General features: G+C 44.9%; 2 protein-coding genes, 1 long non-coding RNA gene and 1 pseudogene across 3 annotated transcripts; 3 read left to right on the forward strand and 1 right to left on the reverse strand.

Annotated features, from left to right (window-relative positions):
- The first annotated feature begins 28,396 nt into the window (after positions 1–28,396).
- LOC109780796 (PR5-like receptor kinase) lies at positions 28,397–30,885 on the forward strand. The gene has a single exon (XM_020339383.4). It carries the CDS (start codon positions 28,843–28,845, stop codon positions 30,763–30,765), a length of 1,923 nt encoding a protein of 640 aa, XP_020194972.3. The 5' UTR covers positions 28,397–28,842; the 3' UTR covers positions 30,766–30,885.
- Positions 30,886–49,916: 19,031 nt separating this feature from the next.
- On the reverse strand, positions 49,917–54,329 carry LOC120973679 (uncharacterized). Its single transcript, XR_005768965.2, has 3 exons — positions 53,958–54,329; positions 53,812–53,881; positions 49,917–50,331 (listed from the first exon to the last, which is right to left on the reverse strand). It is a non-coding gene; the product is annotated as an uncharacterized lncRNA (long non-coding RNA).
- LOC109766495 (PR5-like receptor kinase) lies at positions 50,328–52,872 on the forward strand. Its single transcript, XM_020325271.4, has one exon. The coding sequence runs from the start codon at positions 50,857–50,859 to the stop codon at positions 52,744–52,746; it is 1,890 nt and encodes a 629-aa protein (XP_020180860.1). The 5' UTR covers positions 50,328–50,856; the 3' UTR covers positions 52,747–52,872.
- A 39-nt stretch (positions 54,330–54,368) lies between the features above and the next one.
- LOC109766500 (uncharacterized) lies at positions 54,369–56,853 on the forward strand (annotated as a pseudogene).
- Positions 56,854–72,089: the final 15,236 nt, after the last annotated feature.

Raw genomic sequence — 72,089 nt, forward strand, 5'->3', positions numbered from 1 at the left:
AGTCCTATTATCTTTTTGAATTCTCCCGATTACACTATATCGAGAGGTTTTCCCTTATTAAGGATTATATTGGTGGGTTGCGTTTTACTATTACACATGATGATTTTGATGAATATAATATGCATGTGCTTGCTTCTCCTACTTGCAATTATTATGAGAGAGGAACTACATCTCCACCTCTCCATGTTTCCAATATGATAAAATTGCAAGAAACTGTTTATACTATGCATTGGCCTTTACTTTGTGTGCATGAATTGTTCTTTTATGACATGCTGATGCATAGGGAGAGAGTTAGACTTCGTTATTGCTTGATATATGTTACTTTGTGCTCACTACTAAATTACAAATCATTGTTGATTAAAATTGGCTTTGATATACCTTGGGATCCGGGTAGATCCATCACTTGAGCACTATATGCCTAGCTTAATGGCTTTAAAGAAAGCGCTGCCAGGAAGACAACCCGGAAGTTTTAGAGAGTCATTTATTTCTGTTGTGTGATTTTATAAAGTTTAAAAACAAAAAAAATAAAGAGGGGAACCCAAAACTTTTTCAAAAAGGGAAGTGAAAGTGAGAGAGACAAGCATTGTTGAAGTGGGGGAGCTCCTTGAACTTTGTTCATACTCACGGAAACTTTGTGAATCTTGATTACAGAAACTTTTCAACAAAAATAATTATCCCCTTGTACAATTCCATTGTATTATAAAAATAATGTGCCAAGGTTTGCCTTTAGGATGTTTATAATGCTTGTTGGTTTGTGCGGTGCAGGACAGAAACTTTGGCTGTAGTGCGTGATTTTACATTTTTTACTGGAACGTCAAATGGTTCTGAAACTTTTTGCAATGTATTTCTATACAAAGTTTTTATTTTTCCTAATTTTTGCAGAATTTGTGAAGTACCAGAGATATGGTGAATGTTCAGATTATTACAGACTGCTCTGTTGTAGACAGATTCTGTTTTTGATGCATAGTTTGCTTGTTTTGATGAAATTATCGATTTATATCAGTGGATTAAGCCATGGAAAAGTTATATTACAGTAGCTACAATGCAAAAACAAAATATGAATTGATTTGCTTTATCATACTAACGGATCTTACCGAGCTTTCTGTTGAAGTTTTGTGTGGATGAAGTGTTCGAAGATCGAGGAGGTCTCGATGTGAGAAGAAGGAAGAGAGGCAAGAGGTCAAGCTTGGGGATGCCCAAGGCACCCCAAGTAAATATTCAAGGAGACTCAAGCGTCTAAGCTTGGGGATGCCCCGGAAGGCATCCCATCTTTCTTCAAGAAGTATCGGTATGTTTTCGGATTCGTTTTGTTCATGCGATATGTGCAAATCTTGGAGCGTCTTTTGCATTTAGTTTTCATTTTTATTTTATGCACCATGCTGGTATGAGGTAGTCCTTGGTTGATTTATAGAATGCTCTTTGCACTTCACTTAAATCTTTTGAGTATGGCTTTATAGAATGCTTCATGTGCTTCACTTATATCATTTGAAGTTTGGATTGCCTGTTTCTCTTCACATAGAAAACCACCATTTGTAGAATGCTCTTTTTCTTCACTTATATTTGTTAGAGCGTGGGCATATCTTTTGTAGAAAGAATTAAACTCTCTTGCTTCACTTATATCTTTCACATGGTTAGTCATAAAATCCTACATAAAACTTGTAGATCACTGAATATGATATGTTTGATTCCTTGCAATAGTTTTGCGATATAAAGATGGTGATATTAGAGTCATGCTAGTGGGTAGTTGTGGATTAGTAGAAATACTTGTGTTGAGGTTTGTGATTCCCGTAGCATGCACGTATGGTGAACCGTTATGTAACAAAGTTGGAGCATGAGGTATTTATTGATTGTATTCCTTATGAGTGGCGGTTGGGGGACGAGCGATGGTCTTTTCCTACCAATCTATCCCCCTAGGGGCACGCGTAGTAGTACTTTGCTTCGAGGGCTAATAAACTTTTGCAATAAGTATATGAGTTCTTTATGACTAATGTGAGTCCATGGATTATACGCACTCTCACCCTTCCATCATTGCTAGCCTCTTTGGTACCGTGCATTGCCCTTTCTCACCTCGAGAGTTGGTGCAAACTTCGCCGGTGCATCCAATCCCCGTGATACGATATGCTCTATCACACATAAGCCTCATTATATCTTCCTCAAAACAGCCACCAGACCTACCTATCATGGCATTTCCATAGCCATTCCGAGATATATTGCCATGCAACTTCCATCATCATCATATACATGACTTGAGCATTTATCATCATATTGCTTTGCATGATCGTAAGATAGCTAGCATGATGTTTCCATGGCTTGTCTGTTTTTTGATGTCATTGCTACGCTAGATCATTGCACATCCCGGTACACCACCAGAGGCATTCATATAGAGTCATATCTTTGTTCTAGTATCGAGTTGTAATATTGAGTTGTAAGTAAATAAAAGTGTGATGATCATCGTTATTAGAGCATTGTCCCAGTGAGGAAAGGATGATGGAGACTATGATTCCCCCACAAGTCGGGATGAGACTCCAGACGAAAATAAAGAAAAAAAGAGAAAGGCAAAAAAAAAGAAGGCCCAAAAAAACAAAAACAAAAAAAGATGAGAGAAAAAGAGAGAAGGGACAATGCTACTATCCTTTTACCACACTTGTGCTTCAGAGTAGCACCATGCTCTTCATATAGAGAGTCTCTTGAGTTATCACTTTCATATACTAGTGGGAATTTTCATTATAGAACTTGGCTTGTATATTCCAACAATGGGCTTCCTCAAATGCCCTAGGTCTTCATGAGCAAGCAAGTTGGATGCACACTCACTTAGTTTTAGTTTGACCTTTCATACACTTATAGCTCTAGTGCATCCGTTGCATGGCAATCCCTACACCTCGCATTGACATCAATTGATGGGCATCTCCATAGCCCGTTGATTAGCCGTGTCGATGTGAGACTTTCTCCTTTTTGTCTTCTCACACAAACCTCCATCATCATATTCTATTCCACCCATAGTGCTATATCCATGGCTTGCGCTCATGTATTGCGTGAGGGTTGAAAAGGCTTAAGCGTGTTAAAAAGTATGAACCAATTGCTCGGCTTGTCATCGGGGTTGTGCATGATTTGAATGCTTTGTGTGGTGAAGATGGAGCATAGCCAGACTATATGATTTTGTAGGGATGAGCTTTCTTTGGCTATGTTATTTTGATAAGACATAATTGCTTGGTTAGTATGCTTGAAGTATTATTGTCTTATTGTCAAAAGATAGACTATTGCTTTGAATCACTCGTGTCTTAATATTCATGCCATGATTAGATTATGTGATCAAGATTATGCTACATCGAAAATTATCTTTTTTATCATTTACCTACTCGAGGACGAGCAGGAATTAAGCTTGGGGATGCTGATACGTCTCCGTCGTATCTATAATTTTTGATTGTTCCATGCCAATATTCTACAACTTTCATATACTTTTGGCAACTTTTTATACTATTTTTGGGACTGACATATTGATCCAGTGCACAGTGCCAGTTCCTGTTTGTTGCATGTTTTTTGTTTCACAGAAAATCCATATCAAACGGAGTCCAAACGGGATAAAAACTGGCGGACATTTTTTTTGGAATATTTGTGATTTTTGGGAAGAAGAGTCAACGCGATACAATGCCCGAGGGGGCCACGAGGCAGGGGGCGCGCCCCAGGGGGTCAGGCGCGCCCTGGACCCTCGTGGTCACCCCATAAGGTGGTTGGAGCCCTTCTTTCGCCGCAAGAAAGCTAATTTCCGGATAGAGATCGTGTCCAAAATTCAGCCCAATCGGAGTTACGGATCTCCGGTTATAAAAGAAATGATGAAAGGCGAGATCTGAGAGCGCAGAAACAGAGAGAGACAGAGAGACAGATCCAATCTCGGAGGGGCTCTCGCCCCTCCCACGCCATGGAGACCATGGACCAGAGGGGAAACCCTTCTCCCATCTAGGGAGAAGGTCAGGGAAGAAGAATAAGGAGGGGGGCTCTCTCCCCCTCGCTTCCGGTGGCGCCGGAGTGCCACCGGGGGCCATCATCATCACCGCAATCTTCACCAACAACTTCACCGCCATCATCACCAACTCTTCCCCCCTCTATGCAGCGGTGTATCCCCTCTTTTACCTGCTATAATCTCTACTTAAACATGGTGCTCAATGCTATATATGATTTTCCAATGATGTATGGCTATCCTATGATGTTTGAGTAGATCCGTTTTGTCCTATGGGTTAATTGATGATCGTGATTGGTTTGAGTTGCATGTTTTATTATTGGTGCTGTCCTATGGTGCTCTCCGTGTCGTGCAAGCGTGAGGGATCCCCGCTGTAGGGTTTGCAATATGTTCATGATTTGCTTATGGTGGGTGGCGTGAGTGACAGAAGCACATACCCGAGTAAGTAGGTTGTTTGCGTATGGGAGTAAAGAGGACTTGATGCCTTATAATGCTATGGTTGGGTTTTACCTTAATGATCTTTAGTAGTTGTGGACGCTTGCTAGAGTTACGATCATAAGTGCATATGATCCAAGTAGAGAAAGTATGTTAGCTTATGCCTCTCCCTCAAATAAAACTGCAATAACTATTACCGGTCTAGTTATCGATTGCCTAGGGACAAATAACTTTCTCATGAAAAAAAGCTCTCTACTAAAACTAACTTAGTTGTGTCTTTATCTAAACAGCCCCTACTTTTTATTTACGCTCTCTTTATTATCTTGCAAACCTATCCAACAACACCTACAAAGTACTTCTAGTTTCATACTTGTTCTAGGTAAAGCGAACGTTAAGTGTGCGTAGAGTTGTATCGGTGGTCGATAGAACTTGAGGGAATATTTGTTCTACCTTTAGCTCCTCATTGGGTTCGACACTATTACTTATCGAAAGAGGCTACAATTGATCCCCTATACTTGTGGGTTATCAGCCATCTTCTTAAGAACATGAGCCTTGACCAATGGCTCTATAGCTGGCTTCTCCGGATCCTCCTCTAGCGGTAGGGTGAAATTTGCCATCAGCGCGGTCCAAATATCATCTTTTTGCCTATCGTTGACATAAGACACCTGAGGGTCTTCGTTCTTAGGCTTATACCATTGGTGGATGCTGATCGGGATCATGTCCCTAACAAGAACCCCGCACTGAGCAGAAAATGCTTCCTTGGTCCCGATGGGTTCAATCGGTTGGCCATCGCGCGCAATTGCTGTGATCGTGAACTTTTCATCCTGGCGCAACTTTTTCTTCGGGCCTCGTCTCATTACCGAAGTTTTGCTCGATCCGGAGGGCTAGAAAAGAAGAAAGAAGAGAGTTGATATATATGCGTACATACCAAAACAACTAATGCATCAATTAGCTATAGTCAGCACAGGCTTAATTAATATATATATATACCTGGCCGGACTCCGTTCGGTCACCGGAGCCGTCATCACGGTGTCCTTTTTCCACCGGCATTCGGTCACCGGAGCCATCATAATCATGTCATTCCTCCTCCATTGTTTGATCACCGTAGCCTGCTTCACCCTCTCCTTCCAGACCATCGGTGTCGTTGAGATAGTATGAGACATCACCTCCGGTTGCGATTATGTCCCCCAACACCTGTTCTGCTTCCAAGTCTCAGTGCTCCATAGTTTCTGCAAATATTACAACATGGCAATTATTATACAAAACATGACAGATGGATATATTAGTGACAAACATAGACCTAGCTAGCTAATCACACCAAGGAATTATATTAGTGGCCTCGATGCTTCTCTAGGGTTTGGGGTGGCCTCGGCAACGCTTCTAGGGTTCGGGTGGCCTCGACGACAACGCTCTTTTAACTTGGTAAATTTGGGTGGCCTCGGCAGCGCTTCTAGGGTTTGGGCCGGACCGCCTCTCTCATGATTGTCCGACGTCCGGACCGACAAGGGATTTAACAAAATGGCGCCATTCTAGATGTGCAAAAAATGGTCATATTTTTCCTGATCTCATCTACCCTTCTATATGTCACGTTGTCTAGTGTCAAAGAATTCAAGAAAATCATGACTTCATCATTAGCCGGAAATGACAGGCGCATAATGGTACGAAGCTCTTGAAAGTTGTTTTGGAATGGAGTTCCCGATAGAATAATTCGCTTCTTGGTACAAATTTCAGCAAGAGCCTTCCGAATATCGCTATTTAGAAGGCCTTTGCTGAAATTCGTACCAAAAGGCGAATTATTCTATCAGGAACTCCGTTCCAAAACAACTTTGACGAGCTTCGTGGCATCATCGCCTGTTACTTCCAGTTAATGATAAAGCCATGGATTTCTTCAATACTTTGACACTAGGCAACCTCTAGACCCCTCGACGATCCTCGACCGTTGACACCTCGACGACCCTCGACCCTCAACCCTCGACCGCTCGGCGATCCACGACCCTCTACCCTAGTTCCCGACCCTCGACCCCCTCATGTCACGTTTGTATAGTCTCAAAGGATTCAACAAAACCATGTCTTCATCATTAGGCGAAAGTAACAGGCGCATGATGGTACGAAGCTCTCCAAAGTTATTTTGGAACAGAGTCCCGGATAGGATAATTTGCTTTTTGGTACAACGTTCAGCAAGAGCCTTCCGAATATCACTATTTGGAAGGCCTTTGCTGAAATTCGTACAAAAAGACGAATTATCCTTTTCGGGACTCCGTTCCAGAATAACTTTGGAGAACTTGGTACAATCATGCCCCAGTTACTTCCGGCTAATGATGAAGCCATGGATTTCTTCAATACTTTGACACTAGGCAACCTCTCGACCCCTCGACGATCCTCGACCCTCGACCCATCGACGATCCTTGGCCCTCGAACCCTCGGCCCCTCGACGACCCTCGACCCCTCGAGCGTCGAACCCTCGACCCCACGACCCTCGAACCCTCGACCCCTCGGCAACCCTCAACCCTCGAACCCTCGGCCCCTCGACGACCCTCGACCCCTCGACCCTTGAACCCTCGACCCCTCGACGCTCGAACCCTCGAACCTCGAACCCTCGACCCTCGACCCCTCGATCCCTCGGTGACCCTCTACCCTATTTTTTCTTCTTCTCCTCTATTCCTTCTCCTTCTCCTCTTTTTTTCTCGTTCTTCCTCTTCTTATTTTTCTTCTTCTTCCTTCTTCCTTCTTCCTCATTTCTTCTTTCCTTATTTTCCTTCCTCAACGACCCTAACCCTAAACAGTACAACTAACGATAACGACTTCGCTTGCATACATATGAACAAATATGATCGATCATCTATGAAGAATAAAAACATCATATGATATATGAACAAAAAAATCACATGTATGAACAAAAAAAATCATATGATCATATATATATATATATATATATATATATGTGTGTGTGTGTGTGTGTGTGTGTGCAGAAAAAAAAACATCATATATGACGCTGGGAAAAAAATCGTCATATATGCATACTTATATATCCATACATATCAACATTACATCAACATATATGCAAAAAAACATCATATATATGCAAAAAAAATCATCATATATATATGCAAAAAACATCATATATATATATCCACGGCGGCGGCGGGGGGCAGGGCAGGGGCGCGGTGGCTCACTGGGGGCGGTGTCGGCAACGGCGTCGGGGCAGGGGCCACTACAAGAAATATGTCAACTAGTGACCTTCTGGCAGTGACCCTGGAAGAATTGGTCATAGATCTATGACCATTTGAGACCAATTGGTCAAAAGCTGTTTGGGGGGCACCAAACCCTAAACCATTGCGACCATTTTGGTCAGAAAGGTCGTAATTTCCTTACACGAAATGGTCATAAAGCAAACAGCGCTAGTCCGCTGCCTTATTTCTAGTTGTTAACGACCAATATAGATGGTCATAGCCTTGTAATTTGTGGTGGGTTGCGATGACTAGGCGCCATCTCATCAGTTTTGCCTATGTGTCATGTCCATGTGTCAATTTTTGCCCTAGGTTGTGAAGCAACCTATATTTCTGTTATTCCAAAAATTCCCAAAAAAATCTCATAAATTGTTTGGATCATATCTTCATCAAATATGTCAAAAACCTTCCTTGCCTAGTTCAAAAATAATTCAACAATATTCATTTTCCTATTCTGTTCAGAGCAGCACTTTGTGAAGGAAGTACCACTTTGGCATGTCCAAATAGTATCCATTTTCTACAGTGCTTTCCTATGCCCAAATAACCATCCTCCACCAAATGCCAGCTCAATCCATTCATTATTTTGAGCCCAGCTTCAACATTCGTATTTATGTCCAGTGTGGTACTTTGCAAAGCAAGTACCACCTAGGCTCCTCCTTTTGAGCTGAAAATTTGTGAAGACGGTCTTCTTAGTAACTGATCATCCTCAGCCAAAACTCACGCCCATTAGTCATGTACATTTCCCGTACCGCTAATCAAACACTTGGCTGCTAATTCATGTTTGAGCATTGATCGGTCTCCTCGTGAGAATCTTATGTTGTAATTTTCTTCCTTGCACCTACCTGGGGAGTGCCCAACCCACTAGACATGCCTAGGCCGCCCAGAACACATGGCAACGCCACGGTCACGCGGTGACCATGCGGCGGGCATGCGAGTTTACGCGCTCTAGAGTTGGGGCCCTCGGCCACCGCCCAAACCTCGACGTATCGCCACCAAACCATGTATTTATGATTAAATAGGTACTTATGTACCTAGAAATGATTTTTGGAAAAAATAAATAGCAAACTATGAGGCAGCTGCAGCTCAAATTTGACCCGCTTCCAGCTGAATCGGCAGAAATTTGTCTTTTTTCACGAGAGGTGGATCAAAACTTTTTACACCCAACCATTTTGTCAATTGTGCATTAAATATGTCCTAGTATTTTAGAAAATTGATTTGGTCCAATTTTCCAACAATTATTTGGGAGGTCCTTCACAAAAGAACCTCCTTTTGGGCACTCGAAAAATGGAAAATGGTTTTTTCCTCCAAAGAAAATGAAAACTTCCTTAGGCAACATTGTTTTCCATTCCAATATGCATCCTTGTGCACAATATGAGATCATTTGAACAAACTATGCCATGAATGTGGCCATAAGATTGATCATTTGGCTTGAAAGCCATTGATCTCCACACGTGATAGCTCGTTTCTGAGAACACTTTTTTAAAATAATTGCTGTATTACAAGTTTGTTATTTTTCCTGGGAACTTGGCCACATATAATGACACAATGCGAAGGTTTCCCAATTGTTTGATTTTTTTGAATTTTTTATGCCCGTTCCAAAATGCGGTCAAAACGGCGGGAATGACCGTTCCTAGCTAGTTGTTGAATGTTGGAATTTTTTTGGTGTTTCTCTGATTAAATAGGTACTTATGTACCTAGAAATGATTTTTGGAAAAAATAAAGAGCAAACTATGAGGCAGCTGCAGTTCAAATTTGACCCGCTTCCAACTAAATCGGCGGAAATTTGTCCTTTTCACAAGAGGTGGATCAAAACATTTTACACCCAACCATTTGGTCAATTGTGCATTAAATATGTCCTAGTATTTTAGAAAATTTATTTGGTCCAATTTTGCAACAATTATTTGGGAGGTCCTTCACAAAAAAACCTCCTTTTGGGCACTCGAAAAATGGAAAATGGTTTTTTCGTCCAAAGAAAATGAAAACTTCCTTAGGCAACATTGTTTGCCATTCCAATATGCACTATTGTGCACAATATGAGATCATTTGAACAAACTATGTCATGAATGTGGCCATAAGATTGATTATTTGGCTTGAAAGCCATTGATCTCCACACGTGATAGCTCGTTTCTGAGAACACTTTTTTAAAATAATTGTCGTATTACAAGTTTGTTATTTTTCCTGGGAACTTGGCCACATATAATGACACAATGCGTAGGTTTCCCAATTTTTTTATTTTTTTATTTTTTATGCCCGTTTCAAAATGCGGTCAAAACGGCGGGAATGACCGTTCCTAGCTAGTGGTTGAATCTTAGAATTTTTTTGGTGTTTCTATGATTAAATAGGTACTTATGTACCTAGAAATGATTTTTGGAAAAAATAAAGAGCAAACTATGAGGCAGCTGCAGTTCAAATTTGGCTCGCTTCCAACTAAATCGGCAGAAATTTGTCTTTTTCACCAGAGGTGGATCAAAACTTTTTACACCCAACCATTTGGTCAATTGTGCATTAAATATGTCCTAGTATTGAAAAAAATTATTTGGTCCAATTTTGCAACAATTATTTGGGAGGTCCTTCACAAAAAAAACCTCCTTTTGGGCACTCGAAAAATGGAAAATGGTTTTTTCGTCCAAAGAAAATGAAAACTTCCTGAGGCAACATTGTTTGCCATTTCAATATGCACCCTTGTGCACAATATGAGATCATTTGAACAAACTATGCCATGAATGTGGCCATAAGATTGATCATTTGGCTTGAAAGCCATTGATCTCCACACGTGATAGCTCGTTTCTGAGAACACTTTTTTAAAATAATTGTCGTATTACAAGTTTGTTATTTTTCCTGGGAACTTGGCCACATATAATGACACAATGCGAAGGTTTCCCAATTTTTTGATTTTTTTAATTTTTATGCCCGTTTCAAAATGCGGTCAAAACGGCGGGAATGACCGTTCCTAGCTAGTGGTTGAATCTTGGAATTTTTTTTGGTGTTTCTATGATTAAATAGGTACTTGTGTACCTAGAAATGATTTTTGGAAAAAATAAAAAGCAAACTATGAGGCAGCTGCAGTTCAAATTTGGCTCGCTTCCAACTAAATCGGCGGAAATTTGTCTTTTTCACCAGAGGTGGATCAAAACTTTTTACACCCTACCATTTGGTCAATTGTGCATTAAATATGTCCTAGTATTGAAAAAAAATTATTTGGTCCAATTTTGCAACAATTATTTGGGAGGTCCTTCACAAAAAAAACCTCCTTTTGGGCACTCGAAAAATGGAAAATGGTTTTTTCGTCCAAAGAAAATGAAAACTTCCTTAGGCAACATTGTTTGCCATTCCAATATGCACCCTTGTGCACAATATGAGATCATTTGAACAAACTATGCCATGAATGTGGCCATAAGATTGATCATTTGGCTTGAAAGCCATTGATCTCCACACGTGATAGCTCGTTTCTGAGAACACTTTTTTAAAATAATTGTCGTATTACAAGTTTGTTATTTTTCCTGGGAACTTGGCCACATATAATGACACAATGCGAAGGTTTCCCAATTTTTTGATTTTTTTAATTTTTATGCCCGTTTCAAAATGCGGTCAAAACGGCGGGAATGACCGTTCCTAGCTAGTGGTTGAATCTTGGAATTTTTTTGGTGTTTCTATGATTAAATTGGTACTTGTGTACCTAGAAATGATTTTTGGAAAAAATAAAGAGCAAACTATGAGGCAGCTGCAGTTCAAATTTGGCTCGCTTCCAACTAAATCGGCGGAAATTTGTCTTTTTCACCAGAGGTGGATCAAAACTTTTTACACCCAACCATTTGGTCAATTGTGCATTAAATATGTCCTAGTATGTAAAAAAATTATTTGGTCCAATTTTGCAACAATTATTTGGGAGGTCCTTCACAAAAAAACCTCCTTTTGGGCACTCGAAAAATGGAAAATGGTTTTTTCGTCCAAAGAAAATGAAAACTTCCTTAGGCAACATTGTTTGCCATTTCAATATGCACCCTTGTGCACAATATGAGATCATTTGAACAAACTATGCCATGAATGTGGCCATAAGATTGATCATTTGGCTTGAAAGCCATTGATCTCCACACGTGATAGCTCGTTTCTGAGAACACTTTTTTAAAATAATTGTCGTATTACAAGTTTGTTATTTTTCCTGGGAACTTGGCCACATATAATGACACAATGCGAAGGTTTCCCAATTTTTTGATTGTTTTAATTTTTATGCCGTTTCAAAATGCGGTCAAAACGGCGGGAATGACCGTTCCTAGCTAGTGGTTGAATCTTGGAATTTTTTTGGTGTTTCTATGATTAAATAGGTACTTGTGTACCTAATGATTTTTGGAAAAAATAAAGAGCAAACTATGAGGCAGCTGCAGTTCAAATTTGGCTCGCTTCCAACTAAATCGCCGGAAATTTGTCTTTTTCACCAGAGGTGGATCAAAACTTTTTACACCCAACCATTTGGTCAATTGTGCATTAAATATGTCCTAGTATTTAAAAAAATTATTTGGTCCAATTTTGCAACAATTAAGGTCCTTCACAAAAAAACCTCCTTTTGGGCACTCGGAAAATGGAAAATGGTTTTTTCGTCCAAAGAAAATGAAAACTTCCTTAGGCAACATTGTTTGCCATTTCAATATGGACCCGTGTGCACAATATGAGATCATTGGAACAAACTATGCCATGAATGTGGCCATAAGATTGATCATTTAGCTTGAAAGCCATTGATCTCCACACGTGATAGCTCGTTTCTGAGAACATTTTTTTAAAATAATTGCCGTATTACAAGTTTGTTATTTTTCCTGGGAACTTGGCCACATATAATGACACAACGCGAAGGTTTCCCAATTTTTTGATTTATTTTGAATTTTTTATGCCCGTTTCAAAATGCGGTCAAAACGGCGGGAATGACTGTTCGTAGCTAGTGGTTGAATCTTGGAATTTTTTTGGTGTTTCTCTGATTAAATAGGTACTTATGTACCTAGAAAAAATAAAGAGCAAACTATAAGGCAGCTGCAGTTCAAATTTGACCCGTTTCCAGCTGAATCGGTGGAAATTTGTCTTTTTCACCAGAGGTGGATGAAAACTTTTTACACCCAACCATTTGGTCAATTGTGCATTAAATATGTCCTAGTATTTTAGAAAATTTATTTGGTACAATTTTGCAACAAATATATTATAGGTCCTTCACAAAAAAACTAATTTTGGGCACTCGAAAAATGATTAAAAATAGCTAGAAAGATAAAAATGCATGCAAATTGGCGATCATCCAAAAAATGTGGTCGAACTTCAGAGAAAAATTTAGTTCTGCCGTTTTGCAAAATATTTTTGATAACTACTTCACAAAACACCCATAGTTTTAGTACTTAGAAACAATTTTAAACCATAAATTTTCTGAGCCAATCAGGGCTCATCCCGCGGATCACCCCCCCCCCCTTAGCCGATCTGAACCGTCCGTTCTAGCCAATCTGAACCGTCCACCTCTCAGCAGCCTAATCCAAACCCTAGCAGCCCGCGCCCGCCTCTCTCTCTACCTCTCCGCCGCCTCTCTCTTTCTCCTTCTCCCCGATCCAGATCCAGCCCGCGCCCCGTCCTCCGCCGCCGCCCCGTCCCCTGCCGCAGCCACAACGTCAGATCCCTCCGCCCGCTCGCGCCACCCACCTTCGGATCCCTCCGCCCGCTCGCGCCTTTGCTCCCTCTCCGCCTGCGGGGCCACGCCCGTCGCGCTGCTCCCTGACGACGCGCCGAGGAGAGGGAGAGGAGATGAATGTGGTGAAGGCGGCGCAGCTGTCGGGGCGGACGCTGGAGAAGGTGGTGGTGCAACCGCTGGTGCTGCTCAGCATCGTCGACCAGTACAACCGCGTCGCCCGCGACACCAGGAAGCGCGTCGGTGGCGTGCTCCTCGGCACCTCCTCCCGCGGCATCATCGACGTCACCAACTCCTACGCCGGTAAGAAAACGACCGAACCCCGCCTCTTCCCTGCTAGGGTTTGCGCCGTCCGGGTCCCCGGCCTATTTCCGAGGGAACCGTGCCTCTGGCGGGGCCTAGGGTTCGCGGAACCCGCCCTGGCTGTAGCTGCTGCTAGATCCGCTGGCGCAAAACCCTTTGGTGATTAGATCTGTAGAGCTATTTATTACGGTGGTGGCCTACTGAATTTGTGAATTTCGTCGTGGTGTGATCTTGCAGTGCCGTTTCAGGAGGATGACAAGGACCCAAGGATCTGGTTCCTCGACCATAATTACCATGAGTCTATGTTCTCCATGTTCAAGAGGATCAACGATATGCTGTTTTAGAATTTTTATTAGATATGCTTGGACTTGCCATGTGTAGTTGTTTCTGTTGAATACTGATGAGCTATTTCGGATGCAGCCAAGGAACATGTCGTTGGCTGGTACAGCACTGGTCCAAAACTGAAGGAGAACGACTTGGATGTTCATGCATTGTTTACCAAGTACTCCCTCCGTTCCAAAATAGATGACCGAATTTTGTACTAAAGTTGGTATAAAGTTGAGTCATCTATTTCGGGACGGAGGGAGTATGATTCTGCTCTACAACCATTTATCCTGCAGTAATTTAGAAGCTCTTCTCAGTTTGTACACAATTATTCGATACAATTACTTGCAACTTATACATATGGACCAATGTTGGAATGCAAGCGTGAACTCTTCATGGAGGCTAGCTGTTCATGGAGGCAAGCGTGAACATCGCCGTCACGCCCTCCTTCCCTTGCTTCCGGCATTTCTCCTGGATTCAGGTACGCATCACGCCGGCTCTTCCTTGCCGCCTCCCTGTTCTGGGCTAGCCTCCTCAGCGTCTGCATTTCATCAATTACCAGAAATTTAGTTGCATGTCCAACACAACCACCGAAAGAAACACTAGCAGCACTACTGCCTATGCTTGATTTCTGCAGTAAACATGTTATCTGAAATTCTGTAATGATGTTAACTGATGTGAGTTTGTGCACTTGATGTTTTATATTTGGAAGACAAATGAACTTGTTTTGGTTATATCTCTCCCTGTTAATTATGGGTGATTTCCTTCTTGCAAATTATATATGTTCTATTTTGAGCTATCTCTCTTCCTGGTAATAAAAGTATGTGCATTGGTTGATATTTAGTATTCGTATGTCTAGTTCACGATGATGGTCACTTGCGGCAGAGGCACCGATATTTTGTTGTCTAGATATTCGTCGCCGATAACCAAGCACGCAATGCTTGTATATACCAAGTTTTTACTGCCTAGTAGTGAGGACACCTAGCCCCAGTCACCTACTTCAATCAAAGAAACTAAGAATGTTCATAGTAATTTGAAAAGTATCTCATGCTTGATGCTTATACACTTGCATACACATCCCTCCTCCTTCTCTTCCTCCTCTCGTCTCCCACAATCTGATTTGTGTGTGCATTTATTTTTGCAGGTTCGTGAAGAGGCCAATCTGGTGTTGTGAAAGAAGGGGGCTGTCCATGGAGAAGATCCCGCGGCGAGCTCCTCAGGGTAGGTTATCCCACAGATCTCCTGAATTGAGATGTGAAGATGCAGAACTTCTGTTTGTTCGGGAGCTGCTTTATTATATCAAATGCACCAGATACTTACGATTTCTCTTATGATCTTGTGGCTGGGCTAGAGAAAAAACAGAGTTGCATATGATTTCTGGGTACTAGTAGTCTAAAATGTTGGCCTATCTAGTGTACTATAGGAACCTATTGTAATCCCTTCATATATACTGCATGCTGTTGTTGTTGTTTACTGACACCAAATAAATTATCTACATGAAACAGAGCTTAAAATTTGTGACGAAGATCACCATACTAGTATGAGGTGCCTTTTGCATTTCTCTGTTTGTGCTGCTATTACTATGGCATGCATTGTCTGTGTTTAAATTTTGTTTGCTGCTTCAGATCACTAAGGATTTTTGGTACCTTTTTATGTCTTGTGTACTAGCGCTAAAATCTTACAGCAAAATACATCTTTCTTTTGAATAACAGTATATGAGATTAGCAAGAAATTATATGGTTTGAATTTTGGCGCTGACCTTGTTCTCAATTATTTTGTAGACTGCTTTCAAAGGGGGAAGAAGCTTAGAGAACTTCAATTAAATAGAAGAATTATCCATGATTTCATTGTTGTGAAGGTGATTGAGTTGGTGTTCTATACCAGTTCCTTATTTACGTTGATGGTTCTTGATACGTGAACTGTTTCATAGGGCATAGTTATCCATGTTGCATTCTAATTCCTTATTTGACTAGATGCTTCCTGATTATCCATGTTGCATGTGAATGGGTTGAGTAGATAAAATTGGAGTGAGCAGATCACTATAGGACTAAGGAAAAATCAAAAAGTATGTGTAGGAAAATATCATCGTTCTTGCTCACTTTGCAAAAATGACGAGTACTAGAAATTGTCCCCTTTCACTAATATTTGCTGTTTGCTGATGGTTATACGTCTTTTGCTTGATCTATTATGATTCATGCACACAGGTTGGCTAGAAATAGCCCTGGTTATAGATATTTTTATTATTTTATACATTAATGTATGTTGTTATTATTTGTATGGGTGATGCTTTCAGCCTGTTTTACTGTTTCCTCCTCGATTGATCTATTCATGTAATGTTCTGTTCTTGTAGGAAGGCAAGTTGTCGCACCTGGAGAACTTGCCCATCAGAGGGAGCAATGAAGACATTGTTAGGACAGTACCAGATGTGCTCCTACGTGTTGAACAATGTTATGTAGTAGTGAGATAAGGCAAATTATGTAGACATTGTTAGGACAGTACCAGATGTGCTCCTACATGTTGAACAATTTCTGTGTAATGAAATTTCGTATTCCCTGTGTACATGTTGCTTTAATGCCAGATTGTGAAAATTACTCAATTGCCATGATAGTACCGGGCCTGAATAGGCCATGACCCAGAAATAAACGTGGTACAAACGTGGTCTGGGGTGAAAAGGCCATGGCCCAAACAATATTTTTCTGGAAGGACAAAAACTAATAAAAAATGCATTATAAGTACCGGGCCTGAATAGGCCATGACCCAGAAATAAACGTGGTACAAACGTGGTCTGGGGTGAAAAGGCCATGGCCCAAACAATATTTTTCTGGAAGGACAAAAACTAATAAAAAATGCATTATAAGAGGCCATGGCCCAGAAATAAAAAGGCTAAAATGTGGGCTTGGCCCATGTAGTCGACCAAATTAATAGGGAAAAAATATTCTAAAAAGGCTGAATTGTTGGGCTAGGCCTATGTAGAACACCGAATTGCACCGGGCTGATTCTTATCATCGACCTTTTCATTTGGTCGCAATTTTGCCATGTCAGCTTGCCACGTCGGATCCGACGTGGCCTGGGCAGACAGCCAGTGACCAAAACAGAAGGTCGTTGAACTAGTGACCTTTTGTTTTGGTCGTGGAATTCCACGACCCCTTCTCACAAAGAAGGTCGTTAATTTCAGTTTACGACTGCCAGCTTTTGACCTTCTGTTTTTGGTCACAAAAAGGTCGCAAATGAAAAACCATGACTTTTCAGTGACCAATAGTGAGGGTCGCAAGTTGACATATTTCTTGTAGTGGGCGCGCACGGCGACGGCGTCGGGGCAGGGGGTGGCGCGCGCGGGGCAGGGCAGGGGCCGGCGCGGGGAGGCGACGACGAGGTCAGGGAGGCTGTCAGCAACGGCGAGGTCGTGGAGGCGTCGGCGATGGCGACGGCAACGAGGAGCGGGCGGCAACGGGGCAGGGTGCGGCAACGGGGGCGGCGACAGCGACGAGGGGCGGGCGGCGTCGAGGAGGGGAACTCCGATGAAAACTGAAAATTTTCACAAGTGTTGATTATATAGACAGAGCATTGGTCCCGGTTCGTGGCACCAATCGGGACCAATGCCCCCCTTTAGTCCCGGTTGGTGTTGGTCCCGGTTGCTACCACCAACCGGGACCAATGTACCCCTTTAGTCCCGGTTGGAACCAATGTACCCCTTTAGTCCCGGTTGGTGCCACCAACCGGGACCAAAGGCCTTGTGATGCCCGTGTCGCGGCCAAAAGTTTAGTCCCACCTCGCTAGTTGAGAGAGCTCGAGACTAGTTTATAAGCGTTGTTGCGCCCACCCTCTCGAGCTCCTCTCAACTGCAGGCTTTCGGGCCTAATCTGTCACTATGTGTCGTGGGCCTACTGGGCCTGCTGCGGGCCTGAATCCTGGCCCATGGTTGGGTTTCTAGCCATATTCAGGCAGTGGTGCCCCACTAGGTGGCACTTTTTTTAATTTTTTTCTTTGTTGCTTTATTTATTTTATTTTGTTTCTACTTACAACAAAATACTTATTGTTGCTATTTTTATTTATTTTATTAAAGTTTATTTATTTTACTTTATTAAAGTTTATTTTGCTTCTACTTATTTATTTTATTAAAGTTTATTTTTTTCCACTTATTTATTTTATTAAATTTTATTATATTTTATTTTGTTTCTACTTATTTATTTTATTTTGTTTCTACTTATTTATTTTATTTTATTTTTTGTTTTTTTCTTTATTTTATGAAAATTCTTTTTGCTTTTAATGTTTTGAACAGACAATACTTTGATAATTTTAGTTGCATAAATTTTATATAATTTTAGTTTCAATAATACTAGAGGTTTATAAAAGCTTTTTGGTTGATTCCTTTAGCTATTAGAGTTTCATTAAAGTTTTCTAGTTCATTCTTTTCCTATTAGAGTTTCATTAAAGTTTTCTAGTTCATTCTTTTAGTTTATTATTTTTGCTATTAGAGTTTCATAAAAGTTTTCCAGTTCATTCTTTTTTATATTAGTTCATTCTTTGAGCTAAATGACCCTGAAATTGAAAAGCACTTCAGATGAACTCTGAAAAGGTTGAAAATTGGCACGGTATCATCATTTCACCCACATAGCATGTGCTAAAAAGTTGAGAGGGTTACGGCAAAAACTGGATGCACCTCGTGTACAAAATGGAAAATCTCTTTCGAAGTATCAGGGTTTCATACGGAAACTCGTCTGTTACAAAGGGATTTCATTTTTTTGAACTTATTTGAACTCCAGACTTTTTGTGTGTTCAAAATGCACCATTCAAAGCCACATCAAATTTTTTTAACCCTTTCTGACTTCATTTGTTATTTTTCATGCATTTACTATTTTTTTAGCTATATGACCCTGAAAATGAAAAGCACTACAAATGAACTTTGAAAAGGTTGAAAGTTGGCATGGTATCATCATTTCACCCACATAGCATGTGCTAAAAAGTTCAGAGGGTTACGGCAAAAACTGGATGCACTTCATGTACAAAATGGACAATCTCTTTCGACGTATCAGGGTTTCATACGGAAACTCGTCTGTTACAAAGGGATTTCATTTTCTTGAACTTATTTCAACACCAGACTTTTTGTGCGTTCAAAATGCACCATTCAAAGCCACATCATCAATTTTCAACCCTTTCTGACTTCATTTGTTCTTTTTCACGCGTTTAATGGTTTTTTGAGCTATATGACCCTGAAAATAAAAAGCACTACAAATGAACTTTGAAAAGGTTGAAAGTTGGCATGGTATCATCATTTCACCCACATAGCATGTGCTAAAAAGTTGAGAGGGTTACGGCAAAAACTGGATGCACTTCGTGTACAAAACAGACAATCTCTTTCGAAGTATCAGGGTTTCATATGGAAACTCGCCTGTTACAAAGGGATTTCATTTTTTTAACTTATTTGAACACCAGACTTTTTGTGTCTTCAGAATGCACCATTCAAAGCCACATCATCAATTTTCAACCCTTTCTCACTTCATTTGTTATTTTTCATGCATTTACTGATTTTTTTTGAGCTATATGACCCTGAAAATGAAAAACACTACAAATGAACTCTGAAAAGGTTGAAAGTTGGCATGGTATCATCATTTCACCCACATAGCATGTGCTGAAAAGTTGAGAGGGTTACGGCAAAAACTAAATGCACTTCATGTACAAAACGGACAATCTCTTTCGAAGTATCAGGGTTTCATACGGAAACTCGTCTGTTACAAAGGGGTTTCATTTTTTTGAACTTATTTGAACACCAGACTTTTTGTGTGTTCAAAATGCACCATTCAAAGCCACATCATCAATTTTTAACCCTTTCTGACTTCATTTGTTATTTTTCATGCATTTACTGATTTTTTCGAGCTATATGACCCTAAAAATGAAAAGCACTACAAATGAACTCTGAAAAGGTTGAAAGTTGGCATGGTATCATCATTTCACCCACATAGCATGTGCTAAAAAGTTGAGAGGGTTACGGTAAAAACTGGATGCACTTCGTATACAAAACGGACAATCTCTTTCGAAGTATTAGGGTTTCATACGGAAACTCGTCTATTACAAAGGGATTTCATTTTTTTGAACTTATTTGAACACCAGACTTTTTGTGTGTTCAAAATGCACCATTCGAAGCCACATCATCAATTTTCAACCCTTTCTGACTTCATTTGTTATTTTTCATGCATTTATGGGTTTTTTTCATGCATTTACGGTTTTTTTAGCTATATGACCCTGAAAATGAAAAGCACTAGAAATGAACTCTGAAAAGGTTGAAAGTTGGCATGGTATCATCATTTCACCCACATAGCATATGCTAAAAAGCTGAGAGGGTTACAGCAAAAACTGGATGCACTTCGTGTACAAAATGGGCAATCTCTTTCGAAGTATGAGGGTTTCATACGGAAACTTGTCTGTTACAAAAGGCATTTCATTTCTTCACATGTAACTGCAGTAATATTCTAGATCAAAGGCATCATCATAATAGTAGTGGAGGTCGCTTTTTTTCGCTTGTGTCCTTTGCTTATTGCGCCGTAACCATGGATAATCTTCGTCGTTTAACAGGGTGCTTGGGTCAGCCTTCACATGTAACTTTTCATAATCTTCGGACATGTCTGTCTTGCCCTCCACTCCCACGATGTCACTTTTTCCTGAAAGAACTATCTGGCGCTTTGGCTCATCGTATGATGTGTTCGCTTCCTTATCTTTTCTTTTTCTCGGTTTGGTAGACATGTCCTTCACATAGAAAACCTGCGCCACATCATTGGCTAGGACGAATGGTTCATCTATGTACCCAAGATTGTTCAGATCCACTGTTGTCATTCCGTACTGTGGGTCTACCTGTACCCCACCTCCTGACAGATTGACCCATTTGCACTTAAATAAAGGGACCTTAAAATCATGTCTGTAGTCAAGTTCCCATATGTCCACTATGTAACCATAATATGTGTCCTTTCCCCTCTTGGTTGCTGCATCAAAGCGGACACCTCTGTTTTGGTTGGTGCTCTTTTGATCTTGGGCGATTGTGTAAAATGTATTCCCATTTATCTCGTATCGTTTGTAAGTCAATACAGTCGAAGATGGTCCCCCGGACAACGAGTACAGCTCATCACAAACAGTGTTGTCACCTCTGAGACGTGTTTCCAACCAACTGCCGAAAGTCCTGATGTGTTCACATGTAATCCAGTCATCACACTGCTCCGGCTGTTTGGAGCGCAGACTGTTCTTGTGTTCATCGACATACGGGGTCACCAAGATAGAGTTCTGTAGAACTGTGTAGTGTGCTTGAGACCAAGAATGCCCGTCCCTGCATATTATTGAGTCCCCTCCTAGCGTGCCTTTTCCAGTCAGTCTCCCCTCATACCACGATTTAGGGAGACCAATCTTCTTAAGGCCAGGAATGAAGTCAACACAAAACCCAATGACATCCTCTGTTTGATGGCCCATGGAGATGCTTCCTTCTGGCCTAGCGCGGTTACGGACATATTTCCTTAGGACTCCCATGAACCTCTCAAAGGGGAACATATTGTGTAGAAATACGGGGCCCAGAATGACAATCTCATCGACTAGATGAACTAGGATGTGCGTCATGATATTGAAGAAGGATGGTGGGAACACCAGCTCGAAACTGACAAGACATTGCACCACATCACTCCTTAGCCTTGGTATGATTTCTGGATGGATCACCTTGTGAGAGATTGCATTGAGGAATGCACATAGCTTCACAATGGCTAATCGGACGTTTTCCGGTAGAAGCCCCCTCAATGCAACCGGAAGCAGTTGCGTCATAATCACGTGGCAGTCATGAGACTTTAGGTTCTGGAACTTTTTCTCTGGCATATTTATTATTCCCTTTATATTCGACGAGAAGCCAGACGGGACCTTCATACTGAGCAGGCATTCAAAGAAGATTTCCTTCTCTTCTTTGGTAAGAGCGTAGCTGGCAGGACCTTTATACTGCTTTGGAGGCATGCCATCTTTTTCGTGCAAACGATGCAGGTCCTCCCATGCCTCCGGTGTATCTTTTGTCTTCCCATACACGCCCAAGAAGCCTAGCAGGTTCACGCAAAGGTTCTTCGTCACGTGCATCATGTCGATTGAAGAGCGGACCTCTAGGTCTTTCCAGTAGGGTAGGTCCCAAAATATAGATTTCTTCTTCCACATGGGTGCGCATCCCTCAGCGTCATTCGAAACAGATAGTTCGCCGAGACCCTTTCCAATGATTACGTGTAAATCATTGACCATAGCAAGTACGTGATCACCGGTACGCATGGCAGGCTTCTTCCGGTGATCTGCCTCGCCTTTGAAATGCTTGCCTTTCTTTCGACATTGATAGTTGGTCGGAAGAAATCGACGATGGCCCAAGTACACATTCTTCCTGCATTTGTCCAGGTATATACTTTCGGTGTCAGCTAAACAGTACGTGCATGCATGGTATCCCTTGTTTGTCTGTCCTGAAAGGTTACTGAGAGCGGGCCAATCGTTGATGGTTACAAACAGCAACGCATGCAGGTTAAATTCCTCCTGTTTGTGCTCATCCCACACACGTACACCATTTCCATTCCACAGCTGTAAAAGTTCTTCAACTAATGTCCTTAGGTACGCATCAATGTCGTTGCCGGGTTGCTTAGGGCCTTGGATGAGAACTGGTATCATAATGAACTTCCGCTTCATGCACATCCAAGGAGGAAGGTTATACATACATAGAGTCACGGGCCAGGTGTTGTGATTGCTGCTCTGCTCCCCGAAAAGATTAATGCCATCCGCGCTTAAACCAACCCATACGTTCCTCGGGTCACCTACAAACTCAGCCTGGTACTTTCTCTTGATTTTTCTCCACTGCGACCCATCAGCGGGTGCTCTCAACTTCCCTCTTTCTTACGGTCCTCTCTGTGCCATCGCATCAACTTGGCATGCTCTTCGTTTCTGAACAGACGTTTCAACCGTGGTATTATAGGAGCATACCACATCACCTTCGCAGGAACCCTCTTCCTAGGGGGCTCGCCATCAACATCACCAGGGCCATCTCGTCTGATCTTATACCGCAATGCATCGCATACCGGGCATGCGTTCAAATCCTCGTAAGCACCGCGGTAGAGGATGCAGTCATTAGGGCATGCATATATCTTCTGCACCTCCAATCCTAGAGGGCAAACGACCTTCTTTGTTGCGTACGTACTATCGGGCAATTCATTATCCTTTGGAAGCTTCTTCAATATTTTCAGTAGCTTCTCAAATCCTTTGTCAGGCACAGCATTCTCTGCCTTCCACTACAGCAATTCCAGTAAGGTACCGAGCTTTGTGTTGCCATCTTCGCAATTGGGGTATAACCCTTTTTTGTGATACTCTAACATGCGATCGAACTTCAGCTTCTCCTTTTCATTTTTGCACTGTCTCCTTGCATCAACAATGACCCGGCGGAGATCATCATCGGGCACATCGTCTGGTTCCTCTTGATCTTCAGCAGCTTCCCCCGTTGCAGCATCACCGTATTCAGGGGGCACATAGTTGTCACCGTCCTCTTCTTCTTCGCTGTCTTCCATCATAACCCCTATTTCTCCGTGCCTGGTCCAAACATTATAGTGTGGCATGAAACCCTTATAAAGCAGGTGGTTGTGAAGGATTTTCCGGTCAAAGTAAGACTTCGTATTCCCACATATAGGGCATGGGCAGCACATCAAACCATTATGCTTGTTTGCCTCAGCCACTTCGAGAAAATTATGCACGCCCTTAACGTACTCGGAGGCATGTCTGTCACCGTACATGCATTGCCGGTTCATCTGCGTGCATTATATATAATTAAGTGTGTCAAAAACCTTACAGAGCATCATGGATAGCTAAGTGACCAAATTAATAGAAGTTCATCATCACATTAAAACCAAAGTACATACATAGTTCTCATTGAACAACATATAGCTCTCCAGAGCATCTAATTAAACCATACATTGAAACTATGTAAAACATTTCAATGCAACAACAAATGCGATCATAATCGCAACTAAGGTAACAATTGATCCAACGGCATAATGATACCAAGCCTCGGTATGAATGGCATATTTTCTAATCTTTCTAATCTTCAACCGCATTGCATCCATCTTGATCTTGTGATCATCGACAACATCCGCAACATGCAACTCCAATATCATCTTCTCCTCCTCAATTTTTTTTATTTTTTCCTTCAAGTAATTGTTTTCTTCTTCAACTAAATTTAACCTCTCGACAATAGGGTCGGTTGGAATTTCCGGTTCACATACCTCCTAGATAAACAAAATCTATGTCACGTTGGTCGGCATAATTGTCATAAACAATAAATGAACCAAATAGTTATAAAAGATAATATATACCACATCCGAATCATAGACAGGACGAGGGCCGACGGGGGCGGATACCAAAACCATCGCACTGTATAATAACAAGCAATAATAAAAGTAAGAAAATTAGACAAGTATCTATCTAATCATACAAGTAAGAATTTTTTTTCTTTCAGAAAGAAGATAAGAACAAGAGGCTCACCACGGTGGTGCCGGCGACGAGATCGGCGCGGGCGGTCGACGGCGGTGAAGACGGGGACGGGACGTGACAGACCGCTAAACCTAGACAAATCTTGAGGAAAATGGAGCTTGGAGGTCGAGCTTCGAGAGGAGAAAGCTTAACTAGTGTGGCTCGGGCATTTCATCAAATACCTCATGTGCATAGGAGGTGAGCTACAGCACCACAAAGCTCTCCCCTCGCCGGCCAGAAAAAACAGAGCAGCGTGGAGTGCTCTGCTCGCCGGCGACGGGGTATATATAGGCACCTCATTGGTCCCGGTTCGTGGCTGGAACCGAGACTAAAGGCCCTCCTTCTGTCCCGGTTCCAGCCACGAACCGGGACCAATGGCTGTGGGCCAGAAGCGAGGACCATTGGTCCCGGTTCGTGCCTGGAACCGGGACAAATGGGTCCAGACGAACCGGGACCAATGCCCCACGAGGCCCGGCCAGCCCCCTGGGCGCACGAACCGGGACGTATGCCCCCCATGGGTCCTGGTTCATGACTGAACCGGGACTAATGGTCTGGTCAGGCCCGAACCAAAGCCCTGTTTTCTACTAGTGGTGGTGCAACGCTGCGGTTGGGTTGTGAGCGACAATGAGGCGGCTTTGAGCCCCAACATCCCGATTTGTAGGTGGTCACGACGTTCATCATGCACGTGGGGCTAATGATCGTCAGGCTGGGAAGAGGATGGTAGTGACGGTCTAGCCGATACTTGATTGGGTGGGAAGCGATGACACTGTGCTGGGTTGGGGTTGGGTAGACGAGGTCGTTGACATATGCTTCCTTTTTGAAGGCATTGTTGTGGTGGCGTGCTCATTTCTTCACCAGGGGTAGCTCCAGGGGAAACCCCAGATCCTCTAGGGGTTCGGGCGATGACGATGCTAGTGCATCGCTCCTCTTAGGGCACTGTTTCATAGTGGCTACTGGTTAAAGGACCAGTGGTTGGTGTTGTTGGTGCTTGCCATATGTGATCCGAGTTCTTGATCATGTGGTGGGCAAGCCTGACCTTTTCATTTGGAGTCGAGTTAGCGACTACTACCTCCGTCTAGGTTTATTAATCCTCATTGTATTTTGGGTCAAAATTTGACCGCATATCTGGCTTGCAAAATATTAATGCATGTTACCAAATATTATATTGTTGAATTCATATTTGAATGTAGTTTTCAATGTTATTATTTTTGTTACGTATAACTTATATTTTATTTGTGTTGTTGTGCGTTTGTGAGATCAGACTGACCTTTATAATGTGTTCTTCTTCATCGATGAAAGGCAGCACCCGTAGCCTTTCTTAGAAAAAAAAGTAGGATAAATCGTTCCGTTGAAGTTTGTTATGCTAGACTCCTTTTTTTTATTTATTTTTTTGAGTCTTCCTTTTTTTTAGATTAGCTTAGATGGTTCTTTTTTTTTTTTTGAGCAACGCTTAGATGGTTCTCTTAGGGGTCTTTTGAGACTGTTTATTACGCTATAGACAGAAGTGGAGGGGCCAACGTGGCCCTTGAAGGGATAGTGTAGAACGCAGGCCTGATAAGGCCCAGTATTTCGCTGCTACCAATTGCGGCCCAATATAACATTTTCCATTCCCCATCGCCGCCTACGCCGCCGAGAAGCGCCGTCCCCATGAACAACTGCAGCCTACGCCGCCGCCTCCAGGCAAGGTATTTCTCCTCACACGCACGGAGACACCGCGGCCTACTTCCCCATCAATTTGTCCTTCTCCCCAAGATTGATTTCTCCCGACCAATCAATTTGTTCGGTAGAAATTGAACCATCCTCGTAGCTCTTCTCCTCCACCTGATGACGAGGATGTGGTGCTGGTAGCAGTGGACATGGAGGGGCAGGTGTGGAAGACTATCCCTGTGCCATCAGGTGGTTTGAGTTTTAGAATTGGATTGTCACAGGGGTGCTTGCACTATGCTACCACACCCCTAGCTACTGTCGACAAGAACCAGAAGAAGGAAAGTAAGGAGAGTACCACACTGATAGCATCACTCTGGTGCATGGAGGATTATGATAGTAAACAATGGATCCTGAAGCATAGCGTCAGCAATGTTGAGTTGCAGAGCGTAACTAGGGTGGAGTACAAGGTGGCTGCTATTCATCCAGACTGTGACATGATTTTCTTGGATTCATGTGTTGATGATACATTGGCATCATACGATATGCAACATCGGAAATTCCGTAGAATCCTTAATCTTGGGAAAAACAAGGCAACACTATTTGTACCCTATGTTCCACTTTTGTCAGACTCGCTAGCAGGTGCAGATGGGCAGTAGTGTTATCTACAAATCCAAGCTTGTCTTTCCAACAAGAATTCGCTCTTCTGCAGGCTGAACAGTTTGTCTGTTGATTTCTGAATCCACCCAAATTATGTCATCCAATTTGCTGATGCTCATGCTTCTGCTAGCTTGATTGTCTGTTCGGAACAATCCCTGGTAATCTTAAGGATTAAGCATATTGCAATTTTCAGAGAACATTGTTACTGTTCTTGTCTCTGTAGCTATTATCCTGGATACGATGTAGTTTCATGTGGTTGAATTATGCCGGAATCTGGTTTTCTTGGCCATAATATTTAAGGATTATCTTTCTTAACTCCTAATATTGGTGAGTGTAGTCTGTAAACTTTGTAGTCCTCAGGGTTTCGGTGATGCATTGCCATTGAGCATCAAGAATTTTTTATGTACTTTAGCTGTAGCTAAGGAATTCAGTCTGCTGCATTTTAACTTCTGCTACCCAACTGAATAATTCCATCAACGACGAAACAAAACACCAGCTTTCCTGAGAAGTTTTCTTGCTGTGTGAGAAAAACAAGAAAAGCCTTTTTCTACCCTTCGTTCTTCTGTTCCTGGAGTCATCAGTAGTGCAGATGGGCAGTAGTGTTATCCACAGACCACATTTGTGCTTCCTTCAAAAATAGGCTCTTTCCTAGGCTGCATTATTTGCCTGTTGATTTGTGAATCAACTTAAATAACGCTGTTCAATCTGCTAGTGCTTACATTCCAGCTAGCTTGATTCTTTGTTCGGAGCCATGCCTGCTGCTTAGAGAGTAAGCATATTATAATTGCAAAAACAATATGGTTGCTATTGTTGTTTCTAGCTATTGCCCTAGACATGACTTTGTTCCATGTGGCTTGGTAAAACCGTGATCTGGCTTTCTTGGCCATAATATGTAAGGAATATAATTGTCCAAAACTCTAATACTAGTTAGTGTACTGAAAGTCCTAATTAGAAATTTGCAGTATGTATTTGATTTTGGTCCTCAGCGGTAATGAACTGCATTGAACAATTTCCTTTCATCTATTTTTGCTGTAGCAAATGAATTATGGTGAATCCAGTTGAACTTCGTCGGTTACACTGGATCATGTAATCTTGGTATATTTTGTGCTCTTGGTCAGACTGTTGAAATGCCTATTTAATCTTTAGTCCTGACCGTAGATAATGAATTCTGATGAATCCAGTCGAACTTATTTCGACCACCTGACCCTGCGCGAAACAACTTATTCAGTGGTATTGGCATACTTTGGAAATCTTTTGTGTTCTCCGCGAGAGATCGTGAATTTCATCCGGCATCATGGTTGATCACATGGTTAGAAGATCCATTTCACTCCATGGTTCAGCATTTGGTCTGCTTTAAAGTTTCTCTCAAACCAGTCTCGTGGAAAATGAGACAAGCTGCCAGCACCAGCAGGTTTTGGGCGTGACCCCTGAAGGTAGAGCTTTGTTGAGGGACATCATATGATCGATATTCCAGTCAATTCCACGCACCTGCGCAACTTGTTCTTTCTTTTTAGCATGCAACTTGTTGATGTCGGCTCTTGATCATGACCTGTATGCATGTACCTGTCTCCAGACTCCGGAGAAATGAGGATAAATATTGGTTTCTTTCAGTTACAACTTTTTTCTAGTGGAGAAGATAGGACTAGAGCACGTGCTCTGAGGTGGGAAACACTGTTTTCTGGTGGAAACAAATTCTTAAATAATTGCATACTCAAGCCGTTAATACAGTTGTTGTCATAGAAAAGCAGTATGCCTCCGGTTGCGCAAAACAGAACATGTTCATACTGCCAAAAAACAGTAAACATTATTTCACCCACACGGTGCGAAAATGTTATTTCCCAATGGAAACTTGCTGAGGGATAGGGCATTTTGCTAGCGTGGTAAATATATTGTTTTCTTTGCATTTTTTTCTGACATTTCGGAAGTACTCCGTCCGTAAGAGCTTTTAGATCACTAAACGCTCTTATATTTCTTTAGTACAATAAGTATGGTTTACATCCCAGGAGCAAAGCCGAACTGCTTTTACAGGCGTCCTTGACCGAATGATTCGGCCAGTCAACCATGCGTCCACGCCTGAGCACCTTCCACGAAGCTGCCTGTCCCCAGGTTCTTCTACATAACAAAAGCTCCAGTTTATGTCAGCCACAGGAGCAACGGTTCCACAGATGGCAGCGGTGCGCGACTCTTCGGCCCTCCGCTCACTGCCTTTCTTCTTCCTGCTCCTCGTCGCCAACAGCAAGGCCACCATGCTAAACATCACCAACCGATGCTCCTACACCGTGTGGCCGGCCGCCGTGCCCATCGGCGGTGGCGTGCAGCTCGACCCGGGGAAGTCATGGACCCTCAACGTATCCGGCCTCACCTCCAGAGGACGCCTGTGGGCGCGCACGGGCTGCTCATTCGACGGCAGAGGCGACGGTTCATGCCAGACGGGTGACTGCGGCGGCACGCTCGCCTGCACGGACTATGGCCAACCGCCGGTCACGCTAGCCGAGTTCACGACTGGCCGAGGCCAGACGGACGATTTCTTCGATATCTCCCTCGTCAACGGCTTCAACGTGCCCATGGATTTTCTGCCGGTGCCAACAAAGGGAGGGCCAGGGTGTAGCAAGGGGCCGCGCTGCGAAGCCAACATAACGTCGCGGTGCCCAACTGAGCTGCAGGCTCCGGGAGGCTGCAACAACGCGTGCATCGGGAATGGGACGAGCAACTGCGAACCCACCACCTACACCGTCTTCTTCAAGCAGATGTGCCCGGATGCCTATACCGACTACAACGACTTCACTTGCCCGACGGGAACCAACTACCAGGTCATCTTCTGTCCCCCGTTCAATCTAACAATTGAACCGGCACCCGCGAGCTCTCTGCCTGCACCTAGTAGGCCATCAAGCAAGAGACTGAAATCCTCCATCCTAAGAAGCCATGTTGTGATTATTATAGCTCCTGTGGGTGGTTTCGTTTTGCTCGCGGTATTGGTTACAATCATTTTCTTCACATGTAAATGTAACCAAAGGGCACAACGGCACCAGGAGATGGAGGAAGAGGAAGAGTTTGGCGAGCTACAAGGAGCACTAGTGAGATTCACATTTCAACAACTAGAGGTAGCAACTTGGCAATTCGCAGACAAGCTTGGGGAAGGAGGATTTGGGTCTGTTTTCAAGGGGCAATTTGGTGAAGAAAGAATCGCAGTGAAACGTTTGGATCGAGCTGGCCAGGGGAAGATGCAATTTTTAGCAGAGATTCAAACAATCAGCAGCATCCACCACATCAACCTGGTGAGATTGATCGGTTTCTGTGCAGAGAAATCTCATAGGCTCTTGGTATACGAGTATATGCCCAAGAGATCCTTGGATAGGTGGATTTATAGTTGCCATGACAATAATGCTCCTCCTCTGGATTGGAGCACGCGATGCAAGATTATTACTCACATAGCTAAGGGTCTCTCTTATCTTCATGAAGAGTGCACAAAAAGAATTGCTCATTTGGATGTCAAACCACAAAACATCCTCTTAGATGATAACTACAATGCAAAACTTTCTGATTTTGGACTATGCAAGCTCATTGATAGAGATATTAGCCAAGTGATTACTCGAATGAGAGGCACACTCGGATATTTAGCTCCTGAATGGTTGACATCACAAATCACAGAAAAGGCTGATGTCTATAGCTTTGGTGTTGTGGTCATGGAAATCATTTGTGCAAGAAAGAACCTTGACATCTCTCAATCTGAAGAGGACATCCATCTTGTTACACTAGTGGAAGAAAAAGTGAAGAGTGGTCGGTTGGTAGATTTGATTGACAAGAGCAGTACCGACATGCAAGCACACAGGCAAGATGTAATTGAGATGATGAAGCTCGCGATGTGGTGTTTACAGATTGAGTGCAGAAAAAGGCCTAATATGTCTCATGTTGTAAAATTATTGGAAGGCGGTGACATGAAAGCAAACACCAACATAAGTAATAACATTGTTGCAATAAGTCCAACAAAGTTTGGTATGGCTGGAAATCTGAGCTACTCAGATTCGCCTCAAGCCTCAGATCTATCAGGCCCAAGGTAAACTGAGAGAATCCTAAGAAGATATGCAATTAGACTGCAAGCAAGAGACTTTTTGTCTCAATGTATAATGTTTAACTTCTTTGATTTAGAAAAAACCAAGCCTCTGTACTGATAGCGTTCATTTGGCTTCTCGCCACTTCTTTGATTTAGAAACAACAACCTAGCTAAGACCAAACATGGTGGTAGTGACAGGCCGATGGTTAGTGGTAGCTTCTCACCACTAACCGGCCAAGTGGCCCGTCAATGATAAACAAGTCATGACTAGCCCAAAACAGATGAGCCAATCATGCGTCAATGATGATATGATTTGGCCGGTCAGTGCTATCTACGCCTGTAGTAGTGGGAGTCCCCAAGTGTAAGGGCATTTGTATCCTTTAGATGTTTTGGTGATTGATGACAATGCTTTTGCGGACTAATCGTGTGCATTGAGTTTTTCAGAGATTCATCCTTTGGCACGAGACGATTCCCTCCCCTCGGAGTTTGAAGCGAAGACGGTGTAGTACTTTCGAATTAGTTTGGTGGACTAGTCTCGTAGGGATCACCGTACTATCAAGAGGAGGTCCGCTTTGGAAAGGCTAGGGTGGAATCATCACGTACACTTCCTTTGCACACCCTCCGAGCCTTTCCGCTTCGTTGATGAGCTCGTTCCCCTCTCTCAGTGTGCCCTCTCTGGTCCCAGCGGTAGTACCGCTGGCCGGAGCAGTAGTACCGCTTGGGTGCTACAAGCGGCAGTACCGCTCCACAGCGGTGGTACCGCTGTAGCCCCCAGCCGTAGTACCGCTGCGGCTTCGTGCTAGTACCGCCTCGATTCGAGGGGTCTTTTCCGTGTCGGGTTTTACGGTACTAGCCGCGGCAGTGGGGGCGATAGTACCGCTCGTGTGCGGTAGTACTGCCCTGACCACCGCGGTAGTACCACTCTGTGCCCAGTGGCAGTACCGCGAGGGGGAGCGGTAGTACCGCTGGCCAAACGGTAGTACCGCTCTCTGCGGGGCTGAAGTGGGGGGTAACGGTTGGATTGCTTCCCCCACTATAAAAGGGGGTCTTCTTCCTCAAAGTTGACCTACCTCTTCCCCCAAAAGCTCCATTGTTGCTCCAAGCTCCATTTTCGCCCGATCTCTCTCCCTAGCCAATCAAACTTGTTGATTTGCTCGGGATTGGTTGAGAAGGCCCCGATCTACACTTCCACCAAGAGATATTTGATTTCCCTCACTTATCCCTAGCGGATCTTGTTACTCTTGGGTGTTTGAGCACCCTAGACGGTTGAGGTCACCGCGGAGCCATAGTCCATTGTGGTGAAGCTTTGTGGTGTTGTTGGGAGCCTCCAATTAAGTTGTGGAGATTGCCCCAACCTTGTTTGTAAAGGTTCGGTCGCCGCCTTCAAGGGCACCAATAGTGGAATCACGGCATCTCGCATTGTGTGAGGGCGTGAGGAGAATACGGTGGCCCTAGTGGCTTCTTGGGGAGCATTGTGCCTCCACACCGCTCTAACGGAGACGTGCTTCCCCTCAAAGGAAGGAACTTCGGTAACACATCCTTGTCTCCACCGGCTCCACTCTTGGTTATCTCTTACCTTTACTTGTGCACGCTTATATTGTGTTGTATCCCTTTCTTGCTTGTGCGCTTGTTGTTGTTGCATCATATAGGTTGCTCACCTAGTTGCATATCTAGACAACCTACTTTGATGCAAAGTTTAAATTGGTAAAGAAAAGCTAAAAATTGTTAGTTGCCTATTCACCCCCCTCTAGTCAACTATATCGATCCTTTCAATTGGTATCAGAGCCTCGTCTCTTTATTAAGGACTTTACCGTCCAAAGAGTATGGTTGACGTCGTAGACGGTGTGGAGGAGCACTCCGGTGTGAATCCGGTCGCGTCTACGGGAGATGGGGGAACCGCGGTCTCTCGTGAGGAATTCAATGTGGCGTTGGACACATTGAAAACCTCCATGACGACCGAGGTCGAAAGCATGTTTAATAAATTCTTAGAAGGGCTTAAACTTTCCACCGCACCGTTGAAAGTGGGTGATCCCGCTAACAAGGTGACGGATGCTACCTCCGACAAGGGGGAAGCTACTAGCGAGAAAGCTCCTTCTTCTAGTGGTAAAAATGGGACCGGCATCTTTGCCCATGTGGAACCTCCACCTGTCTATGGTGGACCGCTCCCTTCCACTCATTTGAATCATGCCGGCCCGGCCCCTAAGATTTAGAAGAATGTAGATTTTGATTCTTGGGTCTATCGTTTTAAGCGTCATTTAAATCATGTGAACACTAACCTTTGGAGAATCATTGAAGAAGGTTTTTATCCGCATGACCGAAGTAACTTCACTCCTAGAGAAGTTGTGGATCATCGATTCAATGAGAATGCTCTCTTCAGCATCCAAGAAGCAATCCCACCCGAAGATCTTCCTCATCTCCGGCCTTACACCGTGGCCAAAGATGCTTGGCTCCAAGTTGTTTCCCTCTATCGGGGAAGCGCAAGCATTCAACGCTCCAACTATGAAGTGGTGCAAGATGAAGCCGACGAGTTTGCAATGAAAGAAGATGAAGAACCTCGTGAGCTTTTTCGGAGAGTAACCAAACTCGCGGTCTCTCTCCGAGATCATGGAAGTAAGGACACGGATGACAATTGGATCAAGCGCAAATTCCTCAAGGCAATGATGCCCTACCACAAAGCCATGTCCTCCGTAATTCGTCAAAGGCCGGACTTCCACACCTTGTCATCAAGTGGAGTGTTGGATGAGTTTGTTGCTATGAGCATCTTGGACAAGACCGCCGACAATGCGGTTCTTCGCTCTCAAAGAGTAAAGAAGCCCAACCTTGCTCTAAAGGCCAAGGTTAGTATGGAGGAAGAGGATGAAGAGGAAGAAGAGGAGGGCAACCTCGAAGATACGAAGTATGCCTATCATGAACACATGGCTCTTGCTTCAAGGCAATTTTGGAGCAAGAAGAACACAAGGCCAAACTTCAACAAGAACAATTCAAGTGGCGCAAAGGGCAAGCAACGAGTGAGGACTTGCTTCAATTGTGGCAATGTGAGCCACTTTGTTGCGGAGTGCCCTTACGAGAAGAGGGAGGACAATGGTGGCAAGCTCATTAGAAAGGACAAGGCCAAGTCGTTCCCCAACAAGAGCAACTTCACCAAGAAGACTCCTCCCAAGGCATTGGTGGTACAAGAAGAGTACAATGAGGATGATGACGATGATGAAGATGGTGAGTCGGTTGCCATGGCCTCCGTTGCCATTGCGAAGACTCCACGGATGTCTCTCTTCGACTCACCCAATGAGAACATCACCGCCAAGTGCCTCATGGATAAAGCCACCAACAAGGTAACCCCCAACATCAAAACTACCATCATTACTCATCCTTCTTCGACGGATAGCATTGATGAACATGAGGGGACAAATGTGGAGGAAAATGAGTTTGAGACCTTTATGGGTAAACTCAAGGGTAAATCGAAGAAGCACTTCGTTGCTCTCTTGAAACAACTTGGTGAAGCCAATGACATGATCTAGGGTCACGAAGATACCATCTCTAAGATGGAGGGGCATAGTCGTGACTATGCCGATGAGATTTCGGATCTTTCCAATGCTCTTGACGAAGAGCGTGGTCTTCGTTTGGCTCTTGAGGAGTCATACAACGATGATCATGCTAAGTTAAAGAAAGATCTTGATCATGCTCTTATTGTGTCTCGTGTGCTAAACTCCGAGAAGGCAAAACTTGGGGTTATCTTGCTAGACTTAAAGAGGAGTTTGACATTCTCGACAAGGCTCACAAAGTCTTGAAGGGTGTTCATGCTAGCCTCAAGGAGTCTCATGATCAACTCCAAGTAAAGCTAACTAAGGAGAAATCCACCTTTCCTCATATGGTGTTAATTGATAATGCAAATGCTACTAACCCTTGTTGTGAGCATGTGCATCTTGTTGAGGAGAATGCTAAGTTGAAGGAGCAACTTGAGAAAGGCCTTGTGTCATGCATACAAGGTGAGAAGAACCTCCGCGACCTTTTGAGAAACCAAAAGGAAGTTGTGGGCAAGGAGGGGATTAGGTTCGCACCCAAGCCCAAGAACAAGAAGAAGAATGACAAGACCAAACGACCTCCTCCTCTCAAGCAAACTTTTGTGAAGGAGGGAGAGGGTGCTTCCAAGGAGAAGAAGAACAATGCGAAGGGTGACGGTGTCAAGAAGGGCAATACCACCCCATCCAATAAAGCCGACGACTTTAATCCTTCTTATGTGTTATGCCGTGCTAGTGATGGGCATGTTTATGCCAAATTTGTTGGTTCTCCTCATGAGTACATTGAATGGTCTATTGGGGTTCCTAAGACCCTTGTTACTAACATCAAAGGACCCATTACAAAATGGGTACCTAAAAACAAGCATTGATCTCTTGTAGGTGTTTGCTTCCGGTGGGGGATCATGGTTGCTCGATAGTGGAGCTACAAATCATATGACCGGAAGCAAGGACTTGGTGCTGGACGTGCACAAGATTCCATCTATGCCCACCAATGTCGAGTGGGGTGATGCCTCGTCCTCTAAGGTATTGGGACTCGGCAAAGTAGTCATTTCTCATGATCTCACGATCGAGAAAGTCATGCTTGTTGAGTCCCTTGCATACAATCTACTTTCCGTTCGTCAACTTGCTATCATGGGCTTTACCACCTTCTTTGATATTGATACCGTGGCCCTCTTGTGGAGCAAGACTCTTAAAGTAGCCTTTGTTGGGCATGTCGAGAACGGTCTCTATGTGATTAACTTTTCGGAGCGACCCACTAAGACCGCGACATGCCTAATGGCTAAAGTTGACGTGGGATGGCTTTGGCATCGCCGTTTAGCCCATGTCAATATGAGATCTTTGCAAAGTCTTCTCAAGGGGGACCATGTCCGTGGACTAACGAACGTTAGTTTTGCTAAAGATCGTGCTTGCAGTGCTTGTATCGAAGGAAAGCTTCATGAGAAGGCTCACCCTCCCACGACTCTCATTTACTCGAAGAGGCCTTTGGAGCTCCTTCATTTGGATCTCTTTGGGCCTCCATCCTTTGATAGTCTTGGGGTAGAAAGTATTGCTTGGTAATTGTGGATGGCTATTCAAGATACACTTGGGTGTATTTCTTCAAGAGGAAGAGTGAGACCCAACAAACTGTCATTGACTTTGCAAATGAAGCCCAACGTCAACACAATGCAAAGATCTTGACAATAAGAAGTGACAACGGCACCGAGTTCAAGAACTACACCTTGGATGAGTTTCTTAGTGATGAGGGGATCAAGCATCAATATTCCGCACCTTACACCCCTCAACAAAACGGTGTTGCGGAGAGGAAGAACCGGACGTTGATGGATGCCGCAAGGACCATGATGGCGGAGTTCAAGTCTCCATACAACTTTTGGGCCGAAGCCATCAACACCGTGTGTCATGCATCCAATCGGCTCTACCTCCGCAAGGGCTTGAACAAGACTCCATATGAGATACTCACTGGTAATAAGCCCAACCTCAAGTACTTTCGGGTGTTCGGGTGTAAGTGTTTCATTCTCAAGAAAGGTGTTCGATTGTCTAAATTTGAGGCTAGAGCATATGAGGGCATATTTGTTGGTTATGCTACAAACTCTCATGCTTACCGTGTCCTCAATAAATCCACGGGACTTATTGAGGAGACGTGTAACGTGGAGTTTGATGAGAATAACGGCTCCCAAGTGGAGCAAAGTGGCACTTGTGATGTAGGTGATGAAATTCCTCCTCAAGCCATAAGAAGAATGGGTGTTGGTTTTATCCTACCCATTGAGGAACCCCTTGTGGCCGAAGGAGAAGGACAATGCTCCACTCAAGTGGAGCCATCACCAACCCAAGGCCCACACGCTTCCGAAGAACAAAGTGAAGGCCCTCAACCTCGTGAACAAGACCAAGGGCAAAATCATGATCAAGACGGTGGAGACACACCAAGTGATGACCAAGGTCAAGTTCTCTCCTTCGAGCAAGTTCAAGATCAAGAACAAGCTCAAGACGGCGCTCAAGATGATCAAGTATATGAAGCTCTCGAAGATCCGGATTGGCTCAATGCCATGCATGAAGAACTCAACAACTTCGAGTACAACAAGGTGTGGAGATTAGTGCCAAGGCCAACGAGGAACCACAATGTCATTGGAACGAAGTGGATATTCAAGAACAAGCAAGATGCTCATGGACCATCATCCGCAACAAGGCATGATTGGTGGCACAAGGCTACTCCCAAGTCGAGGGTATCGACTACGGTGAAACCTTTGCTCCCGTTGCTCGCCTTGAATCTATTCGTTTGTTGATTGCTTATGCTTCTCATCACAACTTTAAGTTGCAACAAATGGATGTGAAAAGTGCTTTTCTTAATGGACCTATTAATGAGTTGGTGTATGTCAAGCAACCCCCGGGTTCGAGGATCCCTACTTTCCCGATCATGTGTATCAACTCGATAAGGCACTCTATGGCCTTAAACAAGCCCCACGTGCGTGGTATGACCACCTTACCGAGTTGTTACAAGATCGTGGGTTTGAAGTTGGGCTAATCGACCCCACTCTTTTTACTAAGAAGGTCAAAGGGGAGTTGTTTGTGTGCCAACTAAATGTTGATGACATTATCTTTGGTTCCCCTAACAAAGCTTTCAATGAGGAATTTGCCGCACTCATGACCTCAAAGTTCAAGATGCCTTCCATGGGAAAGTTGAAGTTCTTTCTCGGTTTCGAAGTAAAGCAAAGAAGAGAAGGAACCTTCATCAACCAAGCCAAATACACTCAAGACATGCTCAAGAGATTCAAGCTAAGTGATGTCAAGCCGGCGTCCACTCCAATGCCCACCAAGTGCCAACTTGACATCGATCCCAATGGTAAAGCGGTGGATCAAAAGGTATATCGCTCCATGATTGGTTCATTACTTTACCTTTGTGCATCTAGACCGGATATCATGTTGAGTGTGGGAATTTGTGCACGTTTTTAAGCCGCACCTAAGGAAAGCCACTTTGTGGCGGTCAAGCGAATCTTTCGATATTTGGCTCATACCCCAAACTTTGGCTTATGGTACCCAAGAGGAGCAAACTTCAAGCTTGTAGGGTATTCGGACTCCGATTGGGCGGGAGACAAAGTGGATAGGAAGTCCATTTCCGGAGGGTGCCAATTTCTTGGTTGCTCTTTGGTAAGTTGGTCTTCTAAAAACCAAAGTTGTGTGTCTCTCTCATCCACCGAAGCGGAGTATGTGGCGGTCGGGAGTTGTTGTGCACAACTCTTATGGATGAGGCAAACATTAAAGGATTACGGTGTCATTTGTGACAAAGTGCCTCTTTGGTGTGACAATGAAAGTGCCATCAAGATTTCTCTCAACCCGGTGCAACACTTCAAGACGAAGCATATTGAGATTCGGTATCACTTCATCCGGGATCATATTAGGCGAGGGGAGATCGAGCTCAACTATGTCAACACTCGTGATAACCTTGCAGATATTTTCACGAAGCCATTGGATGAAGCAAGATTTCGCGAGTTAAGGCATGAGCTAAATATCATTGATTCGAGCAATGTGGTTTGAACCTTTGCACACCCCTCACATTCATCATGCATTCTTTGTCTAGGTGTAGGCATGGACATAGGGGGAGTGTTGTTCTCTAAATGAACTCTTCCTCCCCCCATAATGCATAAACTAATCTCACTCTTTCACATTAGCCATTTTTGATGGTACTTGTGCTTCAAAGACGAGTTTTGGTCATGGGCCCAAGGATAATTCTTCGCGGTGCCATACCAATTGACTCAAACATAGGTGGCCTCGGCCACCGCCCCTTTCTTGAAGGGGTGTGTCTTCTGACCTCTTGCTAGTGTTCTTTAGGTGTCTCTTGGTTTTCTCTTCTTGCCGTCGTTTTCTTTTCTTTTCTTTTGTGCCGTGCTTGTTGAGTCTAGTTTTGAGTTGCGCTGGGCGGTACTACCACTGTTGCTGCGCGGTACTACCGCTTAGGTGCATAAGCGGTACTACCGCCCTCAGCCGCAGTACTACCGCCCATCATCGCGGTACTACCGCTGAGGGGCGGGACCAGGGGGTTAAGTCGTGGGCAGGGGTGGTTTCCTCCCCCCATACCCATTTGCTTCGTCCCTCGTTCCTCTTCGTCTCTCGAGTGCCATCTCGCCGCGGGAGGGCTCCGGCGGCCCTCCGTCTCTGGACCGTTTCTCTCCTTTTCCCTTGGTGGAGTCGATCCCCACCTCGTCCTCTTGCCATGGATGCCGGTATTGCCCCCGCTCCCCTTCTCTTCTTGTCTAGTTTTCAGATCTCGTGTTTTAGGGGCAATAGTGGTTGCATCTCTAGATTTTTGGCCAAATCTAGGCTTGAGTAGGTTAGAGAAGGCAACTAGACCCTTTGGATTGGTGTTTGGTAGGTTTATTTTTGAATTTGGCATCCCTGGTAGTGCCGGATCTGTCCACGGCAGTAGGGATCCTCCGTGCCCCGTCTCGGGCGGTACTACCGCCCCTCCTGCGCGGTACTACCGCGCGAGCGGCACTACCGCCCATATGGCGCAGTACTACCGCTGGAGCGGTACTACCGCCGGATGCCCAGTTCCTTCATTCCCTACCGCATGTTGATCCATGTTTGTTGTGTTTATTTGGTTTTGATCGTTCCTTCTGGTTGTTTCGTGTGTCCGTGTGTTTGGTTCCAGGTGATGAACATCCTGAGCAGCAAGTCCGCCGTGTCAACCCCGGGCGTTCAACGTCAAAGCGGTACCGCTCATCTGAGTCTGCAGGTGGTTCTTCCAGTGCTCCACCGCCGCTAGTGGGTGCTTCCTCAAGTGCTAATCCTCATCTCAAGAAGAAGACTGCCAACAGGACGAAGTCAACTGGCAAGAAGGTGACTGAGATGACTGCCAAGGAATTCTGGGACAGGCGTCGCCGCAACCCATATGAGGAAGCCCAAGAATCCAACCTTGTCAATCGCCCGTTCTGGAACCGGTTTCAGTATGCCACCTACTTTGACGTGATAAAGGCTAAGAAGAACCTCTTTGTCAATGTTCATTCCATCAACATGGATGCTATGGAGAAGGACCCGGAGTACTTTGGTGATGCCCTTCAGATGTGCTCTCAGTTGAACATTCTCAGGATCATGCAGTTCAATAAGGACTTTGATGCAGATTTGGTGGCTCAGTTCTATGCCACTGTCCACCTAGGAACTGATGTAGACAGGACTCTGACTTGGATGACTAATGGGAAGTTGCTAGCTGTCAAGTGGAAGGCCTTCATGGAGTTGCTTGAGGTGGAAGATCAAGGGCTCGAGACTCCAGTCGGGTTCCGTCCTCACCACAATGTTACCTCCACTCACAAGCAAGCCCTCTGGCCCTACTGTACTCTGAAGATCAACCTTGAGACCAAGAAGGAAACCTATGAGCTGTCTGCCTTTCTGGACATACTTCACCGTATCTTCCGCGAGACTCTCTTCCCTCGTATCGGGAATCTGGACATGGTTCACTCCTATCTCGTGGACATGCTTCTATTCTGCCAGTGTGAGAAGGAAGCAAACACTGGCGAGTCCCTGGACATCTCTCATGTTATATGGTCTGAACTTCCGTCTGCTGTTTCTGAGCGCAAGTGCCCGATTTATGCTCCGTTTATCATGTTGCTCATTGAGAAGGCCTGGAGAAGTACCTATCCCGAGGAATTGCTGGAAACTGGAGAGTTGGTTTCTCATGAGATCAAGCGTCTGAGGAAGGACAATTGGGGCACCTCCGTTCCTAAATCTGGGGTTCCTTCTTCTGCTGCTGCCATGGAGACCGAGGGCGAGGCTGATACTGGTGTTGACCATGACTATGTGCCTTCTGAGGCAGAGCCCTCTTGGGCAAAGAAGCTCAAGCTCAAGATGAAGAAGATGTTCTGCATGGAGTCTCACGGTCAGTACATGACACATGTGGCTGGGAAGAATGCCAGGGGACGCCACAAGGAGCTTATGCGTCAGTTAGGTGCGACAGTCACCAGCGGCTCTGAGGGTCACATCACTGAGGAGGAGGAGTGGATCCAGTAGCACTGTCCGTGGACCGATTCAGATGCCGAGCAGTTTCCGACCGAGGACGGCGGTGCAGACGATCACGCGGAGTACTGATGTTCGAGATCCTCAACATGCTCTCACCTGGAGCCGTAGGAGCACTCTTTGCCCCTTTTAGTGTCTCGATGCCAAAGGGGGAGAGAGTTTAGGGATTTGCGTCATTGTGTTGCGAGTGTGTCTGTGTGCTTTCGTTGTGTTTGCTTCCATTTGCTTTGTTTGGTTTTGTGTTCCGTGAGACCTAAGTTCCAGACATATGGTGTGAGACATATGCTACCTTATCCTTATCATATCTTTATCTATGTCTCTTGTCATTTAGTATCTCATGAGTAGCATGCTTACTATGTCATATTTCCTGCTCTCATGTATCACGCTTAGGTTGTTGGTCTCTAAAATACAGGGGGAGTGTTGATCCTAGTATGTGTGCCGTGCAGTCCAAAGCACTTATCTTGATGGCACACATCTAGGGGGAGCCCGTCTATATTTTAGAGATTTGGGGTCTGCTTATGTCTTTTGTCTGTTCCCGTTTGTGCAAATCCCGTATTGTCATCAATCCACCAAAAAGGGGGAGATTGTAAGGGCATTTGTATCCCTTAGATGTTTTGGTGATTGATGACAATGCTTTTGCGGACTAATCGTGTGCATTGAGTTTTTCAGAGATTCATCCTTTGGCACGAGACGATTCCCTCCCCTCGGAGTTTGAAGCGAAGACGGTGTAGTACTTTCAAATTAGTTTGGTGGACTAGTCTCGTAGGGATCACCGTACTATCAAGAGGAGGTCCGCTTTGGAAAGGCTAGGGTGGAATCATCACGTACACTTCCTTTGCACACCCTCCGAGCCTTTCCGCTTCGTTGATGAGCTCGTTCCCCTCTCTCAGTGTGCCCTCTCTGGTCCCAGCGGTAGTATCGCGGGCCGGAGCAGTAGTACCGCTTGGGTGCTACAAGCGGCAGTACCGCTCCACAGCGGTAGTACCGCTGTAGCCCCCAGCCGTAGTACCGCTACGGCTTCGTGCTAGTACCGCCTCGATTCGAGGGGTCTTTTTCCGTGTCGGGTTTTACGGTACTAGCCGTGGCAGTGGGGGCGGTAGTACCGCTCGTGTGCGGTAGTACCGCCCTGACCACCGCGGTAGTACCACTCTGTGCCCAGCGGCAGTACCGCTCTCTGCGGGGCTGAAGTGGGGGGTAACGGTTGGATTGCTTCCCCCACTATAAAAGGGGGTCTTCTTCCTCAAAGTTAACCTACCTCTTCCCCCAAAAGCTCCATTGTTGCTCCAAGCTCCATTTTCGCCCGATCTCTCTCCCTAGCCAATCAAACTTGTTGATTTGCTCGGGATTGGTTGAGAAGGCCCCGATCTACACTTCCACCAAGAGATATTTGATTTCCCTCACTTATCCCTAGCGGATCTTGTTACTCTTGGGTGTTTGAGCACCCTAGACGGTTGAGGTCACCGCGGAGCCATAGTCCATTGTGGTGAAGCTTTGTGGTGTTGTTGGGAGCCTCCAATTAAGTTGTGGAGATTGCCCCAACCTTGTTTGTAAAGGTTCGGTCGCCGCCTTCAAGGGCACCAATAGTGGAATCACGGCATCTCGCATTGTGTGAGGGCGTGAGGAGAATACGGTGGCCCTAGTGGCTTCTTGGGGAGCATTGTGCCTCCACACCGCTCTAACGGAGACGTGCTTCCCCTCAAAGGAAGGAACTTCGGTAACACATCCTTGTCTCCACCGGCTCCACTCTTGGTTATCTCTTACCTTTACTTGTGCACGCTTATATTGTGTTGTATCCCTTTCTTGCTTGTGCGCTTGTTGTTGTTGCATCATATAGGTTGCTCACCTAGTTGCATATCTAGACAACCTACTTTGATGCAAAGTTTAAATTGGTAAAGAAAAGCTAAAAATTGTTAGTTGCCTATTCACCCCCCTCTAGTCAACTATATCGATCCTTTCACCAAGTGTCTTTACCCAAACCATAGACGAGAGGTCACACAGTTGTTAAGAGTATTAGTTAGTCGTATAGCTTGTATTTGTAAAGGCAAGCCCATCTGGCCCATGTACTTGTGTTTATCTTATTATTCCAAAGAAATAGAGAAGGTTGACTTGGCCATTCCCCACTTTATCTAACATGGCATCAGAGCTTGGGCTGCCCAATCCCTAAACTAGCCTCCTCTCTCTTTCTCTCTCTCACCACCGACAAGTCATTGGTGGCCTTTTCATTCTCGTCAAGTACAATTGATATGAGTTGGATCCCATCATATATTGCCCCGCCCACGATAATATGTGCTTGATTAGCAGTGAGAGTAGACAACATCTCTTGAAGAAAAACCTCTGACTGAATCTCACTGACACTCAAAATCTCTTGAAGGGTAAAACACTCAAATTTTGGTCTCCCTGCCAGCTCTCACTGACACTCGCACTACTACTACTCCGATGGAGCTCCACTTGCAGTTGCGTCCTAGTGATGGAATTCTCCTTAAAGATCCTTCGCGCTATTGCCATCTTGCGAGAAGCCATGTCTATCTCACCGTGAGCAGGCCTAACATTTCACATATTGTTCACATTTTGAGTTAATTTGTCAGTGCTCCTACATCTGTTCATTGTAGCCACTTTTTTACGTGCTTCGGTACTCAAGGGGGACATCTTCTCAGCAGTTGTTTTATGCTCACTCCAACCAGCTCCAGCTTCATGCTTACTTTGACTCCACATGGACGAGTGATCCTGTTGATCATCGGTCATCGCTCTGTCACCGGCTATTGTCTCTTTCTTGTCACTTCTCTGTTTGCATGGACGTCTAAGAAACATATTGCAGTATCCCGTTCCAGTGTTGAGGCTAAACTTCAACCCCTCGCCACTACCACGGCTTTGGCTCCGGTGGTTCCTGGCTGGTCTTGGCGTGTCATGTGATGCACCCACCTTGCTCCCTTTGTGATAGTACCGGTGTTATTCAGATTGCCAATGATCACATTAAGCATGGGCTAACCAAGCATATTGGCGTGGATGCGTTGTTCATGCGTTCTCACTGCTAAGAGTCAATTATTCCTCTCCAATATGTTCCATCGAAGCTTCAAGTGGCAGATTGCTTCGCCGAGGCTTAGACGAAGGAACACCATAGGCTCCTCAAACTCAATGTTCCTCCCACCCCTTTGAGTTTGAAGGGGGTGTTAAGAGGATTAGTTGGCTATATAGAGGCAAGCCCATTAGGTCCATGAGGCCCATGTAACTGTGTGTATCTTCTTCCAAAGAAATAGAGAAGGTTGACTTGACCATTCCTCATTTTATCCAAAACAACTTCATGCTAGGTCTTCTCTTTTACTTCCTCTGTCCCATAATGTAGTGTCAAATAAATGTGTTACATTATGGGACGGAGGGAGTACTTGTCTTGAAAATAAATATGCGAGCATTGTGCGGGAGCCTCATTTTCCTATTTTCAGGTCGTGGCGACGGCGCCTTTTTTCATCTCCCTACCCGTGATACTGAAGACGCGTTCCACAATGCAAGAACCTGGGAGGCGGGCCTCGGAGCCGCTCCATGAGCAAGTGGAGGGTCATGGACTTAATGCTGCTAGCTTCTGATGGGTGCTTCAGACCTTCGGTGTTGTACTCTCTCCATTCCAAAAAATAAGGTGCGCACACATTTTAAAATTGAATTTTGCCTATAGATCAGGCCAACCAAATGTGGCCTATATGTAACCGAAATCATACTCTTAAATTCGTATTAACTATTCAATGGTATAATTTTTAAGTCATAACAAAAATACTATTGATATAAGTTATAGTCAAAGTTGAATTTTGAAATGTGCGCACGTCTTATTCGTTGGATTGAAAAGGGTGCCTCGCACCTTGGATGAAGCACCGGTGCTTGGTCGAAGTGTTTGCCATGCCTCATACGGCAGTGCCCTGCCAGTACTATGGGTTATTGCCATGCCTCATACGGCAGTGCCCCTGTCAGTACTATGTTGTATGGTGTGCCCGGAGTCACAGATGACTTCGTCGATAGCATCTTTGCCTCAAAATATAAGACGTTTTTGGCTAAATTTTTTAAATAATACATTTTTTTATCAAATTACAGAAATAATACGCCGAAATTATTATTTTCAAAAATAATACACCGTCGGCCCGCTGCAGGCCGACTGGGCCTAATCGGCCCACAGCAGGCCGATCGGCTAGCAGCAGGCCGACTGCAGGCCCGGCTGGCACGCGGCGGCCTGTGGTTGGTCGGGCCACGTCGCGAGGGGGAGGGATTGGGCTGTCGGCGTGGTGCGCCCCTGCCGGCCTACCGCCCGCCGATCGGCCAGCTGCTGGCAGACAGGGTGCTGCCACCTGACGCGCTGGCCGGCCCGTGCCTTATCCTCCCCTTCCTCCCTTCTTCTTCTCCCCTTGCTCGTTTCTTCTTCTGTTCTCTGTGTTCCTCCCTTCTCTCTCTACAGAAAAATGGCACCCATTTATACACCTAAATGAGCAAGATTTTCGCGATTTTGGCACCGTGAATGGGTTCAACTCATTTAGGGCAGCCAAAAGAGGTGTCGATCTACTGATGGGGTAGCTCGTGGTGGTCGTGGTGAGCATTTTGGTGGAGGTGGTGGTGGTGAAGTTGGGGCAGTGTGGTGGTGGTGAAGTTGGGGCAGTGTGGTGGAGGTGAAGCTGTTGTTCGTCGTTCTTCGTTGGAGCCGGAGCACCGACAGTTTTTCGTTCGTCGTTCGTCGTTCTTCGTTCGCACGCACGCTTCAAGGGTATATTTCAGCCCACATTTTATTTTTCGTAGGTGCTCCGGTAGTATTTGTTAATATGTTTCGATGTGAAATAAATTTTGTGTGCGATTATTGTTATTTGCCCCGGTATTATACGTATATATTTGTAGTTGCTACGGCAAATATTCGTAATATAGTTGTAGGTGTGTGAATTGTATTAGTTGTTAGTGGGGATAATAAGTTGTTGCTTAATACTTGACACGTACAGAGGTGCGTGATAAGAAGTTGGAAACATGAATAAAAAGTTCGAAAGAAGAGACAAGTTTTTTTTAAAGAGTTCGGGTTGGCATGTGCATAGCATGTCAGTGTGATGGAAATTTAACAAGCAAACAAAAAATGAAAAAAGTACAACTACATGTTAAAAAACGTTTCAGTCTGTTTCAAGCTTTAGGTAATTGTTGAACACACATCACAATTTTAGGACGACAAGGAAGGGCATGAACAGGACAACTGCTGACTGGCTAGTTAGACTAGAGCCGTATGTTATAGAATGGGAGACAGCAAACACAAATCTATGGCACGAGAATCGCAATTTCGATTTCAATGAATTCAATCTCTATTTGCGGCGCTACATAACCGGAACACGGTTAAGCATTGTTGAGTACTCCCACCCAGAGGAGATACCGGATCCTACTCCGTCGGATATGTACCCGAGCTATGATACTTCGGGCTCTAGGCAGTACGCGGTAAGATATATTTTCTTTACGTAATGTTGTCACATACTTTGACGTGCAAGAGACAGACATTATTAATCGTCATGAAAATTTGCAGGCTACCTTGACACGCGAACTCTACGACGACGTGACCACCTTTGGACGATCACTATCGTCTGGACCTCTTCTTCAGCATCGTCCAGTGGTATAGCCCTTCTTGGAAAGAATTCAGAATAAGATACGGACTGTGTACGAGGCTATCACGTGCACCCGGAGAACTGATGTTGTTCAGCACCAGCAGGAGCAGCCGCGTCACTCCATGCACCGACATCAACCACGTCCACGTCTAGCACATCAGCCGACAACCAGGCCACCCCGTCCTGACCAACCTGGCAGTTCTACGTGGCACCCGCAGCACTATGGTCCCACGTCGAGCTTCGTGTTTTCTCCACAGCCACAACAACACGGTCCCTCGTCGAGCTTCGTGTTATCTCCACAGCCACAGCAGCACGGTCCCTCGTCCAGTTTCGTGTTTGAGCCAGAGCAGACGTCACACCCAGCAGATATGCGTCTTCATATTTATTGTTTTCAATATTAATTGACGCGACCTCATTCTTCATGATGAAACGTTCCATCGCGTAGGAGCCTATGGATATCAGGCGTCTATGTCGGCATCACATGATACGTGGGGGAGTGATCAACATCCCGAGGACAACATACAGGCTCAGATGTCGCAGCACACCCAGTGGATGAACATGTTTTCGACTCCTCCACCAGGCCCGACACAGGATACACAGCATGACCAGGGAGAGTCTGAGATTCCTCCTCGTCACGTTAGGGCACCCGACAGGTTGGGATGGTCCCCGATTCCAGATCCGCCTCCCCGCCAGGCCAGACGTCGTCACTGACGCTTCTATCTATCAGTAGAGACATTATCATCTATTTCTGTGTGAGACTTATGTCTATTCTATGTATGAGAAAAATGACTATGTACTTATGTACGAGACATATGCCTACTCTATTTTAGTACTCTGTTATCGGAACTACAAGATCAAATTTAGATAGAACATAATATTCATACAACGAGACATTACAAACAATTAGATAGAACTACATCTAAATTAAATGGTACGTAACTGAACTCACAACATACAGCATAAAAACTACATGAAGTCATCATCGTCATCCTCGATCGATGCAGAAACTTTGCCCTTCGATGATGAAGAACCCTTTCCCGCCATATGTTCGCGCCAACTTTTTCCCGCCACCCGTTTCCCTCCTCCCATTTCCCGCCCCGTGTTCCGCCACCCGTTTCCCGCCACCCGTTTCCCTCCTCCTATTTCCCGCCACCCGTTTCCCGCCACCCGTTTCCCTCCTCTCATTTCCCGCCAACCCTTTCCCGCCTTACCGCAGTCGTTCTTTCCCGCCATTTTCTCCTCTCTACCTATAAAACCCCCTTCAGACGGAGCTGGATAAGCATTGCAGTGTGGTGGTGGTGAAGTTGGGGCAGTGTGGTGGAGGTGAAGCTGTTGTTCGTCGTTCTTCGTTGGAGCCGGAGCACCGGCAGTTTGGTGGCCGCCGTTCATCGTTTTTCGTTCGCACGCACGCTTCAAGGGTATATTTCAGCCCACATTTTATTTTTCTTAGGTGCTCCGGTAGTATTTGTTAATATATTTAGATGTCAACTAATTAGTTGTGTAAAAATGTGTAGTTGCTCCGGTAATAATCCGTCCTATATGTGGATGTCAAGTATTTAGGAGTGTCAGTATATGTAGTAGTCCAGAAAAAGGTCCGTAATATAGGCAGTCCAGTCAAATATATTAATCTGTCAATATTTGTAGTTGCTACGGCAAATATTCGTAATATACTTGTAGGTGGGTGAATTGTATTAGTTGCTCCGTTAATATTCTGTAATATATAGCTTCGTAATATATAGACATGTCTAATATTTGTTAGTGGGGATATTAAGGGGTGGGTTAGGTACTCAATGCGATTTGTGTTGCAGATGGCTAAGGGTACTCAGTGGGTGCTTAGCCCTATTGTTCATGTCCAAGGCTTTTCTCCAAGTGTTCTGCAAGTTAGTGAAGTGGACCTCACTTTTGATTGGTTGAAGACTAAATTCATGTTGAAGCAAGGGTTGAAGGAAGACGATTTTGTGTACTACGTCAGCAGGAAGCAGTCAGATGGGCCTGGGGAAAGAAAATTGATTGACATAACTGATGATGGCAAGATTCAAGAAATGCTGAGCGAATGGGAATGGAAAAGGGTTGTTGAGTTGCATTGCTACAGGAAACCGAGTTATATGTGATGAATTTGTCATTCGAGATCCGCCTCCTCGCCAGGCCAGACGTCGTCATTGACGCTCCTATCTATCAGTAGAGACATTACCATCTATTTCTGTGTGAGACTTATGTCTATTCTATGTATGAGAAAAATGACTATGTACTTATGTACGAGACATATGCCTACTCTATTTTAGTACTCTGTTTTCGGAACTACAAGATCATATTTAGATAGAACATAATATTCATATAACGAGACATTACAAACAACTAGATAGAACTACATCTAAATTAAATGGCACGTAACTGAACTCACAACATACAGCATAAAAACTACATGAAGTCATCATCGTCATCCTCGATCGATGCAGAACTCTTGCCCTTCGACGATGAAGAACTCTTGCCCTTCGACGATGAAGAACTCTTGCCCTTCGACGATGCAGAACCCGGAAGCGGCGGCATGAAGATATCATCTTCGTCCTCGCTCTCCTCAGTCCATAAACATGGATTATTTGCTGCAATCCTTCTGAAAGTTTCACTCTTCGGCACCACTACCTTCTTCCACCTGTCATGCAACCTAAGAAGTTCTTTACGTACCTCCTCATAGGTCCTTTCAGGCCACCCAGACCTACGTAATTGGTGAGCCAACTCATTCATTATGGTGTCACTACCGGTGAGTTCGTCCCATGGAACTATCCTATTATCCATCCTGAAATCGGTAGCTAGCCTCAGAAGAGTCCTGCTCAGCCCAGGGTGAAAACTACGATCGAAAGGATAATGGGACATCTCAACTACACTACACTGCAATGCTTATCCACCTCCGTCTGAAGGGGGTTTTATAGGTAGACAGGAGAAAATGGCGGGAAAGAACGACTGCGGTATGGCGAGAAATGGGTGGCGGGAAACAGGTGGCGGGAAAGGGTTGGCGGGAAACGGGTGGCGGGAAACGGGTGGCGGGAAATGGGTGGCGGGAAACGGGTGGCGGGAAAGGGTTCTGCGAAATACGTCAAAGTTTTACAAAATAAAACCAGCGCTCATTCCGAAAAAAAATATTGGCACATGCACCAGTCGGCCCACAGCAGGCCAACTGAGCCTAGTCGGCCCACTGCAGGCCTATCGGCCAACTGCAGACCGACTGGGCTTGATCTGGTGGCCGACAGCCCAATCGGCCAGCAGCAAGCTGATGGGCCACTAGTCGGCCTGCTGTGGGCTGACGGGGCTCAGTCGGCCTGCAGCGGGCCGACGGTGTATTATTTTTGAAAATTCTTTTTTCAGCGTAATATTTCTGTAATTTAATAAAAAAATGTATTATTTAAAAAAAATAGCACGTTTTTGTACGCTAAACTAGTTTTAAAAACGTACTCCCTCTCTCTCAATTTACAAGGCATGCGTATATCCCTAGGTCGTCAATTTAACCAACCTGATACAAGTCAAATATTACAAAAAACATACCAATATAAACGGCATATGTTCTATTTTGAAACGGTATAACTTTTGTGTTATGTAGTTTATATTAGGTGATAAAATTGACAACCTAGGTATACGTGCAGGACTCGTAAACTGAGACGTAGGGAGTATAATATTTTGGTACGGAGAGAATAGCATCTTAGTAAAGGGGACATAGTCTTTTTCTGACCGAGCTAGGTTGGCCGCATCCGGACGATGAAGACGTAGACTCCTTTGGTGTATTCGGCATTTGGTCTGCTTTGATGTTTCTCTCAGCTGGCGGGGCCAAGTTGAAGCCGGTCGCTTGGAAAATGAAACAAGCAGCCAGCACCAGCAGGACTTGGGCGTAGACCTTAGTTGACGGTCAAGCAAGGTTTCCTTCCAGGCACCTTCCTCAACTTGTTGATGTCGACCCTTGATCATGACCTGCATGTATGTACTTGCTCTGTAAAATAATATAAAAACGTTTAGAACTTCAGCTCACTACTTTAATAATCTAAACACTCTTATATTTCCTTACAAAATGTAAGGGAGTACCTACCTCAAGTCACAGAGTTGTGGTGAGCGAGATACTGAAACACAGAGAATGCTCTAATTAAGGAGCATTTCTAGCGTAAAAATCTCTAAAATAACCGCATTCGAGTGGTTAGTACAATTGTCACTGAAATGGAGCATTCCAAAATATAGTGTGAAAAAGAGCCTAAAGCGCTCACGGGCCAAATGAAAACTTTGGGGAGTATGGTTAGGCCAGTCAACGCTGCTCTGCATTTTGGGACTATGGTTAGGCCAGTCAACGTGCACCATTACTTGACTGAATGATTCGGCCAGTCAACCAGGCGTCCAAAGCCTGAGCAGCTTCCACGCAGCTTCTGCTTACACTACACCCAAGCCCTCGTATACATAACAAAAGCTTCGGTTCATGTAACGAGCAATCATAAGTTCATAACACAAATGGCAGCGGTGAGCGCCTCTCCGGCCCTCCACTCACTGCCTTTCCTTCTCCTGCTCCTCGTCGCTGCCGGCGAGGCCACCATGTTAAACATCACCAACCGATGCTCCTACACCGTGTGGCCGGCAGCCATGCCCGTTGGCGGTGGCGTGCAGCTCGACCCGGGGGCGACGTGGACCCTCAACGTCTCCGGGCTCGCCTCCCACGGGCGCGTGTGGGCGCGCACGGGCTGCTCATTCAACGGCAGAGGCAACGGTTCATGCCAGACGGGCGACTGCGGCGGCATGCTCGCCTGCAAGGCCTACGGCCGCCCGCCCAACACGATGGCTGAGTTCACAATCGGCCAGTTCAACAACACCGACTTCTTCGACTTGTCCTTCGTCGACGGCTTCAACGTGCCCATGGACTTCCTGCCAGTGCAGGACCAGGGAGGTCCAGGGTGCGGCAAAGGGCCACGCTGCGCTGCCAACATCACATCGCAGTGCCCAAGCGAGTTGACAGCCCCTGGGGGTTGCAACAACGCGTGCACTGTGTTCAAGCAGGACAGGTACTGCTGCACCGGGAATGCAGCGTACAATTGCGAACCCACCAAATACTCGTTGTTGTTTCAGCAAATCTGCCCGGATGTCTACGATTACTCCATGGATGCTGACTGGAAGAAGACGTTCACTTGCCCGTTGGGGACCAACTACCAGATCGTCTTCTGCCCATCGATCAATCTAAATACTTCTTTGCCAAGCACGGGATCGTCGTCATCCAGCAAACGGCGCATTGGTCTGATTCTAGGTACTGTGGTCGGTTTCATCTTAATTGCCGGATTCCTCCTTTTTTTCGTGCATAGACGAAGAACGCGACGACACCGGGAGATGGAGGAAGAGGAGGAAGAGTTTGGGAAGCTACAAGGAACACCAATGAGGTTCACATTTCATCAGTTAGAAGTAGCAACCGAGCAGTTTAGAGACAAGCTTGGCGAAGGAGGGTTTGGTTCTGTGTTTGAGGGACAGCTTGGTGGGGAAAGGATTGCAGTAAAACGTTTGGATCAAGCAGGTCAAGGAAAGAAAGAATTCTCAGCAGAGGTTCAGACGATCGGCAGCATCCACCATATCAATCTGGTGAAACTAATTGGTTTCTGCGTAGAGAAATCACATAGGCTCTTGGTATACGAGTATATGCCCAAAGGATCCTTGGACAGATGGATATATTGTCACGATGATAATATTGATCCTCCCTTGGATTGGAGCACGCGATGCAAGATTATCACTCACATAGCTAAGGGTCTCTCTTATCTCCACGAGGAATGCACGAAAAGAATTGCTCATTTAGATGTTAAACCACAAAATATTCTCTTAGATGACAACTTCAATGCCAAACTTTCTGATTTTGGATTATGCAAGCTCATTGATAGGGATATGAGCCAAGTAGTTACTCGAATGAGAGGCACACCTGGATATTTAGCTCCAGAATGGTTGACCTCACAAATCACAGAAAAGGCTGATGTCTATAGCTTCGGCATTGTTGTAATAGAAATCATCAACGGAAGACAGAATCTCGACCCTTCCCGGTCCGAAGAGAGCATGCATCTTATTACCCTTTTGGAAAAAAAGGTGAAGCATGATAACTTGGTAGATATGATTGACAAGACCAGTAAAGATATGCAAGCACACGAGCAAGATGTAATTCAGATGATGATGCTCGCGATGTGGTGTTTGCAAATTGATTGCAAAAGAAGGCCTAAAATGTCCGAGGTAGTCAAGGTCTTGGAAGGTACCATGAATGCAGAGAGCAATATAGATCATAACTTTGTTGCAACGAATCAAGTGAATTTCCGCATTGCTGACAATGCAGCTTCTTCAGTTCCACCTCTAGCCTCACATGTATCAGGCCCCAGGTGAAATGAGGCAATCCTGACAACATAGGCAATTAGATTATGAGCAGGACAGGAGATTTTCTTTTGTAAAGCAAAAGCCATGTTCTGTTGTATTTTGTCAAACTACTACAATCTGAAGTGCCTATTCTTCACTTAATTTCGCTTTAATTGCTTTGTCCAGTTATCCATCTGAGAATTGCAAAAAATATTAGAGTTGCTGAACTTGAAATCAATAGCATGTTTGAAAATGCCACTTAAAAAATCAGAGAAATGCACAGATGACTTAAATCTTTTGAATTAAGAGAATTGTTAAATTGCAGATATATTGGAAATGCTCTCTCTCTCTCTCTCTCTCTCTCTCTCTCTCTGAAAGAAAGGGGTCTCTGCCCGCTCCATCTTTTATAAATGAAGCAGAGAGAAAACCAAGAGTTCAGAGTTCAGGACCGGGCATATAGCCCACCACCATACCGAAACCTCAGGCAAATCACTTGAGATAACTTACAATTTTGTTGGTTGATGGGCATTTTTTTCCTTTTCTGTTCGACAGCTAGAGGGTCTTTCTATGTTTTAAGCAGAATATTTAAGATTTTGAGTTCGTAAAGCTGTGTCGAAGGGATGAAAGCATCATTGCACTGAATGCAGCTACAGGGGCTGCATACTGCACCAGAACTATATTCTTGGAACTTTGGGACAATATCAGATGCTTTTACAGCTATGAAATGTTTTTGCTGGGACATGGAAATCGTGAATAGGAGGAAGCCCGATGAGAGATCCATGTACTGATAACCAAAATGAACTCTGTGAGAGAATAACCGAGCACCGGGCAACAACTGGATTTGACGAGCAAAACTTGCCAATTCTAATAAACCAAAGCTATAAATTGTAGAACTACAACGGTACTGTTCTTTGACATATGCACATCACTATATCAGTGATGCAAGTCTATGTCACATTTGGTTTCTACTCGATTAGCTTCCATGCTGCAAGCTGCAACAGTCAACCAGATAATGCGATGGCATTGCAGGAGATCATCCAACAATTTGCAATGTTATTAGTAGTTGGAAGGTGTGCAGAACGTTGCTGCTCTTACCTTGAATGCGGCTCGTGTGGTTTTTGACTGAACCGCTCGTATGATTTATCCCCATTCAGCCATTCTTGGCCTTCAGGTGGCATACATGTGTGTGAGTTTTTCTTCGTCGAACTGTTGCCTGAGTGAGTAATTGACATGAGACTTACCTCAGTCGACGAGGATTAAGGGGGGATGAGACCGCAGACGGCGACGAGGTTCCTCGTGGGCCCCCTCTCCGGAGGCCGGCGATTAGGAGCGGCGGGGCGGCGCGCCTCGAGATGGGAAGTAGGGGAAAGATGTGATGCCAGGGAGGGAGGATTGACGGCGAGGAATGGCCGAGGCTCGTGCAAGAGGAGAGGCCATTGGGCAGTTCGCCGGCGCCGTCGCCGCAGACGGGCAAGGTTGGTGGTGGAGGAACTGTATGAGCTGGCCCGCCTCGCGCGGCCCAGTTGTCGTCAAGTACGCAGCTGAGCCCACTAATTGTCGCAGCGAGAACGTCCATTAGTATTTGGGCCTCCATCTGGGCCGCATAAATTTGATCGAAGGCGTCTACAGGTCCAGGACTGCCTCGCTGACATATGCAGCCGCCGGCGAGCACCGTCGCTCGCGACAGGAAAGGTCCTCCTCGGGACGGCGGCCGCCGCTCGCCGGAGAACAGGGAACGAACAAATGTGTGGGCATACCCTGCGACAGATTGCGAAGTTCCGAACACGCACGTTGTGTTTTTTTTTTGAACCGTGCTATCCCTACGACAGTTCACGTACGAATTTAGTCCGACAGAGCAGATCCAACCGTCGCAATCCCTTGCCACGCCGCCGGCGACATCGCGGACGACGACCTCCGCGACGTCTTCGAGCGCCTGCCTGGCTACCAGGACCTCCTCCGCTCCGCGGCTACATTCAAGCGATGGCGCTGCCTCATCACCGACCGTGCCTTCCTCCGACGGGTCGGCCTCTGGCCGGAGACGGCGCGCCACCCGTCTGTCCTCGTCGGTATCTTCTCCCAAAACGCGCATCCCACCGGCCGGTCCAGTTTCATGCCAAGGAAACCCGGTTCGGCCCCGCAGTTCCTGAGCCTCCAGGCCGGCGGCGACGGGCGTCTCGCCTTCGACTCTTTCGTCGCCGACGAGGATGGCCTCTTGGACTTTGCGACGCCGCTGGCATCGCGGCGCGGCCTTCTACTCGCGCGCATCCTACGGCCAAACCGCGTCCGTAAGCGTTACGGCATGGACCGCCAGCAGCTCCATCTAGCCGTGTGCCGCCCTCTGATCGACAAGAGGAGCACGCATCTTCTCCCACTGCCCCCGCTTGACAGGATGGGATTCTTCGGCTGTGAGCCTGTGACCTGACTGGCTGTGCGCTTCTCACCGACGCGGACTACGGCGATTCGGACAAGCATCAGCAGCCGACGTTCCAGGTGCTCTTGATTTGCGCCAAGGCCGACGTGTGCGCCTGCACGTACTCCTCGGCCACGGGGAGCTGGAGCGCGCCCATCAAGTGTCATCAGGTTTCTGGCAGGAGATGGAGGTGCGGGGCGCGTGCCGGCGTCGTCACCGGCGACACAGCGCATTGGCTGTACACGGATAGCACAAACTTCTACACCCTAAGCATAAACGCCACCACGTCACACGTCTCCGTGACCAAGATCCCGTTTAAATTTCACTCTAGGATGCGGCTGTCACATCCGCCACTCCTATGCATCGCCGGAGAGGGAAGACTCTCCTTCGTTACCATACAGGACCACGGCGTTCTAGAGCTCTGGACCAAGCAAGAACAGAACGGCGAGTATGAGGCGGGCTGGCAACACTCTCAGCTCACGGATTTGGGAAACAAAAAGAGAATAAGCAATGTCTTCTTTGCAGAGAGCAGAGGCGCTTTGCTCATTAACCAAGACGGTGTCTTTGTCATCATAGACCTCAAGAGTAAGGAAAAAATGCTACTAGTTGATCTCGAGGGCGTTGGGAACAGATGTTGGTTTATGTTTCAAGAGCGTTGTAGTAGCACTTGCTGCAGAGGAGGGCACGAATATGATAGGACGTGTCCTTCCAGACCCCCGGTTCTCTACGAGATAGATTGGGTATTTAGCCGCAGTATGTTCCTCGCCTCTTCTCAGCTCGGAGATGAGATAACAACTGATTAATTCAAGACTATCTCAAGAACCTCCGTGCAACAGTTTTGTGATGCTTCCGGTTATACACGTATTTGATCCTTCTGTCCCATAATGTTAGACGTTTTTGCAAGCTATGTTAAGCTGCAAAAATATCTTCCATTATGGGACAGAGGGAGCATGTTTTTGGTTTTGCAAATACATGTTAATGAAGATGAATTTATGTTGCTGGTGATATTCAAGAAACAAACGTGCACTGTCAGATTTTCCTTCTAGTTGTTGGTTTTGTAGCTGTATCCTATTCTGGTCGTTGTATTTCTGATCGATGCGGGATGCCGCAATGTCATCCACTGACGAGCCCTTCCTCGACGGCTAGATCTGTCAAGAGCAAGAGCAACGGTAAGGATTAACGCAGTTTCGCCAACATGGACAGGGCAATGCCGGTCTGGGATCGCAGTCGCTACAAAACCACTAGGACTGATTGGAACACACAGGCTTGTGGCGCTGGAGCAGAATCATGGAGATGCTGGCCGTACAATCTCTGAATCCAGTGTAGGGATGCCGGCGTTGTGCACTTCGTAGAGAACAGCACTGTGAACGCGCAGAGAGATCCAGGGGATCATCAAAAAGATTTTCCTCCCGAGAGGTTTCTTAACGCTGGAAAAATATGCTAGTAGTTCTGAAACACCCTTTTCCGTTCGGTTTATGTTGGATACCAAGCAAGAAGCTGTGATGTAAAGCGTAAATAGGAAACTTATCGTTCATAGTGGTTGTCCGGTGGTCTAGACACCTCGATGTAAGTTTTATTATATTTGAGGTGCTTTCTACTTCTGTTGAACTTTTATAGTAGATCTGGATCTTTTCCCAAAAAAAAAGAAGTAGAGATGGCTCCACATTTTGCTTCACGCCATGTGGCATTCAGGTAGTGTCCATGCTGCAAATGTTGATCTCCTGTAAGATTCAGATGCTTCTTTGCCATAGTCTTGAGTGATAGATTCTTCGTAAACGATTGATTTTTCCTATTACCACATTTGTTGACACAAAAATATTTGCCACTTTCAAAAACGATATTTTTTCCAAATGGGAAGGCTTCAGGTTAACAGTATGACAAGATAATATGTTCATGCAAAATGTTCTGGGCAAACTAATTAAAGAGGGGACCGTGCATAATCCAGTTGAACTTCTTCGGTTACATTGGATCATGTAATCTTGATATATTTTTTGCTCTCTTGGTCAGACTGTTGAATCATGTAACTCACCTGACCCTGTTTACTGAGCATGAAGTAGTCTCAATACATTCTTAATATACTAAACCTAGCTAGCTAGGTTTGATTTACCCTGTTTTTTTTACTTTTTTCTATCAGTAAAAACCTGGCCAATGGGAGCTCGCCACGTTATTTATTGGGGGATCTGGCAGGGTACAATCTTGGGTGCATGATGCGATTTTGCATGAGATTTGATACATCCTCTCTGGTCTCCCATGTCACTGCATGCGGTGTGGTGTTCATTTGCATGTGCGTTTGGAGGGATCCATGCATGTGCCGTGGCGTGTACGTCTGGCTCTTTTTTTTTTCCTTTTTCTCAGACATTTTGCATGAGCGGTTGTAGATATTTTTGATTAGAATGTGTTGGCTGATAGACACGTTGGCACGTCATGGGGTTTGACGCGTGCCAGAATTTCTGTTGTTGGATGGTGCCGCTTCTAGCGTTGTTCTAGGGGCCGCTTTTAACGATGATTCTAGGCACTGTTTCCATCGGTGGTTCTGGTTGTTTGAAAGATCTATCTATAAATACGGGCCTCCTGCTTTTCATTTTTCCTTGCGTTGGGGTGACGACGAGAAGGGTACGGGAGGAGACGGTGAGGGAAACCACGGTGCACACGGACGGCGGGAGGCGAGGCCGGCGCCGAGTTCGCGTCAAAGCACTCGCCGGAGGGGCTTCTCTTCTACTTTTTCCGGCACATCGCACCCGACGTGTTCGCCTCGACAGTCCGTAATGCATGCTCTTTTGTCTACGGCGAAGGACGAGTGAAGCCGTTGCCCGAGTGGGTACATCGGCCGTGGCGCTACAGACTCCCCGGACGTGTCCATTGAGATCTCCTGGAGAGTTGACTGCCTGCGGGTCGTTCCACAAGGGCGTAGGGACAGCTGCTGCGGCGAGGCAAGGTCCAGAGGAAAAGCTGAGGTCGGCCCCGTCCAGGTCGGTGGTCGTGCGCGCCGCCGTTTGCCATGCTGTTTACTCCAGCGGCAGCGGCGGGCTCGCAACGGAATGCTCACCCTCCTCGGTGGCGGGGACGAGGCTATCGTTGCATGCCTCGGGCCGCTTTTTGCCCACCTCGGTCGCCCTATCTACACGGGCCGGCCCGGCAGCGGCGAGCAACAAAATCGCCAGCACCTGCGAGGTAGATCCCGGGCTGGCGACCACGGACGGTGGCGTGTTCTGCCCTTGCGCAATGGCTGCGGCTCCTATGTCGGCGTCGAGGAAGAATAGGGTGGAGGGCGTGCCCTCGAAGAACCTGATGGTCGATTGCCGACGTCGCAAGTGCCTCAACAACCGTGAACAGTCTCTCCATGCCACGCTCCGTCGTGCCCAAGATCATCAAAGGTAAAGGCCAATCGTCAATCGATCTTGAAAGATTAAGGGGTAGAATATTGGTAGCAAATCTGAATGTGTGCTTTTGATTTTGGACATCTAGATTGACAGAACGTCGTGTTGGAAATATGAGCAATTTATCAAATGATTTTATTAATAAAAATATTAGATAAAGCATGACTAATATAGCAGAGACAAAACTAGTCAAGCGATCTGACAGAGAGAAGGTAAATAACATCTGCATATAGGAACTGTAACCAAGTTTATTTATAGCAGACAGTAGGACAAGTTCCGTATATGAAGCAAAGTCTAGCATATCTAGGGCAAACACTAGAACAAAAAACTGTAGCAGAACCTCTAATAGAAAGAGGAAGAACACGTATGGGACAGCAGCAGCAGAAACACTGGACTTGGGGTCGACATCCTCTACAGCCATGTCGTTGATGAGGTTGTCGACGTCGGGGAAGAAGTCGTCGTCGGGGAAGTAGTCGTCGGAGTCCGTGATGAATAAGCCAGTAGTCGCGCGGAGCGCTCCTCAAAAACCTTATCACCCTTCTCCCGTACAGGACTCAAAGAGGTGCGGTTTCGAAGGCCTACTGTCCCGACCTGCGGTGCACGCCGCAAGCCGGGATGGGGAAGAACGTAGCAGCAGCGCAGTGCTCGGAACTTTGTGGTGAGAGGAAGAGGAGCTTCTGGTGTGTCTCTCTGAAGAGGAGCGACCTCTCTTATATAGGCACAGGAAAAGGACGCGAACAGGCTGCGGCGGGAGGTGAAGCAACGGAGGGAGACGAAACGAACAGGCAGCGGCCGAAGAGGCGCGCCGTTCGAATTCAGTATCCACTACAGAAAACGTTTCAGCTCCCGCGTGACCTCTCGTATACCCGTCGTGCGTGGCAAAAATTTAGACATCGGCTCGGCTCATTCCCGCAACCCGCGGCGTGGCGTGGCGAGGCGGGCAGCGGAGGAGGAGCGCGCGTGGATGTCCCTCTTGTTCTCATGCTCATACATGTGGGAAAAGAACCTCCCTTATAAAGAGGTCCAACTCCCTCTAAACTAGCAATGTGGGACTAAACTTTAGTAGTGTCCCTTGCCTTGCACGAATGGGCTAAGTGAGCCTCTAGGATTTATTAGGAATTTCTGAAATTGTTATTGGGCTAGGCCCATAAATAGATAAAATTCCAGCAATCCCCCACCAGATCCTAGAGGCACATAGAATTTGCCTTTAGTTCCAAAACACTGTTTTATATACCGGTACTGTAGTGGAGACTGTTAAGTTGAACTTCTACCTAGAACTCTATGCTACACTAGTAAGCAACTTGACCAGTGGACTGGGCCTTGAACGGCAAGTTTTCTGCGAATCTAGCTTCACATAAAGCCTTGGCCGATACGTGGTTACCGTGGGTCTTCCCCGCGGGTGGAGCATATGCGTCATATTCCGAGACCTTTCATGAGTTTACTAGAGAGAACCCTACTCTCATAGATTGCGACATTTAACAATCAGACTCATATAGTTGTGTTCTTCAAAAGATGTTCTGCAGGACAACATCTCTGCTTAAATGTGCCACTTAGAACACATTAAGATATACATCAACCTGCCATACAGTTTTAGGAGAGTATTGCATCTTCATGGAGTGGTATTGTTAATAGTAAGGATACTCTCCTCTCAGTTGATCAACAGCTTGTCTTCCACATCTAATTCACGGGATCTCCGATCACAAAGAATAGGTTACCACTGTGAACAACTCATATTGTGGGTCTCATACCCATCTCCCTCGATGCATTATCTATCACATTACGTGATAGACCCTTAATAAAAGGATCTGCCAGATTTTTAGACGTTTGGATATAATCCAATGCAATAACTCCAGAATTTCTCATTTTCCTGACAGACTTCAACCTTCTCTGAACATGTCTTGATGACTTCATGTTATCCTTTGAGCTGCTCACTTTCGTGATCACAGTTTGATTGTCGCAGTTCATAAGGATACCCGGTACAGGTTTCTCAACAACCGGCAAGTCATTCAAGAGCCGGCGAAGCCAATCTGCTTCGACCGTAGCTGTATCTAGTGTTGTGAGTTCTGCTTCCATTGTTGACCTCGTTAAGATGGTTTGCTTGCAAGACTTCCAAGAAACAGCGCCACCTTCATGAGTGAATACATAACCGCTCGTGGCCTTTATCTCATCAGCATCTGAGATCCAGTTTGAGTCACTATACCCTTCAAGCACCTTTGGGTGCCCAGTGTAGTGAATTCCATAATTCGCAGTGCCTTTCAAATAACGCAAAACTTTTTCTAGAGCTTTCCAATGCACATCTCCTGGTTTTGAGATAAACCGACTCAGTTTGCTAACAGCAAAAGAGATGTCAGGTCTTGTAGCACTGGCTAAGTACATAAGCGAGCCAATAATCTGAGAATATTTCAATTGATCTCTAGCAATTATTCGATTCTTTCGAAGTAACACACTCGCATCATATGGTGTTGGAGAGGGCTTGCAGTCACTATAGCCAAAGCGACTCAAGATCTTTTCCACATAGTGTGATTGAAGCAATGTAATCCCACCATCATCGTCTCTCAACAACTTGATGTTCAAAATGACATCAGCCACTCCTAAATCCTTCATCTCAAAACAACGAGATAGGAAATCCTTGACCTCCTTAATAACATTCTGATTTGTTCCGAAAATCAGTATGTCATCAACATACAAGCAAAGAATAACTCCTTCGCCCCCACCATGGCGATAGTACACACATTTATCAGCTTCGTTTACAACGAAGCCTGCATCGGTTAAAGTTCTTTCAAACTTCTCATGCCACTGTTTGGGTGCTTGCTTAAGTCCGTACAAAGACTTCAGCAACTTGCACACTTTCCCTTCCTGACCATCTAGTACAAACCCATCTGGTTGTTCCATATAAATTTCCTCGTCCAACTCTCCATTTAGGAAAGCAGTCTTAACATCCATTTGATGAACGAGAAGACCATGTGAGGCAACTAGTGAAAGTAGAACTCGAATAGTGGTCAGTCGAGCCACAGGTGAGTAAGTATCAAAGAAGTCTTCACCTTCCTTTTGGGTATAACCCTTAGCCACGAGCCGAGCCTTGTACTTTTCAATAGTACCATCAGGCCTAAGCTTCTTCTTGAATACCCATATGCATCCTATAGGTTTGCACCAATAAGGACGATCAGTTATCTCCCAAGTTTCATTCGCCTAGATGGAATCCATCTCGCTACGAACCGCTTCCTTCCAGTAGTCAGCATCTTCAGATGCATAGGCCTCTGAAATAGAACTGGGAGTGTCATCTACGAGATACACAAGAAAATCATCACCAAAGGACTTTGCAGTTCTCTGTCTCTTGCTCCTAGTAGGAACTTCATTGTTTTCCTCCACAGGACTTTCAAAGTGTTCCATCGAAATGGCAGGTTTGGTAATTGTAACTGGTTCCTGATTCGATGAACTAGGCATCTCCTGATTAGATGAGGTAGCCATATGAAGGAAATATGCCCTAGAGGCAATAATAAAGTTATTATTTATTTCCTTATATCATGATAAATGTTTATTATTCATGCTAGAATTGTATTAACCGGAAACATAATACATGTGTGAATACATAGACAAACAGAGTGTCACTAGTATGCCTCTACTTGACTAGCTCGTTAATCAAAGATGGTTATGTTTCCTAGCCGACATAAGTTGTCATTTGATTAACGAGATCACCTCATTAGGAGAATGACGTGATTGACTTGACCCATTCCGTTAGCTTAGCACCCGATTGTTTAGTATGTTGCTATTGCTTTCTTCATGACTTATACATGTTCCTATGACTATGAGATTATGCAACTCCCGTTTACCGGAGGAACACTTTGTGTGCTACCAAACGTCACAACGTAAATGGGTGATTATAAAGGTGCTCTACAGGTGTCTCCAAAGGTACTTGTTGGGTTGGCGTATTTCGAGATTAGGATTTGTCACTCCAATTGTCGGAGAGGTATCTCTGGGCCCACTCGGTAATGCACATCACTATAAGCCTTGCAAGCATTGTGACTAATGAATTAGTTGCGGGATGATGTGTTACGGAACGAGTAAAGAGACTTGCCGGTAACGAGATTGAACTAGGTATCGAGATACCGACGATCAAATCTCGGGCAAGTAACATACCGGTGACAAAGGGAACAACGTATGTTGTTATGCGGTCTGACTGATAAAGATCTTCGTAGAATATGTGGGAGCCAATATGGGCATCCAGGTCCCGCTATTGGTTATTGACCGGAGACGTGTCTCGGTCATGTCTACATAGTTCTCGAACCCGTAGGGTCCGCACGCTTAACGTTACGATGACAATTTTATTGAGTTTTGATGTACCGAAGGAGTTCGGAGTCCCGGATGAGATCGGGGATATGACGAGGAGTCTCGAAATGGTCGAGACGTAAAAATCGATATATTGGCGACTATATTCGGACTTCGGAAAAGTTCCGAGTGATTCGGGTATTTTTCGGAGTACCGGAGAGTTACGGGAATTCGTATTGGGCCTTAATGGGCCATACGGGAAAGGAGAGAAAGGCCTCAAAAGGTGGCCGCACCCCTCCCCATGGTCTGGTCCGAATTGGACTAGGGAAGGGGGGCGCACCCTTCCTTCTTTCTCCTTCCCCCTTCCCTTCTCCTACTCCCACAAGGAAAGGAGGAGTCCTACCCCGGTGGGAGTAGGACTCCCCCCTATGGCGCGCCTCTCCCCTTGGCCGGCTGCCTCCCCCTTGCTCCTTTATATACGGGGGCAGGGGGGCACCCCAGAGACACAACAATTGATCCTTGAGATCTCTTAGCCGTGTGCGGTGCCCCCCTCCACCATATTACACCTCGATAATACCGTTGCGGAGCTTAGGCGAAGCCCTGCGTCGGTGGAACATCATCATCGTCACCACGCCGTCGTGCTGACGAAACTCTCCCTCAACACTCGGATGGATCGGAGTTCGAGGGACGTCATCGAGCTGAACGTGTGTAGAACTCGGAGGTGCCGTGCATTCGGTACTTGATCGGTCGGATCGTGAAGACGTACGACTACATCAACCGCGTTGTGATAACGCTTCCGCTGTCGGTCTACGAGGGTACGTGGACAACACTCTCCCCTCTCGTTGCTATGCATCACCATGATCTTGCATGTGCATAGGAATTTTTTTGAAATTACTACGTTCCCCAACAGTGGCATCTGAGCCTGGTTTTATGCGTTGATGCTATGCACGAGTAGAACACAAGTGAGTTGTGGGCGATATAAGTCATACTGCTTACCAGCATGTCATACTTTGGTTCAGCGGTATTGTGAGATGAAGCGGCCCGGACCGACATTGCGCGTACGCTTACGCGAGACTGGTTTCACCGTTCGGAGCACTCGTTGCTTAAAGGTGACTGGCGGGTGTCTGTCTCTCTCACTTTAGTTGAACCGAGTGTGGCTACGCCCGGTCCTTGCGAAGGTTAAAACAGCACCAACTTGACAAATTATCGTTGTGGTTTTGCTGCGTAGGTAAGAACGGTTCTTGCTAAGCCCGTAGCAGCCACGTAAAACATGCAACAACAAAGTAGAGGACGTCTAACTTGTTTTTGCAGGACATGTTGTGATGTGATATGGTCAAGACATGATGTGATATAATGTGTTGTATGAGATGATCATGTTTTGTAACCGAGTTATCGGCAACTGGCAGGAGCCATATGGTTGTCGCTTTATTGTATGAGATGCAATCACCATGTAATAGTTTTACTTTATCACTAAGCGGTAGCGATAGTCGTAAAAGCAATAAGTTGGCGAGACGACAACGATGCTACGATGGAGATCAAGGTGTCGCGCCGGTGACGATGGTGATCATGACGGTGCTTCGGAGATGGAGATCACAAGCACGGTGCTTCGGAGATGGAGATCACAAGCACAAGATGATGATGGCCATATCATATCACTTATATTGATTGCATGTGATATTAATCCTTTATGCATCTTATCTTGCTTTGTTTGACGGTAGCATTATAAGATGATCCTTCACTAAATTATCAAAGTATAAGTGTTCTCCCTGAGTATGCATCGTTGCGAAAGTTCTTCGTGCTGATACACCACGTGATGATCGGGTGTGATAGGCTCTACGTTCAAATACAACGGGTGCAAAACAGTTGCACACGCGGAATACTCAGGTTAAACTTGACGAGCCTAGCATATAACTGATATGGCCTCGGAACACGGAGACCGAAAGGTCGAGCGTGAATCATATAGTAGATATGATCAACATAGTGATGTTCACCATTGAAACTACTCCATCTCACGTGATGATCGGACATGGTTTAGTTGATATGGATCACGTGATCACTTAGAGGATTAGAGGGATGTCTATCTAAGTGGGAGTTCTTAAGTAATATGATTAATTGAACTTAAATTTATCATGAACTTAGTCCTGATAGTATTTTGCAAATTATGTTGTAGATCAATAGCTCGCGTTGTTGCTTCCCTGTGTTTATTTTTTGATATGTTCCTAGAGAAAATTATGTTGAAAGATGTTAGTAGCAAAGATGCGGATTGGATCCGTGATCTGAGGATTATCCTCATTGCTGCACAGAAGAATTATGTCCTTGATGCACCGCTAGGTGACAGACCTATTGCAGGAGCAGATGCAGACGTTATGAACGTTTGGCTAGCTCGAAATGATGACTACTTGATAGTTTAGTGCACCATGCTTAACGGCTTAGAATCGGGACTTCAAAGATGTTTTGAACGTCATGGACCATATGAGATGTTCCAGGAGTTGAAGTTAATATTTCAAGCAAATACCCGAGTTGAGAGATATGAAGTCTCCAACAAGTTCTATAGCTAAAAGATGGAGGAGAATAGCTCAAGCAGTGAGCACGTGCTCAGATTGTCTGGGTACTACAATCGCTTGAATCAAGTGGGAGTTAATCTTCCAGATAAAATAGTGATTGACAGAATTCTCTAGTCACCATCACCAAGTTAGTAGAACTTCGTGATGAACTATAGTATGCAAGGGATGACGAAAGTAATTCCCGAGCTCTTCGTGATGCTGAAATCGACGAAGGTAGAAATCAAGAAAAACATCAATTGTTGATGGTTGACAAGACCACTTCAAGTGTTGATGGTTGACGAGACCACTAGTTTCAAGAAAAGGGCAAAGGGAAGAAGGGTAACTTCAAAAAGAACGGCAAGCAAGTTGCTACTCAAGTGAAGAAGCCCAAGTCTGTACCTAAGCCTGAGACTAAGTGCTTCTACTGCAAAGGAACTGGTCACTGGAGGTGGAACTGCCCCAAGTATTTGGTGGATAAGAAGGATGGCAAAGTGAACAAAGGTATATTGGATATACATGTTATTGATGTGTACTTACTAGTGTTTATAACAATCCCTCAGTATTTGATACTGGTTCAGTTGCTAAAGAGTAGTAACTCGAAAACGGGAGTTGCAGAATAAACAGAGACTAGTAAAAGGCGAGGTGACGATGTGTGTTGGAAGTAGTTCCAAGATTGATATGATCATCATCGCACACTCCCTATACTTTCGGGATTAGTGTTGAAACTAAATAAGTGTTATTTGGTGTTTGCGTTGAGCATGAATATGATTTGATCATGTTTATTGCAATACGGTTATTCATTTAAGTTAAAGAACAATTGTTGTTCTGTTTACATGAATAAAAACCTTCTATGGTCATACACACCAAAGAAAATGGTTTGTTGGATCTCGATCGTAATGATACACATAATATTGAAGCCAAAAGATGCAAAGTTAATAATGATAGTGCAAATTATTTGTGGCACTGCCGTTTAGGTCGTATTGGTGTAAAGCGCATGAAGAAACTCCATACTGATGGGATTTTGGAATCACTTGATTATGAATCACTTGATGCTTGCGATCCGTGCCTCATGGGCAAGATGACTAAAACGCCGTTCTCCGGAACTATGGAGAGAGCAACAGATTTGTTGGAAATCATACATACAGATGTATGTGGCCCGATGAATATTGAGGCTCATAGCAGGTATCATTATTTTCTGACCTTCACAGATGATTTGAGCAGATATGGGTATATCTACTTAATGAAACAGAAGTCTGAAACATTTGAAAAGTTCATATAATTTCAGAGTGAAGCGAAAATCATCGTAACAAGAAAATAAAGTTTCTACGACTTAATCGTGGAGAAGAGTATTTTAGTTACGAGTTTGGCCTTCAGTTAAAACAATGTGAAATAGTTTCACTACTCACGCCACCTGGAACACCACGGTGTAATGGTGTGTCCGAACATTGTAACCGTACTTTATTAGATATGGTGCGATATATGATGTCTCTTACCGATCTACCAGTATCGTTTTGGGGTTATGCATTAGAGATAGCTGCATTCACGTTAAATAGGGTACCATCTAAATCCGTTGAGACGACATCTTATGAACTGTGGTTTGGCAAGAAACCAAAGTTGTCGTTTCTTAAAGTTTGGGGTTGCGATGCTTATGTGAAAAGGTTTCATCCTGATAAGCTCAAACCCAAATCGGAGAAATGTGTCTTCATAGGATACCCAAAGGAGACAGTTGGGTACACCTTCTATCACAGATCCGAAGGCAAGACATTCGTTGCTAAAAATGGATCCTTTCTAGAGAAGGAGTTTCTCTCGAAAGAAGTGAGTGGGAGGAAAGTAGAACTTGATGAGGTAACTGTACCTGCTCCCTTATTGGAAAGTAGTTCATCACAGAAATCTGTTGCTGTGACTCCTACACCAATTAGTGAGGAAGTTAATGATGATGATCATGTAAACTTCAGATCAAGTTAGTACCAAACCTCGTAGGTAAACCAGAGTGAGATCCACACCAGAGTGGTACGGTAATCCTGTTCTGGAGGTCATGTTATTTGACCATGACGAACCTACAAACTATGAGGAAGCGATGATGAGCCCATATTCCGCGAAATGGCTTGAGGCCATGAAATCTGAGATGAGATCCATATATGAGAACAAAGTATGGACTTTGATGGACTTGCCCAATGATCGGCAAGCCATTGAGATTAAATGAATCTTCAAGAGGAAGACAGACAGTGATAGTAGTGTTACTCTCTACAAAGCTAGAATTGTCGCAAAAAGGTTTTTCGACAAGTTCAAGGTGTTGACTACGATGAGAGTTTCTCACTCGTATCTATGCTTAAATCTGTCTGAATCATGTTAGCAATTGCCGCATTTTATGAAATATGGCAAATGGATAAACAAAACTGCATTCCTTAATGGATTTATTAAAGAAGAGTTGTATATGATGCAACCAGGAGGTTTTGTCAATCCTAAAAGTGCTAACAAAATATGCAAGCTCTAGCGATCCATCTATGGACTGGTGCAAGCATCTCGGAGTTGGAATATACGCTTTGATAAGTTGATCAAAGGATATAGTTTTATATAGACTTGCGGTGAAGCCTGTATTTACAAGAAAGTGAGTGGGAGCACTACAACATTTCTGATAAGTATATGTGAATGACATATTGTTGATCGGAAATAATGTAGAATTATTCTGCAAAGCATAAAGGAGTGTTTGAAAGGAGTTTTTCAAAGAAAGACCTCGGTGAAGCTGCTTACATATTGAGCATCAAGATCTATAGAGATAGATCAAGACGCTTGATATGTTTTTTCAATGAGTACATACCTTAACAAGATTTTGAAGTAGATCAAAATAGAACAGTCAAAGAAAGAGTTCTTGCCTGTGTTACAAGGTGTGAAATTGAGTAAGACTCAAAGCCCGACCACGGCAGAAGATAGAAAGAGAATGAAAGTCATTCCCTATGCCTTGGCCATAGGTTCTATAAAGTATGCCATGCTGTGCACCAGATCTATTGTATACCCTACACTGATTTTGGCAAGGGAGTACAATAGTGATCTAGGAGTAGATTACTGGACAGCGGTCAAAATTATCCTTAGTGGAATAAGGATATGTTTCTCGATTATGGAAGTGAAAAAAGGTTCGTCGTAAAGGGTTACGTCGATGCAAGTTTTGACACTAATCTAGATGACTCTAAGTCTCGGTCTAGATACATATTGAAAGTGGGAGCAATTAGCTAGAGTAGCTCCGTGCAGAGCATTGTAGACATAGAAATTTGCAAAATACTTACGGATCTGAATGTGACAGACCCGTTGACTAAAATTATCTCACAATCAAAACATGATCACACCTTAGTACTCTTTGGGTGTTAATCACATAGCGATGTGAACTAGATTATTGACTCTAGTAAACCCTTTGGGTGTTGGTCACATGACAATGTGAACTATGGGTGTTAATCACATGGTGATGTGAATTATTGATGTTAAATCACATGGCGATGTGAACTAGATTATTGACTCTAGTGCAAGTGGGAGACTGAAGGAAATATGCCCTAGAGGCAATAATAAAGTTATTATTTATTTCCTTATATCATGATAAATGTTTATTATTCATGCTAGAATTGTATTAACCGGAAACATAATACATGTGTGAATACATAGACAAACAGAGTGTCACTAGTATGCCTCTACTTGACTAGCTCGTTAATCAAAGATGGTTATGTTTCCTAGCCATAGACATAAGTTGTCATTTGATTAACGAGATCACCTCATTAGGAGAATGACGTGATTGACTTGACCCATTCCGTTAGCTTAGCACTCGATCGTTTACTATGTTGCTATTGCTTTGTTCATGAGTTATACATGTTCCTATGACTATGAGATTATGCAACTCCCGTTTACCGGAGGAACACTTTGTGTGCTACCAAACGTCACAACGTAAATGGGTGATTATAAAGGTGCTCTACAGGTGTCTCCAAAGGTAATTGTTGGGTTGGCATATTTCGAGATTAGGATTTGTCACTCCAATTGTCGGAGAGGTATCTCTGGGCCCACTCGGTAATGCACATCACTATAAGCCTTGCAAGCATTGTGACTAATGAATTAGTTGCGGGATGATGTGTTACGAAACGAGTAAAGAGACTTGCCGGTAACGAGATTGAACTAGGTATCGAGATACCAACGATCAAATCTCGGGCAAGTAACATACCGGTGACAAAGGGAACAACGTATGTTGTTATGCGGTCTGACCGATAAAGATCTTCATAGAATATGTGGGAGCCAATATGGGCATCCAGGTCCCGCTATTGGTTATTGACCGGAGACGTGTCTCGGTCATGTCTACATAGTTCTCGAACCCGTAGGGTCCGCACGCTTAACGTTACGATGACAATTTTATTGAGTTTTGATGTACCGAAGGAGTTCGGAGTCCCGGATGAGATCGGGGATATGACGAGGAGTCTCGAAATGGTCGAGACGTAAAAATCGATATATTGGCGACTATATTCGGACTTCGGAAAAGTTCCGAGTGATTCGGGTATTTTTCGGAGTACCGGAGAGTTACGGGAATTCGTATTGGGCCTTAATGGGCCATACGGGAAAGGAGAGAAAGGCCTCAAAAGGTGGCCGCACCCCTCCCCATGGTCTGGTCCGAATTGGACTAGGGAAGGGGGGCGCACCCTTCCTTCTTTCTCCTTCCCCTTCCCTTCTCCTACTCCCACGAGGAAAGGAGGAGTCCTACTCCCGGTGGGAGTAGGACTCCCCCCTATGGCGCGCCTCTCCCCTTGGCCGGCTGCCTCCCCCTTGCTCCTTTATATACGGGGGCAGGGGGCACCCCAGAGACACAACAATTGATCCTTGAGATTTCTTAGCCGTGTGCGGTGCCCCCCTCCACCATATTACACCTTGATAATACCGTTGTGGAGCTTAGGCGAAGCCCTGCGTCGGTGGAACATCATCATCGTCACCATGCCGTCGTGCTGACGAAACTCTCCCTCAACACTCGGCTGGATCGGAGTTGGAGGGACGTCATCGAGCTGAACGTGTGTAGAACTCGGAGGTGCCGTGCGTTCGGTACTTGATCGGTCGGATCGTGAAGACGTACGACTACATCAACCGCGTTGTGATAACGCTTCCGCTGTCGGTCTACGAGGGTACGTGGACAACACTCTCCCCTCTCGTTGCTATGCATCACCATGATCTTGCATGTGCGTAGGAATTTTTTTGAAATTACTACGTTCCCCAACACCATATCCTTCATGGGAAAGATATCTTCAAAGAAGGTCGCATCATTCGACTCCATGATCGTACCGACATGCATGTCAGGTACCTCAGATCTTACAACCAAGAATCTATAGCCAATGCTATGAAAAGCATATCCCAGGAGAACACAATCCACAGTCTTTGGTCCAAGCTTCCGCTTCTTTGGAATTGGAACATTGACTTTCGCCAAACAACCCCATGTTCGCAGATAAGAGAGTTTTAACCTTTTCTTCTCCCATTCCTCGAATGGAGTTATCTGTTTGTTCTTTGTGGGGACTCGGTTTAGGACATGACATGCTGTCAATATCGCCTCCCCCCACCATGCCTTAGAGACACCCGATGTGTCTAACATGCCGTTAACCAAATCAGTTAGAGTACGGTTCTTTCTTTCAGCCACCCCATTTGACTGAGGTGAGTAGGGAGGCGTCCTCTCATGGATTATACCAAGTTCCGCACAAAAAGCATCAAATTCATTGGAAAATACTCTCCACCACGGTCGGACCTAAGCCTCTTGATTTTTCGATCAAGTTGGTTTTCCACTTCAGCTTTATAGATCTTGAAAAAGTTCAAAGCCTCATCCTTAGATTTCAGAAGATACACACGGCAGTATCTAGTGGAGTCATCAATTTATGTCATGAAATATTTCTTTCCACCTTTTGTCAAAACACCATTCATTTCACATAGATCTGAATGTATGAGCTCTAGTGGTGCAAGATTTCTCGTTTCCGCAGTCGTGTGAGACTTACGAGGTTGCTTAGCTTGCACACATACTTGACACTTAGATCCCTTGACAGTGGTGAAACTAGGGATTAAGTTTAACTTCGCTAGTCGCGACATGCAACCAAAGTTAACATGACAAAGACGTGAATGCCACACATTTGATTCACTATTGTTGCAAATATGATTAACAACTTTATTGCAAACGTCTGATAATGATAAACGAAACAGGCCTCCTGACTCATAACCTTTACCAACAAAGGTTCCATACTTGGATATTACAAATTTATTCGACTCAAAGACAATCTTGTAACCATCTCTACACAGAAGAGATCTGCTAACAAGATTTTTATTGACGGAGGGGACATAATGCACGTTCTTCAGCCGCACGATCTTCCCCGAAGTAAACTTTAGATCGACCGTGCCAACGCCACGAACAGAAGCACTTGAACCGTTGCCCATCAGCACGGTTGAAGTCCCTGCGGTCTGATAAGACGAAAACATGGAAATATCACCGCATACATGCACATTAGCACCCGTGTCAATCAACCAATCAGGAGAATGACATACTGAAAGAATAGTGGGAAATATACCATACCCAGCATCCTTTATGTCAGTGTCTCCAATGACAACATTAGCGGTCTTGCCGCCTTTCCCAGGATGACGCTTGTCATAGCAATTAGGGCAACTAGGAGCCCAATGATCAGGATCCCCACACACATGACAAGCACCTTTCTTCTTGTCATTCTTCTTCTTGAAGTTCATGTGTTACACAGCCTTGTTCTTCCCATCAAACTTTGCTTTACCATC

Source organism: Aegilops tauschii, chromosome 2 (genome assembly GCF_002575655.3).
Source record: "Aegilops tauschii subsp. strangulata cultivar AL8/78 chromosome 2, Aet v6.0, whole genome shotgun sequence".
NCBI lineage: Eukaryota > Viridiplantae > Streptophyta > Magnoliopsida > Poales > Poaceae > Aegilops > Aegilops tauschii.

Excerpts from the sequence above, each read along its gene's own strand:
- LOC109766495 (XM_020325271.4), top strand. The coding sequence starts at position 50,857 with ATGGCAGCGGTGAGCGCCTCTCCGGCCCTCCACTCACTGCCTTTCCTT.
- LOC109780796 (XM_020339383.4), top strand. The coding sequence starts at position 28,843 with ATGTCAGCCACAGGAGCAACGGTTCCACAGATGGCAGCGGTGCGCGAC.